Source organism: Trachypithecus francoisi, unplaced genomic scaffold, assembly GCF_009764315.1.
Source record: "Trachypithecus francoisi isolate TF-2019V2 unplaced genomic scaffold, Tfra_2.0 Lachesis_group18, whole genome shotgun sequence".
Lineage (NCBI taxonomy): Eukaryota > Metazoa > Chordata > Mammalia > Primates > Cercopithecidae > Trachypithecus > Trachypithecus francoisi.
In genome coordinates, this window is record NW_022681463.1 from 16,651,577 (window position 1) to 16,723,665 (window position 72,089).

At 44.3% G+C, this 72,089-nt stretch overlaps 2 pseudogenes; both read left to right on the forward strand.

The window, feature by feature from the left end:
* Nucleotides 1-10,115: 10,115 nt before the first annotated feature.
* LOC117063702 lies at nucleotides 10,116-10,547 on the forward strand (annotated as a pseudogene).
* Nucleotides 10,548-28,128: 17,581 nt separating this feature from the next.
* On the forward strand, nucleotides 28,129-39,964 carry LOC117063703 (annotated as a pseudogene).
* The last annotated feature ends 32,125 nt before the right edge of the window (nucleotides 39,965-72,089 follow it).

Genomic DNA, 72,089 nt, shown 5'->3' on the forward strand with positions numbered 1-72,089 from the left:
GATGCGCTCTTATTTTTTGAATTTCCAGCTTTTCTGCCCTGCTTCTTCCCCATCTTTGTGTTTATCTGTCTCTGGTCTTTGATGATGGTGACGTACTGATGGGGTTTTGGTGTAGGTGTCCTTCCTGTTTGATAGTTTTCCGTCTGACAGTCAGAAGGACTGTCTGTGGTCTGTTGGAGATTGCTTGAGGTCCACTCCAGACCCTGTTTGCCTGGGTATCAGCAGCAGAGGTTGCCGAAGATAGAATATTGCTGAACAGCGAGTGTACCTGTCTGATTCTTCCTTTGGAAGTTTCCTCTCAGGGATGACTCCACCCTGTGAGGTGTGGGGTGTCAGACTGCCCCTAGTGGGGGATGTCTCCCAGCTAGGCTACTCAGGGGTCAGGGACCCACCTGAGCAGGCAGTCTGTCCGTTCTCGGATCTCAACCTCCGCGTTGGGAGATCCACGGCTCTCCCCAAAGCTGTCAGACAGAGTCGTTTGCCTCTGCACCGGCCCCGCTGCTTCCCCTTTTGGACCTCAGCTGTGGGCTGTCCCAGAGGTGGAGTCTACAGAGACAGGCAGGCTTCCTTGAGCTGCTGTGAGCTCCACCCAGTTCGAGCTTCCCAGCGGCTTTGTTTACCTACTTAAGCCTCAGCAATGGCGGGCGCCCTCCCCCAGCCTCGCTGCTGCCTTGCGGATAGATCGCACAGACTGCTGTGTTAGCAGTGAGGGAGGCTCCGTGGGCGTGGGACCCTCCCGGCCAGGTGTGGGATATATTCTCCTGGTGTGCCTGTTTCCTTAAAGCGCAGTATTGGGGTGGGAGTTACCCGATTTTCCAGGTGTTGTGTGTCTCAGTTCCCCTGGCTAGGAAAACGGATTTCCTTCCCCCTTGCGCTTCCAGGTGAGGCGATGCCTCGCCCTGCTTCAGCTCACGCTGGTCAGGCTGCAGCAGCTGACCAGCACCGATTGTCCGGCACTCCCTAGAGAGATGACCCCAGTACCTCAGTTGAAAATGCAGAAATCACCCGTCTTCTGTGTCACTCGCGCTGGGAGTTGGAGACTGGAGCTGTTCCTATTCGGCCATCTTGCTCCGAGCTTCGGAACTTCTTAAAAATAATGAAAATACGATGTATCAGAATCTGTGTGATACTACCAAAGCAGTGATTAGAGGAACATTTATTGCATTAAGTATCTATAAGTGTGATTAAGTACCTGGGGGATGTGGAAATTAATTGATTAAACCTCCTTTCTAGAAAGCTCATGAAAAAACAAGCCAAAAGAAAGCAGAAGAAAAAACACAATAAATATAAAAACAGAAATTAATGAGTTGGAAAATAAACAGAACTAATAAATCTAAAAGTTGGTTTTTGAAAATATAAACTAAAAAGTTAAACCACTAGGATAAATATACAAAATTAGAAATAACCATAACACAGAGGAAATAAAAAACTGGGCATTACTATACACAACTCCTTGTAAATAAACTTGAAAACTCAGATAAAACACATAATTTTTAAGAAAAACACTACTTACAAAAATTAACCTGTTGAGGCCAGCCACAGTGGCTCATGCCTGTAATCCCAGCACTTTGGGAGGCTGAGGCGGGTGGGTCACAAGGTCAGGAGATCAAGACTATCCTGGCTAACACGGTGAAATCCCATCTCTACTACCATAAAATACAAAAATTAGCTAGGTGTGGTGGCGGGTGCCTGTAGTCTCAGGTACTTGGGAGGCTGAGGCAGGAGAAGGGTGTGAACCTGGGAGGCAGAGCTTGCAGTGAGCCGAGAATGCATTACTATACTCCAGCCTGGGCGACAGAGCGAGACTCCATCTCAAAAAAAAAAAAAAAATTGTTGAAACAGACTGCCTACCTTTGAAGAAATAGAAGAAATAGCTAAAGAGCTCTTCTCAAAAATACACCAAGTCCAGATTTCAAAGAGGAATTCTACCTTCCATCTACTTTATTATTATGATTTTATTGTAATTTTGTATTGGAAAACAAATATATAACTTGGGATGAATTTGAGGCAAATTGGACTGTAAGTGGATTTTCTTTAAGTGGCTAAACAAAGTTTAAAAAGCAAATAACAATTAAAGAAAATGTTTCTGCTACAGAACCAGCAGTACAAAAAAAGAGTATACACCAGGTGCCGTGGCTCACACCTGTAATCCCAGCGCTTTGGGAGGCCGAGGCAGGCAAATCACAAGGTCATGAGTTTGTGACCAGCCTGGCCAATACAGTGAAACCCCATGTCTACTAAAAATATAAAAATTGGTTCCAAGACGGCCAAATAGGAATAGCTCCAGTCTACAGCTTCCAGTGTGAGTGACACAGAAGACAGGTGATTTCTGCATCTCCAGCTGAGGTACCAGGTTCATCTCACTGGGGCTTGTCAGACAATGGATGCAGCCTACGGAGCAGAGCAGGACATTGCCTAACCCGGGAAGTGCAAGGGGCTGGGGAATTCCCTTTCCTAGCCAAGGGAAGACGTGACAGATAGTACCTGGAAAATCAGGTACTCCCACCCTAATAGTGTGCTTTTCCAATGGTCTTAGCAAACACTACACCAAGAGATTATATCCCGCACCTGGCTTGGAGGGTCCCACGCCCACAGAGCCTCACTCACTGCTAGCACAGCAGTCTGACATCCAACTGCAAGGTGGCAGTGATGCTGGGGGAAGGGTGTCCACCATTGCTGAGGTTTGAGTAGGTAAACAAAGCAGCCAGGAAGCTCGAACTGGGTGGAGCCCACCACAGCTCAAGGAGGCCTGCCTGCCTCTGTAGATTCCACCTCTGGAGGCAGGGCAGAATAAAAGGCAGCAGAAACTTCTGCAGACTTAAACATCCCTGTCTGACAGCTTTGACGAGAATAGTGGTTCTCCCAGCATGGAGTTTGAGATCTGAGAATGGACAGACTGCCTCCTCAAGTGGGTCCCTCACCCCCAAGTAGCCTAACTGGGAGACACCTCCCAGTAGGGGCCGACCGACACCATACAGCTGGGTGCCCCTCTGACATGAAGCTTCCAGAGGAAGGATCAGGCAGCAACATTTGCCATTCTGCAATATTTGCTGTTCTGCAGCCTCCACTGGTGATACCCAGGTAAAGCGGGTTTGGAGTGGACCTCCAGCAAACTCCAACAGACTTGCAGCTGAGGGTCCTGACTGTTAGAAGGAAAACTAACAAACAGAAAGGATATCCACACCAAAACCCCATCTGTACATCACCATCATCAAAGACCAAAGGTAGATAAAACCACAAAGATGGGGAGAAACCAGAGCAGAAACGCTGAAAATTCTAAAAATCAGAGCGCCTCTTCTCCTCCAAAGGAATGCACCTCCTTGCCAGCAACGGAACAAAGCTGGATGGAGAATGACTTTGACAAGTTGAGAGAAGAAGGCTTCAGAAAATCAGTAGTAACAAACTTCTCCGATCTAAAGGAGGATATTCAAACACATTGCAAAGAAGCTAAAAACCTTGAAAAAAGATTAGAAGAATGGCCAACTAGAATAAACAGCATAGAGTAGTCCTTAAATGACGTGATGGAGCTGAAAACCATGGCACGATAACTACATGACACATGCACAAGCTTCAGTAGCTGATTTGATCAAGTGGAAGAAAGGGTATCAGTGATTGAAGATCAAATGAATGGCATGAAGCAAGAAGAGAAGTTTAGAGGAAAAAGAGTAAAAAGAAATGAACAAAGCCTCCAAGAAATATGGGACTATGTGAAAAGACCAAATCTACATCTGACTGGTGTACCTGAAAGTGATGGGGAGAATGGAACCAAGTTGGAAAACACTCTTCAGGATATTATCCAGGAGAAATTCCCCAACCTAGCAAGGCAGGCCAACATTCAAATTCAGGAAATACAGAGAACGCCACAAAGATACTCCTCAAGAAGAGCAACCCCAAGACACATAATTGTCAGATTCACCAAAGTTGAAATGAAGGGAAAAAATCTTAAGGGTAGCCAGAGAGAAAGGTCGGGTTACCCACAAAGGGAAGCCCATCAGACTAACAGCAGATCTCTTGGCAGAAACTCTACGAGCCAGAAGAGAGTGGGGGCAATATTTCACATTCTTTTTTTTTTTTTTTTTTTTTTTTTTGAGACGGAGTCTTGCTCTGTCACCCAGGCAGGAGTGCAGTGGCCAGATCTCAGCTCACTGCAAGCTCCGCCTCCCGGGTTTACGCCATTCTCCTGCCTCAGCCTCCCGAGTAGCTGGGACTACAGGCGCCCGCCACCTCGCCCGGCTAGTTTTTTTTTGTATTTTTTAGTAGAGACGGGGTTTCACCATGTTAGCCAGGATGGTCTCGATCTCCTGACCTTGTGATCCACCCGTCTCGGCCTCCCCAAGTGCTGGGATTACAGGCTTGAGCCACCGCGCCGGCCTTAACATTCTTTTTTTTTTTTTTTTTTTTGAGGCGGAGTCTCGCTCTGTCACCCGGGCTGGAGTGCAGTGGCCGGATCTCAGCTCACTGCAAGCTCCGCCTCCCGGGTTTACGCATCTCCTGCCTCAGTCTCCTGAGTAGCTGGGACTACAGGCGCCGCCACCTCGCCCGGCTAGTTTTTTTGTATTTTTTAGTAGAGATGAGGTTTCACCGTGTCAGCCAGGATGGTCTCGATCTCCTGACCTTGTGATCGCCGTCTCGGCCTCCCAAAGTGCTGGGATTACAGGCTTGAGCCACCGCGCCCGGCCAACATTCTTAAAGAAAAGAATTTTCAACCCAGAATTTCATATCCAACCAAACTAAATTTCATAAATGAAGGAGAAATAAAATCCTTTACAGACAAGCAAATGCTGACAGATTTTGTCACCACCAGGCCTGCCTTTCAAGAGCTCCTGAAGGAAGCACTAAACATGGAAAGCAACACCCAGTACCAGCCACTACAAAACCATGCCAAATTGCAAAGACCATCCATGCTAGGAAGAAACTGCATCAACTAATGAGAAAAATAACCAGCTAACATCATAATGACAGGATCAAATTCACACATAAAAGTATTAACCTTAAATGTAAATGGGCTAAATGCCCCAATTAAAAGACACAGACTGGCAAATTGGATAAAGAGTCAAGACCCATCAGTGTGTTGTATTCAGGACACCCATCTCCCGCATAGAGACACACATAGACTCAAAGGGATGGAGGAAGATCTACCAAGTAAATGGAAAAAAAAAAAAAAAGAGACTTAGACTCCCACACAATAATAATGGGAGACTTTAACACCCCACTGTCAACATTAGACAGATCTATGAGACAGAAGGTTAACAAGGATATCCAGGAATTGAACTCAGCTCTGCACCAAGCAGACCTAATAGACATCTACAGAGCTCTCCACCCCAAATCAACAGAATATACATTCTTCGCAGCACCACATCACACTTATTCCAAAATTGACCACATAGTTGGAAGTAAAGCACTCCTCAGCAAATGTGAAAGAACAGAACTTATAACAAACTGTCTCTCAGACCACAGTGCAAACAAACTAGAATTCACGATTAAGAAATTCACTCAAAACTGCTCAACTACATGGAAACTGAACAACCTGCTCCTGAATGACTACTGGGTACATAACCAAATGAAGGCAGAAATAAAGATGTCCTTTGAAACCAATGAAAACAAAGATACAACATACCACAATCTCTGGGACACATTTAAAGCAGTGTGTAGAGGAAAATTTATAGCACTAAATGGCCACAAGAGAAGGCAGGAAAGATCTAAAATGGACACACTAACATGACAATTAAAAGAACTAGAGAAGCAAGAGCAAAGACATTCAAAAGCTAGCAGAAGGCAAGAAATAACTAAGATCAGAGTAGAACTGAAGGACATAGAGACACAAAAAACCCTTCAAAAACTCAACGAATCCAGGATTTTGGTTTTTTGAAAAGATCAACAAAATTGATAGACCACTAGCAAGACTAATAAAGAAGAAAAGAGAGAAGAATCAAATAGATGTAATAAAAAATGATAAATGGGATATTACCACTGATCCCACAGAAATACAAACTACCATCAGAGAATACTATAAACACCTCTATGCAAATAAACTAGAAAAATCTAGAAGAAAGGGATAAATTCCTGGACACATACACCCTCCCAAGACTAAACCAGGAAGAAGTTGAGTCCCTGAATAGACCAATAATAGGCTCTGAAATTGAGACAATAATTAATAGCCTACCAACCAAAAAAGGGCCAGGACCAGACAGATTCATAGCCGAATTCTAATAGAGGTACAAAGAGGAGCTGGTACCATTCCTTCTGAAACTATTCCAATCAATAGAAAAAGAGGGAATCCTCCCTAACTCATTTTATGAGGCCAGCATCATCCTGATACCAAAGCCTGGCAGAGACACAACAAAAAAAAGAGAATTTTAGACCAATATCCCTGATGAACATCGATGCAAAAATCCTCAGTAAAATACTGGCCAACCGAATCCAGCAGCACATCAAAAAGCTTATCCACCACGATCAAGTTGGCTTCATCCCTGGGATGCAAGGCAGGTTCAACATATGCAAATCAATAAGCATAACCTATCATCTAAACAGAACCAAAGACAAAAACCACAGGATTATCGCAATAGATGCAGAAAAGGCTCTCAAAAAATTCAACAGCCCTTCATGCTAAAAACTCTCAATAAACTAGGTATTGATGGGACGTATCTCAAAATAATAAAAGCTATTTATGACAAACCCACAGCCAATATCATACTGAATGGGCAAAAACTAGTAGCATTCCCTTTGAAAACCGGCACAAGACAGGGATGCCCTCTCTCACTACTCCTATTCAACACAGTGTTGGAAGTTCTGGCCAGGGCAATCAGGCAGGAGAAAGAAATAAAGGATATTCAATTAGGAAAAGAAGAAGTCAAATTGTCCCTGTTTGCAGATGACATGATTGTATATTTAGAAAACCCCATCATCTCAGCCCAAAATCTCCTTAAGCTGATAAGCAACTTCAGCAAAGTCTCAGGATACAAAATCAATGTGCAAAAATCACAAGCATTCCTATACACCAATAACAGATAAACAGAGAGCCAAATCATGAGTGAACTCCCATTCAAAGAGAATAAAATACCTAGGAATCCAGCTTACAAGGGATGTGAAGGACCTCTTCAAGGAGAACTACAAACCACTGCTCAACGAAATAAAAGAGGACACAAACAAATAGAAGAACATTCCATGCTCATGGATAGGAAGAATCAATATTGTGAAAATGGCCATACTTCCCAAGGTAATTTATAGATTCAATGCCATCCCCATCAAGCTACCAATGACTTTCTTCACAGAATTGGAAAAAACTACTTTAAAGTTCATATGGAACCAAAAAAGAGCCTGCATTGCCAAGACAATCCTAAACAAAAAGAGCAAAACTGGAGGCATCATGCTACCTGACTTCAAACTATACTAGAAAGCTACAGTAACCAAAACAGCATGGTACTGGTACCAAAACAGAGATACAGACCAATGGAACAGAACAGAGACCTCAGAAATAATACCACACATCTACAACCATCTGATCTTTGACAAACCTGATAAAAACAAGAATGGGAAAGGATTCCCTATTTAATAAATGGTGCTGGGAAAACTGGCTAGCCATATGTAGAAAGCTGAAACTGGATCCCTTCCTTACACCTTATATAAAAATTAATTCAAGATGGATTAAAGACCTAAATGTTAGACCTAAAACCATAAAAACCCTAGAAGAAAACCTAGGAAATACCATTCAGGAAATAGGCATGGGCAAGGACTTCATGACTAAAACACCAAAAGAAATGGTAACAGAAGCCAAAATAGACAAATGCGATCTAATTAAACTAAAGAGCTTCTGCACAGCAAAAGAAACTACCATCAGAGTGAACAGGCAACCTACAGAATGGGAGAAAATTTTTACAATCTACCCATCTGACAAAGGGTTAATATCCAGAATCTACAAAGAACTTAAACAAATTTACAAGAAAAAATCAACCCTATCAATAAGTGGGCAAAGGATATGAACAGACACTTCTCAAAAGAAGACATTCATACAGCCAACAGACACATGAAAAAATGCTCATCATCACTGGTCATCAGAGAAATGCAAATCAAAACCACAATGAGATACCACCTCACACCAGTTAGAATTGTGATTGTTAAAAAGTCAGGAAACAACAGGTGCTGAGAGAATGTGGAGACATAGGAACACTTTTACACTGTTGGTGGGAGTGTAAACTAGTTCAACCAATGTGGAAGACTGTGTGGCGATTCCTCAAGGATCTAGAACTAGAAGTACCATTTGACCCAGCCATCCCATTACTGGGTATATACCCAGTAAGGATTATAAAGCATGGTGCTATAAAGACACATGAACATGTATGTTTATGAGGCACTATTCACAATAGTAAAGACTTGGAAACAACCCAAATGTCCATCAATGATAGACTGGATTAAGCAAATGTGGCACATATACACCATGGAATACTATGTAGCCATAAAAAAGGATGAGTTCATGTCCTTTGTAAGGACATGGATGAAGCTGGAAACCATCATTCTGAGCAAACTATCGCAAGGACAGAAAACCAAACAATGCATGTTCTCACTTACAGGTGAGAATTGAACAATGAGAACTCTTGGACACAGGAGGGGGAATATCACACAATGGGGCCTATTGTAGGGTTGGGGGAGGGGAGGAGGATAGCATTAGGATATATACCTAATGTAAATGACGAGTTACTGGGTGCAGCACACCAACATGGCAAATGTATACATATGTAACAAACCTGCACGTTGTGCACACGTATCCTAGAACTTAAAAACACACACATACATATGTGTGTGTGTGTGTATATATATATATATAAATTAGCCAGGCATGGTGGCAGGCGCCTGTAGTCCCAGCTACTTGGGAGGCTAAGGCAGGAGAAGTGCTTGAACCGGGGAGGCAGAAGTTGCAGTGAGCTGAGAGCATGCCACTGCACTCCAGCCTAGGTGACAGAACGAGACTCTGTCTCAAAATATACGAGTACCTGAATAATATACCCATTTTGCGATAGTGCCACTTTTAAGTACATATTTTTTTGTGGTGTTCGTTTGTTTGTTTTTGAGACAGAGTCTTAATCTATTGCCCAGGCTGGAGTGCAATGGAGCTATCTCAACTCACTGTAACCTCTGCCTCCTGGGTTCCAGTGACTCTCCTGTCTCAGCCTCCCGAGTAGCTGGGATTACAGGCATGTGCCACTATACCCTGCTAATTTTTATATTTTTAGTAGAGACAGGGTTTCGCCGTGTGGACCAGGCTGGTCTCGAACTCCTGACCTCAGATAATCCACCTGCCTCGGCTTCCCAAAGTGCTGGAATTACAGGTGTGAGCCACCACTCCTGGCCTCAATTTTCTAAAATAGGGTTTCAGGACAATGACAGTGAGATAGGGGAAGAACATATGGAAGAATTAAGTCCTAATTACTATTCACATATTTGTTTGTTTGTTTGTTTGTTTTTAACAGTAGAAAGAGAAACCTTTTGCAGATAAGTTACAAAGAAAAGGCAAATAAATAATTTTGTAAAAGAAATTTAGCACATGTTGTACAAGGTCTTTGCTATCATCATTTGTACAAATTTGTTTTTGTTGTTGTTTTTGTTTTTGTTTTGAGATGGAGTCTCTCTCTGTTGCCCAGGCTGGAGTGCAGTAGCGCGATCTCGGCTCACTGCAGCCTCCGTCTCCAGGTTCAAGCAATTCTAGTGCCTCAGTCTCCCAAGTAGCTGAGATTACAGTCACCAGTCACCACGCCTGGCTAATTTTTGTATTTTTAATAGAAACAGGGGTTCGCCATGTTGGCCAGGCTGGTCTCGAGCTCCTGACCTCAGGTCATCACCCGCTTCAGCCTCCCAAAGTGCTGGGATTACAGGTATGAGCCTCCGCGCCTGGCCAATGTGTTGTTTTTTAATGTGCTGTTGGATTCTGTTTGCTATAGTTAAATTTAAGGGTTCTGCATTGATATTCATAAGTGAAGTTGATCTATAGTTTTCTTTCTTTCTATGGTCTGGAATTAAGAGCATTGAGATTATCTGATCTTTAAAGCAGATGGGAATCCCAGTGGAGCGAGCGAGCCGAGTGGCCATGCAGTCGCGTCTTGGAAACTGGTAGCGCTTTCAGCATGGCTGACCAACTGACTGAAGAGCAGATTGTAGAATTCAAATAAGCTTTATTTACTATTTGACAAAAATGGTGTTGGAAGTATAATGACAAAGGAACTGGGAACAGAAATGAGGTCTCTTAGGCAGCCCCCCAGAAGCAGAGTTACAGAACATGATTTATGAAGTAGATACTGATAGTAATGGCACAGTGGCTTCCCTGAATTTCTGACAATGATGGCAAGAAAAATGAAAGATGCAGGCAGTGAAGAAGAAATGAGAGAAGCATTCCGTGTGTTTGATAAGGATGGCAATGGTTAACTAGCACAGCAGAACTTCACCATGCGATGACGAACCTTGGGGAGAAGTTAACAGATTAAGAGGCTGATGAAAAAATGATCAGGGAAGCAGATACTGATGGTGATGGTCAAGTAAACTATGAAGAGTTTGCATAGGCTGGGCAGGGTGGCTCACACCTGTAATCCCAGCACTTTGGGAGGCTGAGGTGGGCAGATCACTTGAGGTCAGGAGTTCGAGACCAGTCTGGTCAACATGGTGAAACCTCGTCTCTACTAAAAATACACAAATTAGCCGGGCATGGTGGTACGTGCCTGTGGTCCCAGCTACTTGGGAGGCTGAGGCAGGAGAAACACTTGAACCCTGGAAGTGGAGGTTTCAGTGAGCCGAGATTACACCACTGCACTCCAGCCTGGGTGACAGGTGATACTCTGTCTCAAATAATAATAATAATAATAATAATAATAATAATAATGCATTATGTGGCTGAATTTTGAGACCAGTTGTATCTTATTCCACCAATTAACAATCATGATTACTAAATAAAAACATTTATTTTTAAAACTTGTGTAAAATATACACAGAAAAGTGCACAAATAATAATAGTAAAATTGGTAAATTTTCACAAATTGAACACACCCATGTAATGGGACTCATATCAAGAAACCAAGTGTTATCAGAAGCTCTCTCATGCCTCCTTTTGCTCTTACACCCCTTTGGGCATCTGCTATCTTAATTCCTAACCCCATAGATCAGTTTTGCTTATTTTTGAACTTTATGTAAATGGACTCACACAGTATGCATTATTCTGTGTCTAGATTCTTTCACTTGACATTATGCTTGTACGCTTGTGAGATTCACCCACAGCATTGTATGTAGTTACAGGTTGTTAATTCGTGTTTTTTTTTTTTTTTTTTTTATTGTTGTTGTTGTTGTTTTGAGATAGTGTCTTGCTCTGTTGCCCAGGCTGGAGTACAGTGGTGTGATCGTGGCTCACTGCAACCTCAAACTCCTGGGCTCAAGCAGTCCTCCTTTCTCAGCCTCCCAAGTAGCTGGAGCTACAGGCATGTGCCATTAAACTCACCTAATTTTTTTTTTTTTTTTGAGATGGAGTCTTGCTCTGTTGCCCAGGCTGGAGTGCAGTGGCACGATCTTGGCTCACTGAAACCTCTGTCTCCCAGATTCATGCCTCAGTCTCCCAAGTAGCTGGGATTACAGGTGCCCACCACTGTGTCTAGCTAACTTTTTTTTTTTTTTTTAATAGAGACAGAGTTTAACCATGTTGGCTAGGCTGGTCTCGAACTCTCGACTTCAGGTGATTTGCCTGCCTTGGTCTCCCAAAGTGCTGGGATTACAGGCATGAGCCACTGTGCCCAGCCTATTTTTTTTTTTTTTTAATCTTTTCCAGAGTCAGAATCTGACTGTGTTAAGCAAGCTGGTTCAAATTCCTGGCCTCAAGCCATCCTTCCACCTTAGCCTCCCAAAGGGCTGGGATTCAAGTGTGAGGCACTGCACCTGGCCTTTATTCTTGGTGGATATAGTTTTGTATACAGCAATGTGACTATGCCATAATTTCTTTGTCCATTCTACTGGTGTGTGTGTGTGTGTGTGTGTGTGTGTGTGGTGTTTTTTTTGAGATAGGGTATCACTCTGTTGCCCTGGCTTGAGTGCAGTGGTGTGATCACAGCTCACTGTAACCTCACACTGGGCTTAAGCAGTCCTCCTGCCTCAGTCTCCTGAGTAGCTGGGACAACAGGAATACATCGCTATGCCTGGCCAATTTTTTAAATGTTTTTGTAAAGACCAGGGCTCCCTATGTTGCCCAGGCTGGTATCAAACTTCTGGATTCAAGCAACCCTCCAGCCTCAGCCTCCCAAAGTGCTGGGATTATGAGCGTGGACCACCACACCTGGCCCATTCCACTGTTGATGGAGAGTTAAGTAGCTTCCAATTCGGACTAGTCTCATAGTGCTGCTCTGAATATTTTTGTGTATATCTTTTGTCAAACATAGCTGTGCATTTATCTTGAACATCTACTTAAGTCTGTAATTGGCAAGTCATGGGATATGTATAGTAGCATTAGGTAGATATCACTAATTTTCACATTGATTGTACCAATTTATATTCACAATGGTAGGGCGTAAACATTCTGGTTTTTTCATATCCTGACTAATACTCAGTATTTATTTGTCTTTTTCCATTTAGCCATTGTGTTGAGTATATAATAGTGTCACATTTGAACTTTAATTTCATTTTTATGATGTCTTATAAGATTGAACATGATTTTTTATGTTTACTAGTTGTTCTTGAAATCATACTTAAAATTTTCAGGACACTTGAATTTTAAGCCTCACTTCACATTAGTAAACACACTCTTGTTAAAATTGAATGTGGGCCAGGTGCAGTGGTTCATACCTGTAATCCCAGCACTTTGGGAGGCTGAGGCACGTGGCTCACTTGAGGTCTGGAGTCTGAGACCAGCCTGGCCAACACGGCAAAACCCCCTCGCTACTGAAAATACAAAAATTAGTTGGGTGTGGTGGCGGGTACCTGTAATCCCAGCTACTTAGGAGGCTGAGGCAGGAGAATCCCTTGCACCTGGGAAATGGAGATTGCAGTGAGCTGAGATCGCACCACTACACTCCAGCCTGGGAGACAGAGCAAGACTCCATCTCAAGAAAAAAAATGAGTGTGGATATCTTTTGTATCCTTGAGGTAATATGACCCCCGTAGAGCTTTCACTCACATCACCCAGTGTGAGTAGAATGCGATTAAAGAATGGAGTTCAGTAATTAAAACATTAATTTCAAAATAACTCAAGTTCTCATATAGCATTTCTCAGACACCATGAAAAGAAATACATAGACTGCAATGATACATGACTAGGTCTCTCCTTCTCCCTCATCCAGGCCTCACCAGTGTAACTGCTCTAACATCTTTTTTTTTTTTTTTTTTTTTTTTGAGATAGAGTCTTGCTCTGTCTCCAGGCTGTACTACAGTGGTAGAATCTTGGCTCACTGAAACTTCTGCCTCCTGGGTTCAAATGATTCTCCTCCCTCAGCCTCCCAAGTAGCTGGGACTACAGGCACACACCACCACACTCAGCTTATTTTTGTATTTTTTTTTTTTTTTTTTTTGAGACGGAGTCTCGTTCTGTCGCCCGGGCTGGAGTGCAGTGGCCAGATCTCAGCTCACTGCAAGCTCCGCCTCCCGGGTTCCCTCCATTCTCCTGCCTCAGCCTGCCGAGTAGCTGGGACTACAGGCGCCCGCCACCTCGCCCGGCTAGTTTTTTTTTTTTTTGTGTTTTTAGTAGAGACGGGGTTTCACTGTGTTAGCCAGGATGGTCTCGATCTCCTGACCTTGTGATCCGCCCGTCTCGGCCTCCCAAAGTGCTGGGATTACAGGCTTGAGCCACCGCGCCCGGCCTATTTTTGTATTTTTATTAGAGATGATGTTTCACCATGTTGGCCAGGATGGTCTCAATCTCCTGACCTCATGATCTGCCTGCCTCAGCCACCCAAAGTGCTGGGATTACAGGCATGAGCCACTGTGCTGGCCCATCATTTTTCCAAAAAACAGAATAAGGAAAGTTAGAAAATAACTTTCAGTGGGAAAGCAATTTTAATCATTACTCAAAGTAAAAAATGTAAGGATAATGCATCAGTCATTTCTTAATGATACATTATCTTTAACAGGAACAGAAAACCAAATACTGCATGTTCTCACTTATAAGTGAGAGCTAAATGATGAGAACACATAGACAAAAAGAAGGGAACAGCACACACTGGGTCCTCTGTGAGGGTGGAGGGTGAGAGGAGGGAGACCATCAGAAAAAATAACTATTGGATACTAGGCTTAGGGCCTGGGTGATGAGACAATCTGTGCATCAAACCCCCATAACACAAGTTTACCTAGGTAACAAACCTACATATGTACCCCCAAACCCAAAATAAAAGTTCAAAAGAAAGATTGATTGGCCAGGCATGGTGTCTCACACCTGTAATCCCAGCACTTTGGGAGGCCGAGGTGGGTGGATCACTTGAGGTCAAGAGTTTGAGACCAGACTGGACAACATGGTGAAACCTCATCTCTACTAAAAATACAAAAATTAGCCAGGCATCATGGCACACACCTGTAATCGTGGCTACTCGAGAGGCTGAGGCAGGAGAATTGCTTGAACCCGGGAGGCGGAGGTTGCAGTGAGGTGAGATCACACCACCGCATTCCAGCCTGGGTGACAGAGTGAGACTCCATTTCAAAAAAAAAAAAGAGAGAGAGAAAAGCTTGATAAATGCAACCTTGAAAAGTAAAAACAAAAACTACAAAAGTGTTGGCATCTTCTTTGCCTTCATGCTGGAAGTCCTAGCCGGCACAGTAAGGCAAGACCTAGAAATAAGCACGTATACATTAGGAAGGGATCCAAATGGTTTTCTTATACAGACAAAATGATTGGCTACATAGAAAATCCCAAGGAATCAACAAAACGTGTCTGAGATAAGATAATTGTGCTTAGTAGGTTGCAGAATACAAGGTCAACATGAAAATCAATTGTATTTCTATGTACTAGCAGTACAAAGTATATTGAAGGATTTAAATATATATACACATACATTATTTATAATCGCTCACTCAAAAATGAATGATTAGGTATGAACCTAACAAAATACGTGTAGAATCTGAATACTGAAAGCTATAAAACTTGAACACTGAAAACAGTTAAAGAGACATAAATTAATGAAGAGATAGACTGTGTTCATAGATTAAGAGATTCAAGCTAGTCAGGGGGATCACCTGAGCCTGGCAGGTTGCGGCCGCCAAGCTGTGATTGTGCCACTGCATTCCAGCCTGGGCAACAGAGTGAGCTCCTGTCTCAAAAACATAGATTAAGAAACTCAACATAGTAAATATGGCAATTCTCCCAAAAGGAATGCACAGATATAAGGCATACTAAAAAAAAAAAAAAAAAAAAAAAAAAAAAAAAATCCCAGTAGGGACTTTTGTAGATATAGACGAGCTGATTCTAAAGTTTATTTGATAAGGCAAAGCAACTAGAATAGTCAAAGGAACTAGAATAGTCAAAACTATTTTGAAAGAAAGAAATATATTCAGAGGGATCATACTACTAAATTTTTAAATGTTTATAAAGCTAAAGTAAGCAAGACAGTGTGGTATGGCAAGGGCTAGACACATTGATCACTGCAACAGGATAGAGAGCCTAAAAATCGGGCCAAATATGACCAATTTTGAGTAAAATGCAAAGGCAATTCAGTGGAGAAAGCATAGTCTTTTTAATAAATGGTGTTTGAGCAACTGAACATATGCACACACACAAAAATGAGCCCCAAATCTCACAGCTTATGTAAAAATTAACTCAAAATATATCTTAGATCTCGATGTAAAATGAAAGACTATCTTTCAGATGAAATCATAAAATAAAGTATTCATGAACTCGAGTTAAGCAAAGAGTTCTCAGGCAGAATGCCAAATGCATAATCAATAAAAGAAAAAATGGCCGGGCGCAGTGGCTCACGCCTGTAATCCCAGCACTTTGAGAGGCTGAGGCGGGTGGATCACAAGGTCAGGAGATCGAGACCATCCTGGCTAACACGGTGAAACCCCGTCTCTACTAAAAATACAAAAAATTAGCCGGGCGCGGTGGTCCCAGCTACTCGGGAGGCTGAGGCAGGAGAATGTCATGAACCCGGGAGGCGGAGCTTGCAGTGAGCCGAGATCGCGCCACTGCACTCCAGCCTGGGCCACTGCACTCAAGCCTGGGCGACAGAGAGAGACTCCATCTCAGAAAAAAAAAAAGTAAAAAAGAAAAAATGATTAAACATCATCAAAATTATACGATTTTGTATCATGCAGATAAAAATTTGTTTCTGCAAAGACTGTCAAGAGAATGGAACCTACACTACACACTGGGACAAAATGTTTTCAAATCATGTATCCAACAAAGGACTTGGGTTTAGAATATACAAAGAACTCTACACTGAACAGCAAAAAAACACAAGTAGCCCAATTTAAAAATGGGTAAGACTTGAGCAGATATTTCACCAAAAAGAACATAAGAAAATAATCACATGAAAATGTTCAATATCACAGCCATTTTTAGGGAAATGTAAATTGAAGCCACAATGAGACACGGTTACACATCTATTAAAATGGCTGAAATAAAAAATACTGTCACCAATTGCTGGTGAAGATGAGAAGCAACTAGAATGCTCATATTTTCATGGTGGGAATGCAAAATGAGACAGCCACTCTGGAGAACAACTTGCCACTTCTTATAAAGTCAAATATACAACCCAGGAATTCCGCTCCTGGGTATTCACCATATGTTTATTCAAAAACCTGTACAGAGATGCTTTTCCTTTTTCTTTTTCTTTCTTTTTTTTCTTTTGGAGGCAGAGTCTTGTTCTGTTGCCCAGGCTGGAGCACAGTGGTGCAATTTCAGCTCACTGCAAACTTCACCTTCTGGGTTCAAGCGATTCTCCTTCCTCAGCCTCTGAGTAGCTGGGAGTACAGGTGCACACCAAGCCTGGCTAATTTGTGTGTGTGTGTTTTTAGTAGAGCTGGGGTTTCACTATGTTGGCCAGGCTGGTCTCGAACTCCTGACCTCAAGTGATCCGCCTGCCTCGGCTTCCCAAAGTCCAGGGAATTCAGGCATGAGCCACTGCACCCGGCCATCACAGATGCTTATATATCTCTATTCACAATTGCCAAGAACTGGAAACTATCAAAGTGTCCTTCAACGGGTGAATGGACAAGCAGCCGTGGTACATCCATATAATGGTGTACTACTCAGTAATCGAAAGGAACACGCAATCAGTGCAGTAACACATCAGGCGAATCTCAAGACATTATGCTTGCTAAGTGGGACAAGCCAGTCTCAAAGGCTCCAGATTTATAATTCCATTTATAAGATATTCTTGAAAAGAAAAAACTAGAGTGAATGAGAACATATTAGTAGTCTTTGGAGGAGTGGAGGGAAAGAGATAATACTGAGAAGTTTTGGGATGATGGAACAGTTCTGTCTGCTGATTGCAGTGGTGGTTACACAGTCTATACATGTGTTAAAATTCCTAGAACTCCACATCAAAAAACTCAGTTTTACTGTATGTTAATTTAAAAAAATGAAGTCACTTTTTGCATAGCACAAAGCATTATAGGCAAAGTCAGAAAACAAATGACAAAACATTTATATGATTTATATCACAAACAAACTACTGCTCTCCCTAATACACAAAAATCTCTAAGGGTCAACAAGGCCAGAACACCACCCCTGAAAGAGCAGAACACGAACAGCTAACATTAAAAAAAATACAAATTGCTTTAAAATATGAAGACATGCTTCCCATTACACATAAACAAAATACATATTAAAACCACAGTAAGATACCAATGTTTATGTATAAGATTGGTAAAAATTCCCAAGTTTGACAATGCAAACTGTTGGCCAGGCACTCTCACTCAGGGAATGGATATTAGACAATATATGATATTAGATAAATGACAGATATTTGGCAAATCTATCCAGTATTTCCTTTGACAAGGCATACTTACTCTATGTGTACAAAATGGAGTATACTCAGGGTTATTCCTTGCATCATTTTCTGTACTATCCAAGGAATGGAAACTAGTCAAATTCCATCACTAGGGAGCTAACTAGATAAATCATGGAATATATCCATTCAGTGAACTGTTCTGCAGCTATAATAAAGAATCAGATAACTTTCTATGCCCTGATACTAGATGAGTTCTAATACATATTATTGTTAAATGAAAAAAGCAAAGTGTGAAAGAGTGTGTAGTATGCAAAATTCTGTATAAAAGGTAAGGGATGGCCAGGCGTGGTAGCTCACACCTGTAATCCGAGCACTTTGGGAGGCCGAGGTGGGCAGGTGGTTCACCTGAGGTCAGGAGTTTGAGACCAGCCTGGCCAACATGGTGAAATCCCATCTCTACTAAAATACAAAATTAGCCAGGTGTGGTGGTGTGTGCCTGTAATCCCAGCTACTTGGGAGGCGGAGGCAGGAGAATGGCCTGAACTCCGGAGGTGGAGGTTGCAGTGAGCCAAAATGGTGTCACTGCACTCCAGCCTGGGCAACAGAGCAAGACTCTGTCTAAATAAATAAATAAATAAATAAGGTAAGAGGTAACAGAATAGATATTGGTACTTGTACCACATGCAGAAGCTCTGAACAAATAAGAAAATAATGGAAGTGATGATTGATGGGAAGACAATGGAAACAAAAAGATGGGAGATAATAGCAGAAATATTTTCCCTCTATGTTTAATTTTTGAGCCATTGATACAAATTACATGTTCAAAAAATTAAATTAACAATTATATTTTCAAATAAGAAGATCCATTTTCAGTGATAGCTCATTCATCAGCTCTGTGGAAGGCAATAGAATGAGCAGAAGGGCTCCCTGGCAGAGCTGAGACAGGAAGCCAGAAGAAACACTTCCCTTGCACAAAAGAAGTGAAAATGCAGAAGGAAGTGGCATTGGTGAAATCTAATGCAAAAGGAGCAGAGAGGGTATGAGAAGCAGCATGAGAGAGTGGAAGACATCCGTTGTTTTGGATGTGGCCTTGAATTTAGGTCTGCTTCCTGCTGACTACGGAGTTTGGGCAAGTCTTTTAAGTTCTCTGAGTCTGTTTTCTCAACTGCAAAATGGCAGTAAGAACAAAACCTACCTCACAAGGTGATTGCAAGTGTTAAGGAAAACAAGGAAAGACTTTGCAGCAGAGAGCAGGGCTGTGTGCTGACAATGTTGTATTAATAAATAGACAGGCCGGGCGCGGTGGCTCAAACCTGTAATCCCAGCACTTTGGGAGGCCGAGACGGGCAGATCACGAGGTCAGGAGATCGAGACCATTCTGGCTAACACGGTGAAACCCCGTCTCTACTAAAATACAAAAAACTAGCCGGGTGAGGTGGCGGGCGCCTGTAGTCCCAGCTACTCGGGAGGCTGAGGCAGGAGAATGGCGTGAACCTGGGAGGCGGAGCTTGCAGTGAGCTGAGATCCGGCCACTGCACTCCAGCCTGGGTGACAAAGCGAGACTCCGTCTCAAAATAAGTAAGTAAATAAATAAATAAATAAATAGACAAAGGAGGCTGAATGTGGTGGCTCATGCTATAATCCCAACACTTTGGGAGGCCGAGGCAGGAGCATCACTTAAAGCCAGGAGTTCAAGACCAGCCTGGGCAACATGGCGAAACCTGGTCTCTACAAAATATTTTTTAAAAAATTAGCCAGGTGTGGTGGCACATGCCTGTAGTCTTAGGTACTTGGGAGGCTGAGGCAGGAGGATCCAGGCTGCAGTGAGCTTTGATCACACCACTACACTCCACCCTGGGCAATAAAATGAGATGCTATCTCTAAGTTTAACAAAAATAATTGAAAAAGAAGAAATAGACAAAGGAAAAAAGCAAAGCCTCTCAGAGCTTCCTACTGCCTCCTTTCCTGCTGGGCTTCTGTACCACTGAGCCCCAAAGCTTGGACTTGCCTGGGAGGATGGAGAGACAGGAAGCTGCTGAGAGGCAAAGGCAAAATCCCCCTGGGCACACAGGAGGCGGACAACTGGAAACCCACCCAGTCTTAAAGGATTATCTTCCCAACAAACTCCAGTTTGCTGATTTGGCCACCTGACTGTGGAGCATTTTAGGAAGTTTGAGTGTTATTCTGAGGGCAAGTTTTGAGGGTTTTGGGTGGAGGTAGGGGTGGGATGTTGATCAAATTTGCATCCTGGAAAGATCACCGTGAACACTGTGTAGAAAGTGCGTTGGAAGAAGACAAGATGGGGGGCGGGGACCTCATTAGGAGGCTGCTGTGGGAATCTGGAGGGGAGTCGCAGGTGGCCCTAACTCAGGTGAAGGGATGGGGGAGAGACTGGCAGGAGCCTCCGAGGGCTTGGTGAGTGTCTGATGGAACGCTGAGGCAAGCAGGAAGAAGAGGCAAGGACGACTCCCAAATTTCAGGTGGAGCAGCCCAGTGAGTGTCACGAACACCATTTACTGAGACAACAACAAAACAGCAAGAAGCGGCCAGGCGTGGTGGCTCACACCTGGAATCCCAGCACCTTGGGAGACCAAGGCGGACGGATCACGAGGTCAGGAGATCGAGACCATCCTGGCTAACACAGTGAAATCCCGTCTCTACTAAAAATACAAAAATTAGCCGGGCGCGGTGGAAGGCGCCTGTAGTCCCAGCTACTCAGGAAGCTGAGGCAGGAGAATGGCGTGAACCCGGGCAGTGGAGCTTGCAGTGAGCCCAGATCACACGCCACTGCACTCCAGCCTGGGCCACAGGCAAGACTCTGTCTCAAAAAAAAAAAAAAAAAAAAAAAAAAAAAACCAGCAAGAGGCCACGATTGTGGGAAAGATCATGAGTTCAGCCATGAGATCACGAGATCATGAGGCCACAGAGCATCTGAGTGCCTGTGAGACTCGGGGGAAGTGGGTCATGGGCAGTTGGATGTTACAGTCCGGACCTGCAAAGAGGTCGGCGAGAGACATCTACCTACAAACAGCAGGCATGTGAGCCTGGCAGTGCATGGAGAACCAGAAAGAGAAGCCTGAGACACAGTCCTCAAGAATGTCACTCAGGGCCGAGCGTGGTCGCTCATGCCTCTACTCCCAGCACTTTGGAAGGCCAAGGTAGGCATATCACTTGAGGTCAGGAGTTCGAGACCAGCCTGGTTAACATGGCAAAAACTCATCTCTACTAAAAATACAAAAATTAGCCAGGCACAGTGACACGTGACTGTAATCCCAGCTACTCGGAGGCTAACGTAGGAGGATTAGTAGAACCCAGGAGGCAGAGGTTGCAGTTAGCCAAGATTGCCCCACTGCACTCCAGCCTGGGTGACAGAGCGAGACTCCATCTCAAAAAAAAGAAAAAGAGGCTGAGTGCAGTGGTTCACACCTGTAATCCTAGCACTTTGGGAGGCTGAGGAGGGTGGATCACCTGAAGTCAGGAGTTTGAGACCAGCCTGGCCAATATGGTGAAACCCCATCTCTACTAAAAATACAAAAATTAGCCAGGTGTGGTGTCAGATACCTGTAATCCCAGCTACTCAGGAGGCTGAGGCAGGAGAATCACTTGAACCTGGCAGGCGGAGGTTGCAGTGAGCCAAGATCGTGCCACTGCACTCCAGCCAGGGTGACAGAGCAAGAAGCTGTCTCAAAAAAAAAAAAAAATTATACAATGGAATCCTCTACTTTAGATGTTTAATCTATGATAAGGGATTTAGAAAATATACTACATCTAAAGAAAAGTTTACAAAGCAACCTGATCTAAAACTTGAAAATGTGGACGTGAAGTGAGAGGGTCATCTGGCTTCTGAGCAGTAACCTTTGTAATGGGAGCAACAAAAGAAGAGTATTAAATAGGGGTGGTGTGGAGAAAGATAAGAAGACTTTGTGGCCGGGCGCGGTGGCTCAAGCCTGTAATCCCAGCACTTTGGGAGGCCGAGACGGGCGGATCACGAGGTCAGGAGATCGAGACCATCCTGGCTAACACTGTGAAACCCCGTCTCTACTAAAAAATACAAAAAACTAGCAGGGCGACGTGGCGGGCGCCTATAGTCCCAGGTACTCGGGAGGCTGAGGCAGGAGAATGTCGTGAACCCGGAAGGCGGAGCTTGCAGTGAGCTGAGATCCGGCCACTGCACTCCAGCCCGGGCGACAGAGCGAGACTCCGTCTCAAAAAAAAAAAAAAAAAAAAGATAAGAAGACTTTGTAATCCCAGCACTTTGGGAGGCTGGGGAAGACAGATCACCTGTCAGGAGATCGAGATCAGCCTGGCCAACATGGTGAAACCCCGTCTCTACTAAAAATACAAAAATTAGCTGGCATGGTGGCATATGCCTGTAATCCCAGCTACTCAGGAAGCTGAGGCAGGAGAATTGCTTGAACCTGGGAGGTGGAGGTTGCAGTGAGTCGAGATTGCGCCATTGCACTCCAGCCTAGGCAACAGAGAGAGACTCCATCCTAAAAACAAGAAAACAAAACAAAACAAAATTCACCCCTTGCCACACCATGGAAAATGGAAGCAAGCACATAACTGGGCCAAATCCCCATGGTCTCTTTGGGCAGAAGACAAGTCAGGCAGCTGGATCCTCTCGCACAGAGGCCAGTAAGAACAAAGGCGTCACCTGGGGAGAGGAGACACCGATGGGGTCTTAGGAGACTCCCAAGAAGTACATCCCTGGGACAGAAATCATCTTGGCTGACATTGAGAGGTCAGAAAGGGCAGACTTGATAGCTCATCTCAAAAAAGCTGCTAATGGATAATAATTGGCCACTGCCTTATTTATTACAAAACAGAAATGTCTCATGAGTTTTCAAATGTGTTACCATAATTTGATCTCATACACCAGAATTCAGATCATGAATGACTGACAGGATATTTTGGTTGAACAGTCCTGATTTAAATAAGACTGGCTTATAGCTAAATGAATATGATCAGCTCTTTTGAATTTTGATAGTAATTCCAATTCAGTAAATACTATTACCATTTTCCCCTTCTAAAGATATGATTGGACTTCACTAGTAATGTCCAACTTTTCCCAAAGATGGTAAATGTTGTCTCAAAGTATCTTGGAGGTCAGTTTTATATTTAGATTTATACAACTGGTTATATTAATATATTTAAATACTGGGGAAATTTCTTCACTGTCTCAGAACGAAGTAACGCTCACCTGTGGTTTAATTTGTATTCATTAGCCTATTAAAGGCAAGGACTGAAGATAAGATAGCAATGTCGGGCCAGGCGCGGTGGCTCAAGCCTGTAATCCCAGCACTTTGCGAGGCCGAGACGGGCGGATCACGAGGTCAGGAGATCGAGACCATCCTGGCTAACACGGTGAAACCCCGTCTCTACTAAAAAATACAAAAAACTAGCTGGGTGAGGTGGCGGCGCCTGTAGTCCCAGCTACTCGGGAGGCTGAGGCAGGAGAATGGCGTGAACCCGGGAGGCGGAGCTTGCAGTGAGCTGAGATCCGGCCACTGCACTCCAGCCTGGGCGACAGAGCGAGACTCCGTCTCAAAAAAAAAAAAAAAAAAAAGATAGCAATGTCTACTTTATATTTTTGGTCATAACTATGCTAATCTAATCAGAATTCCTTGTATCTAAAATTCAGGCTTTTTGACTGGGTGTGGTGGCTTACGCCTATAATCCCAGCACTTTGGGAGGCCAAAGCGGGTAGATTACTTGAGGTCAGGAGATCGAGACCATCCTGGCTAACATGGTGAAACCCTGTCTCTACTAAAAAAAACAAAAAATTAACCAGGTGTGGTGGCATGCACCTATGGTCCCAGCTACTCGGGAGGCTGAGGCAGGAGAATCTCTTGAACCCTTGCAGTGAGCCGAGATCGCACCACTGCACTCCAGCCTGGGCAACAGAGCGAGACTCCGTCTCAAAAAAAAATAAATGTAGGCCTTTTACTTATTGAAAGACATTTTAGTGTGGTTTCTGTGTAATATCAAAAAATATGTAATACGTTTCACATTTCATAGATGATCTATAAGGGCAGGTGTTTTTTGTTTTTTGTTTTTTGTTTTTGAGACGGTCAAAATCTCACCTGTCACCCAGACTGGAGTGCAGTGGCATACTCTCACTCCCATCGATCTCCCTGCTCAATCTTCCCCAGTGCCTGGCCTGGAGAGGGCAAGTTATAATTAGGATTGTCTTGAAACAGCTATTCAAAAACACATAAAACTACAGAACTATTATGTATGTGTGCTTTGCCAACTCATTAGAATAATTAAAGTAGAAGAGATATACACAAATTTATAAATTATGTGTGATCATAAGATTTAAGATAATCAAAATAAGGCCGGGCGCGGTGGCTCAAGCCTGTAATCCCAGCACTTTGGGAGGCCGAGACGGGCAGATCACGAGGTCAGGAGATCGAGACCATCCTGGCTAACACGGTGAAACCCTGTCTCTACTAAAAATACAAAAAAACTAGCCGGGCGAGGTGGCGGGCGCCTGTAGTCCCAGCTACTCGGGAGGCTGAGGCAGGAGAATGGCGTAAACCCGGGAGGCAGAGCTTGCAGTGAGCTGAGATCCGGCCACTGCACTCTAGCCCGGGCAACAGAGCAAGACTCTGTCTCAAAAAAAAAAAAAAGATAATCAAAATAAAATCAGGCAGGGCATGGTGGCTCACACCTGTAATCCCAGCATTCTGGGAGGCCAAGGCAGGGGGATTGCTTGAGTCCAGGATTTCAAGATCAGCATTGGCAACATAGTGGTATCTCATCTATATAAAAAATAAAAGAGAGCCAGGCATGGTGGTGTGTGCCTGTAGTCCCAGCTACTTGGGAGGCTGAGGCAGGACAGCCCAGGAGTCCAAGGTTACAGTGAGTCGAGGTTGTGCCACTGCACTGCACTCCGCCTGGGCAACAGTGCAGTGTCTCAAAAAAAAAAAAAAAAACCCACAATCACAGATTATTAAAAAATAAGTGTATATGCCAGGATGTGAATAGTGACTACTATTTTCTTATGTATTTTCAATTTTTTTTGCATAAGTTACTTTAGGAATAAGAAAAAATAGTTAACATTTTAATAAAACATTTGAGTTTCAAAATCAGAGATAATTCAGTTGATGGGTTGAAGTTAGCCTCTTGGGGGCCAGATCTTACAAATTCCAAACTGGCCAGGAGCAGGGGCTCACACTTGTAATCCTAGTACTTTTGAGGTCAGGAGTTAGAGACCAGCCTGGCCAACAAGGTGAAACCCCGTTTCTACTAAACATACAAAAACTAGCCGGGTGTAGTGGCAGCTACTCAGAAAGCTGAGGCAGGAGAACTGCTTGAACCTAGGAGGCAGAGGTTGCAGTGAGCTGAGATCATGCCACTGCACTCCAGCCTGGGTGACAGAACGAGACTGTCTAAAAAAAAAAAAAAAAAACAAACACCAGGAACAGCTGGAAACAAAAGAGTCAGTTGGGGAGAACATGGAAAAGAAGAAAGTCCTACAGAAAAGGGAAAAGGAGGAGGAATGAGAACTGGTTTCTAGTCCTGTGCTTCTCCAAATCAACACGTGGCCAATATTTCCTTCCAGGATCTTTTTTTTCTTTTTTTTTTTTTTTTGAGAGGGAGTCTCGCTCTGTCGCCCAAGCTGGAGTGCAGTGGCCGGATCTCAGCTCACTGCAAGCTCCGCCTCCCGGGTTCCCGCCATTCTCCTGCCTCAGCCTCCCTAGTAGCTGGGACTACAGGCGCCCGCCACCTCGCCCGGCTAGTTTTTTGTATTTTTTAGTAGAGACAGTGTTTCACCGTGTTAGCCAGGATGGTCTTAATCTCCTGACCTTGTGATCCGCCCATCTCGGCCTTCCAAAGTGCTGGGATTACAGGCTTGAGCCACCGTGCCCGGCCTTTTTTTTTTTTTTTTTTTTGAGACAGAATCTCGCCGTGTCACCAGGCTGGAGTGCAGTGGTGCGTGATCTTGGCTCACTGCAACCTCTGCCTCCCAGGTTCAAACGACTCTGCTGTCTCAGCCTCCTGAGTAGCTGGGACTACAGGCATGTGCCACCATGCCCAGCTAATTTTTTTTTTTTTTTTGTATTTTTAGTAGATACGGGATTTCACCATGTTGGCCCAGATGGTCTCGATTTCTTGACCTTGTGATCTGCCCACTTCGGCCTCCCAAAATGCTGGGATTACAGGCATGAGTCACCGCACGCACCCCCAATATCTTCTTTTTGAGCATTTTAAAGAATCATTGGTGTCTTTTGGGTCTAACTACCTCATTTCATTAAGAAGGATGCTGAAGCCTGGGAGGTGAGGGGACTTATTTGGAAATATGGCTTCTGGCAGGTCTAAGGGTGATTTCTCTCATTTCTTTCTGGTTTTCTGTATGGATAATTGTTGCATAACGTGTTCTCTTTATAATGGAAACAGCTGCTCTATAGACAGAAAAGTCTATTAGGCAATATTACTTTTCATCGCAGCCAGGGAGGAACCTGATAATTAATATCCAATGAAATCCATGGCTTTTAGGAAAGAACAACAACAACAAAAAAACCCTTTAATCAGCCACAAAAATACTTTCAGTCAGGCTAGAGTAGAAGAAGGAAGAAGCACACATACCAAATAAGGAACGTGGGCTCGTTTTTTTCTATAAATAGACTTTTGGGTAAGTCTATTTATAGACTTATAAATAGAAAAAACATGTATATAAATATGTTTGGAACGGCAAAAGACATGAACTTTCCATTAAAAGAATATCTTTAAAGCTGTTAATTATATTAAAAATGTTGTTCTAGGACAAGAATAATACACACATAAGTAATACAGATTTACTTATAAAATATGTATATTAAATTTATATTTATTTTATAAAAATAAATGTATATTTCATTTTTAAATGTCCAGAAATAAATGCAAAAGCATACACAGGGCCAAAAATAGCCATGATGAGTGATTTAAAGGTCTAGAAATCCTACTGAAAACCACTTTCCAGGAAAAGCTTCTGATAAATTCTAAACTTGCTTTGCTGATAATTTCATCTCCCAAATGCCAGTCAATTGGAAATCAGTGGTTGCGGTGAAGGACCGAGACATTTGGGAGATGAGATGATGCTAGCCCTGGGGGAATGCTGGGTGCCTGCAGCAAGATTTTCAGAAATGGGCTGGTTGAAATTTAACCCAAATAGGAAGCTGGTTGAAGATTGAGGAATATGTCATAGAAGCCACAAACTGGAAGAGCTTTGAGTCTCCCAAGGGACCTGGATGAGAACTAGCAATCCTCAGGCCCGGGGCGCTCCTTCCATTCCTCTGAGCTGCCTGGTTTCACATCTGTTCTCCTAAACGCCAGGGATTCGGGTGGAAGTGAGATGCTCCCAGGACGTGCTCCCAGGGGAAACTGGTGAAGGGGTGTGGGAATGGGGAGCTCAGGAGTGTCAATGAGACCTCAGGGTGTGTGCTGCCTCAAGCAATGGAGCTGGACCTTTTCACTTGCACATGAGCCAACTGAGGGTCACAGCCATGGGTAGGGGTGGGGCTGGAGGTAATGGGGAGAAGAGAAAACTCCTAGGGGCTTCTCGCTGTCCATATGGGTGGGATGCCTGCAACACCCAAAGGCAATCTTCAGAAAGTCACTGGCGAGGGCCATGAATGACAGAGTTTGCAGAAACTGGGCTGTGAGCATGCACAGAGCTGGTGAATGAGAGCCAAGGAGATCTAGGCAGGGCAGCAGCTCTGTCTGCTAGGGCAACCCTGCCTCCTTCTCTCCATCTGCGTTGTTCTTCTCTGTCTCTGAAAACCAACTTCCTCTGCTACCTGCATGCATCTGGGCTTGCTTGCCGTTTTTTTTGTTTTTTTGTTTTTTGTTTTTTTTTTAGACAGAGTCTCATTTTTTTGCTCGGGCTGGAGTGCACTGGTGCAATCTTGGCTCACTGCAACCTCCACCACCACGCCCAGTTAATTTTTGTATTTTTAGTAGAGATGAGGTTTCTCATGTAAATTCCTTGAAGAGATAGAGTAATAGACTCTGAGTCAAGGTACATATTCCCGGGAAAGAAAATCTATTGGCTTGATTTGAACCAGATGTCTTTGCCCCAGTTCAACACCCTACTGTGACCAAGAAGCCAACGGTAGTTGCTAGAGCAACCATTGAGCCATCGAGTGCAGGGTTTCAGTGCGTGTGTGCGCGCGTGCGTGCGTGTGCGTGCGTGTGTGTGCGCGCGTGCGTGCGTGTGCGTGTGTGTGCGCGCGTGCGTGCGCGTATGTGTGCGCACGTGTGTGCGTGTGCGTGCGTGTGTGTGCGCGTGGGCGCGTGTATGTGCGTGTGCGTGTGTGTGCGCGTCTGTGCGTGTGCGTGTGTGCGCGTGTGTGCACGTGTGCACGTGTGTCGTGGGCGCGTGTGCTTGTGCATGTGTGCGTGTGTGTGTTGCTATATCTGGGCAGAGGAATGGGCAAAACAACAGATTCTCAGAAAGCACCAGAATAGGCCTGGCCTGGCCCACTTGGAATTGGATCCCCTGCTCTGGGTTCAGGGAAGCAGATGTCAAAAATGTCCATGGGAGGCCAGGTGGTCAAAAATGTCCACGGTGGCTCACGCCTGTAATCTCAGCACTTTGGGAGACCGAGGCAGGCAGATAACCTGAGTTCGGGAGTTTGAGACCAGCCTGGCCAACATGGAGAAACCCCATCTCTACTAAAAATGCAAAACATTAGCCCGGCATGGTGGCGCATGCCTGTAAGCCCAGCTACTTGGGAGGCTGAGGTAGGAGAATCATTTGAACCTGGGAGGCGGAGGTTGAGGTGAGCCAAGATCTCACCATTGCACTCCAGGCTGGGCAACAAGAGTGAAACTCCATCTCAAAATAAATAAATTTTTAAAAAGTCTGGCCGGGTGCGGTGGCTCACGCCTGTAATCCCAGCACTTTGGGAGGCCAAGGCGGGTGGATCACAAGGTCAGGAGATCGAGACCATCGTGGCGAACACGGTGAAACCCTGTCTCTACTAAAAATACAAAAAAATTAGCCAGGCAAGATGGCGGGTGCCTGTAGTCCCAGCTACTCAGGAGGCTGAGGCAGGAGAATGGCGTGAACCCGGGAGGCGGAGCTTGCAGTGAGCCGAGGTAGCACCACTGCACTCCAGCCTGGGCAACAGAGCGAGACTCCGTCTCAAAAAAAAAAAAAAGTCCAGGGAAAAGAAAAAGATCTCACTCCACTCCAAAGCTTAGTTGGCTCAAAAGGCACAAAGGCTTCACAAAAGCAAAATTCTGAAGAATCCATGATAAAATGACAAGCGATGCTCTTTTTTGAAAAACAAATGGGAAGATATCTAAAGACAGCAGGGTCATGCATGGGTGACACCACCAAGGACAGGTGATAAACAATGGTGTACACAGAAGGAGGCACACAGAATCAAGTAAACAATGGTTATAGAACTGAACAAATAGTCCTGAGAACCCAAAGAACAAAATATTCAAGAGCTTATAAAAATAGATACATTTGAATAAGAAGAAGAATGAAGAGGTTACTCGCTGCTCACGCCTGAGGATCATGTTCAGTGGTGAGTGTGGGGAAGCGGGCCTTAGCAGGCATATTGTTAAGTGGAAAAGGCAGTTTCTTTTTTTTTTTTTTTTCTTTGAGATGGAGTTTCGCTCTTGTTGCCCAGGCTCGAGTGCAGTGGTGCAATCTCAGCTCACTGCAACCTCCGCCTCCCGGGTTCAAGCAATTCTCCTGCCTCAGCCTCCTGAGTACCTGCAATTACAGGTGCCCACCACCATGCCCAGCTAATTTTTGTATTTTTAGTAGAGACAGGGTTTCACCATGTTGGCCAGGCTGGTCTCGAACTCCTGACTTCAGGTGATCTGCCCACCTCGGCCTCCCAAAGTGTTGGGATTACAGGCATGAGCCACCACGCCCAGCCCGCCAGTGGAGTATTTGGTATACATGATTACACTTCTATTTATCCATTATCAATGAAGGGGTCTGGGTGTTAGATTTATTGGCTTTTTCTTCTCTAGGCCATTTTTTTTTTTTTTTTTTTGAGACGGAGTCTCGCTCTGTTGCCCAGGCTGGAGTGCAGTGGCCGGATCTCAGCTCACTGCAAGCTCTGCCTCCCGGGTTCACGCCATTCTCCTGCCTCAGCCTCCCGAGTAGCTGGGACTACAGGCGCCCGCCACCTCCCCCGGCTAGTTTTTTGTATTTTTAGTAGAGACGGGGTTTCACAGTGTTAGCCAGGATGGTCTCGATCTCCTGACCTCGTGATCCGCCCGTCTCGGCCTCCCAAAGTGCTGGGATTACAGGCTTGAGCCACCGCGCCCGGCCCTCTTGGCCATCTTTTCTCTATTTTTGTAAAAGACTTCCAAGCTTTAAAGCAAGCCAGTAGATTCTCCCTCTTGGGAATATGAAAGTGGGACCCAGAGTCTAACAATCTAGCTCTTCCAGGACTTTACGTGAGTAGAAACTTCCACGGTTTGTATAATGAGAATAAAGTTAGGCAATGAGAGAAAAAAGTAGAACTATTTCATTTCAATTTAATTTTTTTAAATAAAAATGTTCCAACTAGAATGAAGAGAACACACATCCTTAAGAGGGCATAAAGTCCTAGATAGAGTTCACAAGACAAGATCTGGATGTTTTAAATGACGTCAGGCACGGTGGCTCACGCTTGTAATCCCAACACTTTGGGAGGCTGAGGTGGACAGATCACTTGAGATCGAGACCATCCTGGCCAACATGGTGAAACCCTGTCTCTACAAAAAATACAAAAATAAGCTGGGTGTGGTGGCATGCGTCTATAGTCCCAGCTACTCGGGAGGCTGAGACACGAGAATCGCTTGAACCTAGGAGGTGGAGGTTGCAGGGAACCGAGATAGCACCAGTGCACTCCAGCCTGAGCAAGACCTTGTCTCAAATAAATATATAAATAAATAAATAATAGATATTTTAAATGAGTTTAAGACTACAGGCCCCAGCAGATTATACCCCCAGAGTCCTGCAAAAACTTTAAAATCATCTCTGGAACCACTGCTAGAAAACTAGACAAACTCAGGAAAGCTCCAAAGGGTGAAAGCTGGATCAGTGAATAGATGTTAAAGATGCCTTCAATGGGAGCTGTTTAGAAAGGCCCTGGGAGGCAGCTGTTTCTGTGCCCAGACCTGTTCAAGCAGGAGCTTGGGTGACTGCCATGGGAGGGATGTTGTGATGCGTATCTTCCATGAATAGAGGAAGGGACCAGATCAGGATTCTCAAAGAAAGATCGGGGCTCATCAGTGGACCACAAAGTTCCCCTAAAGGACCTAAAACTGATTTAAAAACTCATATCCTCTCTTTTATTATTATTATTATTGTTATGAGAGACAGGTACTCCCTCTGTCACCCAGGCTGCAGTGCAGTGACATGATCATAGTTCACAGAAACCTCGAACGACTGAGCTCAAGCAATCCTTCCATCTCAGCCTCCTGAGTAGCTGCGACTACAAATGTGAGCCACCATGCTAGGCTGGTTTTTATTTTATTTTTTGTGGAGGCAGGGTCTCACTACATTGCCCAGGCTAGTCTTGACCTCTGGGCCTCAACTGATCCTCCCACTGCGGCCTTCCAAAGCACTGGGATTATAGGCATGACCCACTGCACCCAGCCCTCTCTCAGTTGTTCTCCATGATTAATGCGCAAGCCATACGTTTTCACTTTACAAACAGGATCACTTATGATCTGTGACAGGGCCATTTCTCGGAATAATTTTTCCAACGCTCCTCCTGTCCATCCCAAAATAGACAGGACCTGTGTGCTCCCCCATGTCCCCCACTAATCCTGTGCCTCAGAGGAAATTGGGGCTACTCTGATAAGGTGAAATTGCTTTTAAAATGCTTTTTCCCTGGCCTTTATTTTTCTGAAATTGGAGTTCACGAAGAAGAGAATGTGCTCCTCTTTTGAGGACACCAATGAGAGAGAAGCATTTTGCCTTTGAGGCAAGAAAAGGCAGCAGGAGGGATTCCTTCCAGCCAGTGGGCTTTGCTCTCTGCTTCTCCCAGGTTGTGAAGATTTCAGAGAGGCTGACTTGGTGAGCAGGGCCCCAACCGTAAGGCTCCCAGCCTCAAGGAAGCAGAGACCAACTAGACTGAAAGAAACCTTGGCGGGTATAAAAAATGAAGATAAGGCTGGGTATGGTGGCTCACGCCTGTAATCCCAACACTTTGGGAGGCAGAAGCAGGAGGTCAGGAGTTCAAGACCAGCCTGGCCAACATGGTGAAACCCCATCTCTACTAAAAATACAAAAATTAGCCAGGCATGGTGGTGTGCGCCTGTCATCCCAGCTACTCAGGAGGCTGAGGTAAGAGAATCGCTTGAATCCGGGAGGGAGAAGTTGCAGTGAACCGAGATTGTACCACTGCACTCCAGCCTGGGCAACAGACTGAGACTCCTTGTCAAAATAAAAGTAAAATAAAATAAAATAAAATTAGCCGGACATGGTGGCATGCACCTCTAGTCCCAGCTACTCAAGAGGCTGAGGTGGGAGGATTGCCTAAGCCCGGGAGGTCAAGGCTGCGGTGGGCCACTTTACTCCAGCCTGGGCAACAAAAAGGGACCCCATCTAAAAAAAAAAAAAGAGAGTGAAGATAAAGAGAACACAAAACATAGGATGGTGTCTTGCCTGTTTTAGGCACCACAGAGAATGTCCAACTTCTGTTGAGAGCCGGGAAGAGAAGAGACCTTAACACAATGACAATGTAATTTTCTCCCAGCCTAGGAGGCTGAGGAGTTGAAAGATTTGGTTTGATATAATGAAAACAAAGAAATTGATACTTTATGTACACTTTGAGTTTGTGAGTCAATATGCATACCTTCCACAGCTACTAAGCATGCTACAGTTACTGGTACTAGGGTTAGAAGTGACTAGAATTAACACAGAGGAGTCTTTTTTTTTTTTTTTGAGATGAAATCTTCCACTGTTGCCTGGGTTGGAGTTCAATGGTGTGATCTCAGCTCCCTGCAACCTCCGCCTCCAGGGTTCAAGCAATTCTCCTGCCTCAGCCTCTCGAGTAGCTGGGACTATAGGTGTGCGCCACCATGACTGGCTAATTTTCTATATTTTTGGTAGAGATGGGCTTTCACGATGTTGGCCAGGCTGGTTTCAAACTCTTGACCTCATGATCCACCCGCCTCAGCCTCCCACAATGCTGGGATTACAGGCGTGAGTCACTGCGCCTGGCGGATTCTAAGCCGGGTAATTTGCCGAACTCTAACTGGCAGCTTGAAGTTCTTGGTGACTTGGCTGCCCTTGTGCATCCTTGGATTGTTGGGATCCTGCAGTTTGGGGAAAGGATGCTGTTTATCTGGACATTAATGATGCTGTCTCCAATTGCTGCTACTCCAGTCCTGCTTCATTTTATTGATGAATACTCTTAGTTTAGTGTCATTTCAATTTAGTTCATCATCGGTTCCGTGACTACTAATTTCCATTACTATCACTGTTTATTTTTATGTTCAGATTGCCACCATGTTTGACCACTGGGGACTCCTTCAAGCTGGTTCCACTGTCTGTTTGATACTCTCCATCAGCCTTGGAGCTACTGTCTATCTAATATGTTTCAGGGTCATTTTGTACTTCCCCTGCCCCAGCCCTAGAGCCAGCCATTTCTAAAAAGAGCCCTGGTTTATCTTAGTAGAGAATGGTATTTAGAAACCAAGATCCAGTTCTAAGCATGCTCATTCTTCCTGGTGTGTTATTGCTTCTAGGCCCTTTCAGCAGATAGAGCTGGGAAATGGTGTGTGTGTGTGTGTGCGCACACACACATAACATATATACGTAGGTCTGTCTCTATCTCTATTAATCCATAGAAAACCATGAGTTCACATGGATACATCCAACACCACAGGGTACATTCTAGTCTTCACTCTGTCCATATTTATTTATTTATTTATTTGAGACGGAGTCTCACTCTGTCACCCAGGCTAGAGTGCAGTGGCCGGATCTCAGCTCACTGCAAGCTCCGCCTCCCGGGTTTACACCATTCTCCTGCCTCAGCCTCCCGAGTAGCTGGGACTACAGGCGCCCGCCACCTCGCCCGGCTAGTTTTTTGTGTTTTTTAGTAGAGACGGGGATTTCACTGTGTTAGCCAGGATGGTCTCGATCTCCTGACCTCGTGATCTGCCCGTCTCGCTCTGTCTGTATTTATAATGCCCTTTTACAAGAGCAAGAAGCGTAGTTCTCATTATCCTAAATACACACTATTCATCTGCTAGAGACTTGAGGACACAGAAAATACTTCCAGAGGTAAGTTTTACCACTGTGAGAAGTGCATCTACTACCTAGAGTTAACTATATAGCTCTTTTTCTAAGGTAAAATTTACACACATATATATAGAAAGAGACAGAGTGCACATACAATTTTTTATATATATGCTCTCTCTATATATATATCTATATATATATAAAGAAATAAAGAGAGCCTACAATTCAATGAATTTTGATGAGTGCATAAACCATACAGTCCACATACTTATTAAAGTATGGGCAATTCCTATCATCTCAGAAAGTTCTCTCATACTTCTTTGCAGTTAATCCCTGTACTCTACCAGAGACAGCCACTGCTCTAATCACCTCCCCTTCAATGGATTAGTTTTGCCTGCTCTTTTTTTTTTTTTTTTTTTTTTTTTGTGAGATGGAGTCTTGCTGTATTGCCCAGGCTGGAATGCATGCAGTGATACAATCTCAGCTCACTGCAACCTCTGTCCCCTGAGTTCAAGCCATTCTCCTGCCTCGGTCTCCTGAGTAGCTGGGACTACAGGTGCACACCACCATGCCCAGCTAATTTTTGTATTTTTAGTAGAGATGGGGTTTCACCATGTTGGCCAGGCTGATCTTGAACTCCCGACCTCAGATGATTCACCCACTTTGGCATCCCAAAGTTCTGGGATTACAAGCATTAGCCACCATGCCTGGCCTGCTCTTTTTTTTTTTTTTTTTTTTGAAACAAGGTTTTCCTCTGTTACCCAGGCTGGAGTGTAGTAGTGCAATCTTGGCTCACTGCAGCCTCAACTTCCTGGACTCAAGCAATGCCCCAACTTCAGCCTCCCAAGTAGCTGGGACTACAGGTGCGTGCCACCATGCCCAGTTAATTTTTCTATTAGAGATATTAGAGATGGGGTTTTGCCATGTTGCCCAGGCTGGTCTTGAACTCCTGAGCTCAAGTGACCTGCCCACCTCAGCCTCCCAAAGTGCTGGGATTACAGGTGTGAGCCACCATGTCTGGCCTGCCTGTTCTTTAACTTATGTAAGTGGAATCTTGTAGGCCGAGTACAGTGACTCATGCCTGTAATCCCAGCACTTTGGGAGGCTGAAGCTGGAGGATCACTTGAGGCCAGGAATCTGATAGCAGCTTGGGCAACATAGCAAGACCCTGTATCATGTTGTTGCATGTATCAGTCGTCCATTCTTCTTTGTGGCTCAGCAGGATTTCAGTGGACAGATATACCACAATTTGTTTATGCATTCTCCTGTTGATGGACTTCAGGATTGTTTCCAGGTTGAGGCTATTGTGAATAAAGCTGCTATGGACATTCTTAGCAAATAGGAGAAAAAAATAGCAATTGTACTGAACTTTTTTTTTTTTTTTAAGGCAAGGTCTCCCTCTGTCACCCAGGCTGGAGTGCAGTGGCATTATCTCAGCTCACTATAACCTCTGCCTCTCAGGTTCAAGCAATTCTCCTGCCTCAGCCTCACTAGTAGCTGGAACTACAGGCACATGACACCATGCCCAGTTAATTTTTGTATTTTAGTAGAGATGGGGTTTTACTATGTTGGGCAGGCTGGTCTCGAACTCCTGACCTCAGATGATCCACCCACCTTGACTTTCCAAAGTGCTGAGGTTACAGGTGTGAGCCACCACGCCTGGCCTATATCAAACATTTTTTCTGCTGCATCTCCTCTTCTCAGTCCACCACTGTCTCCAAGCATTGGCCCAGCAGCAGGTGTAATCTGAACGCACCTCACCTCAGCTGCCTCACATAGCTAGACTTCTCCAGCTCTGCAGTGTGGTATCCATGCATATGGAAACATAAAGCTAGTGGATAAATGCTTCCCCTTCTACCTCTAGGGTGGACAATTCTAGAGCCTGTTCTACATGGCCCATCAGAAGGCTCCAGAAGGATTGAGCCCCACTTGCCCGTGTGCCAACTGACTCATCACGCACCTGACATTGGCTTCCCTCCTCCACATTGCATAATCCCTTACTTCTGTTCTTTAGGATCACTAGTCCAAATAAACACCCATATGCAAGCCCTTGTCCCAGGCTCTGCCTCTGGGAGGAACGCAACATAAGACAGCAGCTTCAGCAAATTATTTAGATGCATTCAGCCAAATGGCAGAGGTAAAACCTAACAGTGTTAAAGAATAACTATATTACCCTGCTCTCCTCTAACTTGGAGGTCTCTCTCTGTCTCTCTCTCTCTTTCTCCTTCTCTCCCTCCCTCTCTCCCTCTCATCATCACCTATAAGATGCATTTCAATTTCAGAAATGTTAAAATCTAAAATACCATGCGTCTTCTGTTCAAGTGCATATTGTTGTCTGCTCATTTAATATCTGTCTGCGTCACTCTTGTCATTTTCACCAGGACAGAGACGGAGTCTGACTCTAACATTAATAAACACATCATAGGTGTGCAGTAAATATTTGCGAATAAGAGAATAAGGGACAGCAAGGAGAAGAGAAACTGACAAATTCTTTCCCACTTTGGAATTGGTTTTGGAAGAAGAACTTTAAGGGGTAGATAATTAATAAAAGATGTGAAGAGGAAAGGAAATCAGATGGAATCCCCAGGGAACGGAATGAATAAAGAGAAGATTCATGAAGAGTAAGGCTGGTACCAAGAAATAGCTTAACCACCTGGATACCCAGGCCGGAGGCTTCCTTTGGAAGCCCTCCTTCACTGGCCGGTGAGGGAGGAGAGCTAGCAACCTCAGCAGAAGGCGATACTGGCCCTAATCCCCTTCCCAGTATTTAAGAGAAAAAATAGGCTCAAAATGATTATTCGAATAACCACACTTCCTAAACCGTAACCACAGCAGCTTACAGCAACTTTTCCATAAATCCTCTCCATGCTGCTTTTGTGATCCAAAAAATTCTATTTCTCAATTCCCAGCAACAGCACTTCGTATATAACAAGTTTGGATTTCACACATTAAGACGATTACTGTGGATTAATAGAACAATAGCAGGATCAAAAATGCCATGATAGTTAGACCCAGGGTCATTTGCAAACAGAAACAGGTTTGGAGGCATCCGAAGAGTGGTCCTGACGTCTCTGTCTCTTTCTGAAGCATCCTGTCAGCTCCCTAAGTGAGGACCTTGGATAGACCGTAAGTGCTTCGTGTGAGGGACCAAGGAGGGATTGTGTAGTAACGACAAATAGTAACGACAAAGATGAGTAGAGAGTAGTTTAGGAAAATGAACAGGTTTCCCCCTCTTGTCCTCGTTAACAAATCGTAGACAGGCTGGGCGCGGTGGCTCATGCCTATAATCCCAGCACTTTGGGAGGCCGAAGCAGGAGAATGACCAGAGGTCAGGAGTTCAAGACCAGCCTGGCTAACATGGTGAAACCCCATTTCTACTAAAATACAAAAAAATTAGCTGGGCGTGGTGGCGGGCACCTGTAATCCCAGCTACTCGGGAGGCTGAGGCAGTAGAATCGCTTCAACCAGGGAGGTAGAGGTTGCAGTGAGCTGAGATGGCAACATTGCACTCCCGCCTGGACAAGCGTGGAAACTCTGGCTGAAAGAAAGAAAAGAAAGAGAAGAAAGAGGGAGAGGGAGAGGGAGAGGGGGAGAGAGAGAGGGAGAGGGAGGGAGGGAGGGAGGGAGAGAGAGAGAGAAGGAAAGAAAAGAAAGGAAAAGAAAAGAAAGAGAAAAGAAAGGAAAGAAAAAAGAGAAGAGAAAAGAAAGAAGAAAGAAAGAAATCATAGCTGGATTTGCATTAGAGAGTTTAGACTGGATTTTAAAAAGTAGTCTAGCGTTCTTGTCCCATCTCAGAGAAATAGCAGTGATTTCTGTTTACCAGGATGAAAAAATGTCTTCTTTGGAAAATGCTGTAAGGTAATAAATAAAGGCAGTGTTGTTTCATGCCTTTTTTTTTTTTTTTTTTTTGAGACAGAGTCTCGCTCTGTCACCCAGGCTAGAGAATAGTGACATGATCTCAGCTCACTGCAACCTCTGCCTCCCGGGTTCAAGTGATTCTCCTGTCTCAGCCTCCCAAGTAGCTGGGACTATAGGTGTGCACCACCATGCCCGGCTAATTTCTGTATTTTTAATAGAGATGGGGTTTCACTATGTTGGCCAGGCTGGTCTCAAATTCCTGACCTCAGGTAATCTGCCCACCTCAGCCTCCCAAAGTGCTGGGGTTACACGTGTGAGCCACCGCACCTGGCCTATGCTTGATGTTTTAAATAGAGTTTTAACCTTTCTATTCCATCCAGAAAACTACTAGGTATTAGGCTTGTATACCTCAGTAACAGACCAGCCAGCGGCCAATTGGATTTACTGGTTCAGAAATCTTACCATCCCTCGTGTCACTGCTATGTGGAGTGGGGACAGTGGGGCTCCCACTTAACCAGCAAATGAGCAGCTCGTGAGCTGCCGATGCCTCTGTTCTCCTGTGCAGATTCAGTGAGACAGAAATGTGAACCTGGCCAAAGAGCAGGGCGGGGAGGCTGGCTGTGTCCTGACTTGGGTGTGAGCTGGTTATACAAAAGATAGCCCCAAAATGCCAGTCAAGGGAGCGCTGGATTAGTTCCCCACGGTTTGCCAGTGTTCAATACTGGAGCTAGCCCCTGTCCTACCTTTGAAGATGCATCTCTCAGAAACGCTCAGAAATGCATCCTTCTGTGCAATCCCAATCAAAATTCCAGCAGGCTTTTTCACAGAACTTGACAAGACGCTTTTTCTTTTCTTTTTTTTTTTCTTGAGACAGAGTCTCGCTCAGTCACCCAATCTGGAGTGCGGTGGTGCGATCTCTGCCACTGCAACCTCCGCCTCCCAGATTCGAGCAATTCTCCTGCCTCAGCCTCCTGAGTAGCTGGGACTATTGGCACGCACCACCACACCAGGCTAATTTTTGTATTTTTAGTAGAGATAGGGTTTCACCATGTTGCCCAGGCTGCTCTTGAACTCCTGGCCTCATGTGATCCGCCTGCGTTGGCGGTTTGCAAAGTGATGTTTATAAAGTGCTGGGATTACAGGCTTGAGCCACCACCCCCAGCCGACAAGCCACTTTTGAAATCCATATAGAAATACAAAGGACCTTGAATAGCCCAAGCAACTTTGACAAAGTTGGAAGGCTATTACGACTTGATTTCAAGACTTATTAAATCCTGCAGTCATCAAGACAATGTGGGATTGGTATAAAGATGGACAAATGGACCGAAGGAGCAGAATAGAGTGCCCAGAAATAGACCACACCTATACAAACAACTGATTTTCAACGAAGATTCAGAAAACAATTTAGATGTGCACATGGGCCTGGTGATACCACGGTGGAACAAGAGCCCAGTTTCTCCGACGTTGCACGTCTCGTGGTGTGGTGTATGGCTGTGGCCACCTCCTACATTCGCGTCTACAACCACCAATCTTTTCAAAAGAAATAATTCCAGATTGATGGATGAAATTTTAAAACAACAGCAAAAATTCTGGGCCTAGATTGTTCAAAATACTCACCAGAGTTTGCAAATAGTAACGACAAAGATGATCAAGTTCTAAATTGCCATTTGGCAGTGAAGGTGCTGTCCCCAGTAGATGGAAAAGCAGATATTCTGAGAGCTGCTCAGGACGTTTTCCAGTCAGTAGCCCAGAAGCAAAAGCGACCCCCACAGATTTGGAGGTAGCTATGTTAGGCAGTTTACTTAGTTCAAATGGCTCTCCTGATCCTGGTTTAGTATTGAAGTTTGGTCTTGTGGACAGCACATTAAACTTTCTTCCCCGGCACATCAGATTGTCTGAGATTGTCTCTTTGCCTTCCTACTTAAACATCAATTCTGAGGACTTTTTCTCTGCCCTTCATCAGTATGCAGCCTGTGAGCAGCGTATGGAAAAGCAGTGGTCATTTGTGGCATAATTGGATTTTAGGCTTTTAAAGAAAAGGACCCAAGTGACTCTGATGTTTACAAAGCACCTATGAAACCCTATACACACCTAGTCCATAATCCTCATGATTTATCAATAAACACAAGTGTCTGACTTGAGAGAAGGTGTGTATGTGTGTCTGTGTGTGCATGTGTGAGCGCACATATGTGCACGTTTGTATGTATGGAAATAAACTTATGCATGGGGACATATTGGAGAAGGAAATACATAGACCTAGAACTTTGAGCAAGTAGCAGCAATGTTTTAGGAACTGAAATGTCACACTTAAAGTCTTCAGCCCCGACAACTTCCCTGTTTTTGTGCGGAGAAGGGGGCCTGATTACAGCTGCTCTAGTTGTGTCTAGGGGGAGGGGAATAATTTTTGTTCAGTCCTTCTTAGTGACCAAACTTTAATTTTTTGAGATTGGATATTTACTTGTTGAATTGAAGGATTCTGTGGGGTTTTTGTTTGTTTGTTTGTTTGTCTCGTTGTTGTTTTTGAGACAGAGTCTCGCTCTGTCGCTCAGGCTGGAGTGCAGTGGCACGATCTCGGCTCACTGCAACGCCCATCTCTCAGGTTCAAGTGATTCTCCTGCCTCAGCCTCCTGAGTAGCTGGGATTACAGGCACCCGCCACCACACCCGGCTAATTTTTGTATTTTTAGTAGACACGGGGTTTCACCACATTGGTCAGGCTGGTCTCGATCTCCTGACCTTGTGATCTGCCCGCCTCGGCCTCCCAAAGTGCTGGGATTACAGGCGTGAGCCACCACGCCCGGCCGCATTCTGTGTTGAAAGGAGCTCCAGAGGAATGAAATTCTGTGTTGCTCCCATGTTAAAAACTTCCTCACCTTCAGAGCAGAAGGAATACAGATCTTCAGATATCAGGCCATTTTCTTCTCTTCATTATGGTCAAACAGTGTGACTTGAGAGTGTTGCTCTGGTGTCTGTGTTCCAGACTGTGAAGATCATTTGAAAATAACTCTTACTACATTGAAATGCAGAATTTTAAAAAGTTAAATATCAGATTAGGCAGTCAAAAAAACAAACAAGCATAAAAGGTGCATACGTTGTAATCTTTGGAGTAAAGGTGGGCACTGCTATAAAAGGAAGAAGATTTAGATTTTCTCTTTTGTTTGGTGAGCAGTATGCCATGTTATACCCAAAGTTGATTTTAAAAATATTTTCATCTGGCTGGTGTGGTGGCTCACACCTGTAATCCCAGCACTTTGGGGGCCAAGGTGGGTGGATCACTAGAGGTCAGGAGTTCGAGACTAGCCTGGCCAATGTGGTGAAACCCTGTCTCTACTAAAAATACAAAAATTAGCCAGGCTTGGTGGCAAACCCCTGCAACCCCAGCTACTTGGGAGGCTGAGAGGGGAGAATAGCTCGAACCAGGGAGTTGGAGGTTGCAGTGAGCTGAGATCGTGCCACTGCACTCCCGCCTGGGCAACAGAGCGAGACTCCATCTTCAAAAAAAAAAAAAGTTCCATCAACGAACCTCTTTCTGTTTGGAATAGCACATTTTAGGGCCATGGTTAATACCTGGGATTTTACTCAGTAAATCCTGATGGTTACCGTGCATCAAAGGTCTTTAAGTAGGATTGAAGGCCTATGTGGAGAATAAAAGATTACCAAAGTCTATAAAAACAATTTAATTTTACGTGTTCTCTTTTATGACATAGAACAGCACTGGTTCTGTTATTTTTAAAAGGAGTGATTTATTGATAAGTGTTTAATATTTCTTAAGTCACTACTGATTCTTAGAAACCATTCTTTGTATTTGATAGACTGTTTTCAGAAAACTCTTGTCAACAATGGAGAATAGTTGTCTAAAATCATACATTTAGAATCAAGCAGTTTAATACTAGATCTCAGAAGTTTGAAAAATAGCCAAGAAGACTGGTTTGGAAAGCATGGTCTAGAGTGGCTTATCAAATTCTGAAGCTATGAAGAATAAACGTTTCAACTTTGGGTTACAAAACCCCATTTATGATTTTATGAAATAAAAATGATTAAAAAATGAGACACTTTAGAGAAAAAAATGATAGAGTTTTCAGGAAATAGTGTTGGAAAAAAATTGGGTATTAATATGCAAGTAAAATGAACCTTGATACAATGATTCATTGAACCATTTACAAAAATTAACTCAAAATGGATCATAGACCTGTATGAAACATATTAAACTTAAAACTTATAGAAGAAAATCTTCCTGAATTTAGGCAAAGTAAAGATTCTTAAGGTATGACACCAAATACATGATCTATAAGAGAAAAAAATATAAATTGGATTTTGCCAAAATTAGAAACTTCTGCTCTTTGAAAGACTGTATTAAGCAAATGAGAACACCAGCCACAGACCAGGAAGAAATATTTGCAAACAATCTGTTTGACATAGGACTTGTATCCAGGAGATAAAAGCACTCTCAAAATACTATAGTAAGAAAATTACAAAATCAATTTAAAAATAGACAAAAGATTTGAAAAGACACCTTATCTTATATTCAAAGAAGATATATGAATGGCAAGTAAACACATGAAAAGGTGCTATTTTTAGTCATCAGGGAAATGTAAGACAAAACCACAAAGCAATACCATTACACATCTATTAGAATTGCTCAAATTAAAAATACTTGGCCGTGCTCGGTGGCTCACGCCTGTAATCCCGGTACTTTGGGAGGCTGAGGTGGGTGGATCGCTTGAAGTCAGGAGTTCCAGACCAGCCTGGCCAACATGGCAAAACCCCATATCTACTAAAACTACAAAAATTAGCTGGGCGTGACACACACCTTTAATCCGAGCTACTTGGGAGGCTAAGGCAAGAGAATCGCTTGAGCCTGGGAGGCGGAGGTTGCACTGAGCCGAGATCGCGCCCCTGCCCTCCAGCCTAGGTGACAGAGTGAGACTCCATCTCAAAAAAATTAAAAATAAAAAATAAAAGTAAATGACCATAGCAAATGTTGGTGAGAATATGGAGCAACTGGAACTCTCATACACTGCTGGTGGGATTGTAAAAAATTACCGCCATTTGGAAAACAAATGTTGTATGTTTTGAAATGTTAAACACACATACAGCATATGATCCAGCTATTTTACTCCTAGATGTTTACCCAAAACAAATGAGAGCCTGTGTCCATACACAGACTTGTCATGAATATTTACACCAGCTTTATTTGTAATAGCCAAAACTGGAAACAACCCTGAAATCCATCAACAATAAATTAATTATCAAATTTTCAGGCCAAGCACGGTGGCTCACACCTATAATCCCAGCACTTTGGGAGGCTGAGACTGGTGGATCACTCGAGATCGGGAGTTCAAGACCAGCCTGCCCAACATAGAGAAACCCCATCTCTACTAAAAATAAAAAACTAGCCGGGCATGGTGGTGCATGCCTGTAATCCCAGCTACACGGGAGACTGAGGCAGGGGAATTGCTTGAACCCAGGAGGCGGAGGTTGCAGTGAGCTGAGATCACGCCATTGTACTCCAGCCTAGGCAACAAGAGCAAAACTCTGTTTCAAAAAAAAAAAAAAAAAATCATATATTCATGTAATGAAATACTACTTGCATTAAAAAAGGATGAACTATCGCTACATACAACAACATGGGTGAATCCCACAATAGTGATGCTGAGCAAATGAAGCCAGGAAGAAAGAGTACATACTATCTGACACCTGAGTGGAATTAGGAATCTGGATGATAAGGAATCCAAGATACTGCTGGGCCAGTTTGACTACATCTGTTGCCACAGCATTCCAAGGGCAATGATCTTCCCGTCTGTACTGCATGTCTCCCTCGACTGCTGCCAGCCCGTGCAGCCAACGCCACGCACTCCTGGCTTGGTTTACAACACTGTCTCCCAAGTACCTCTTCCTCTGCATTAGTTAGAAATCTAAATGCAGTTAGACACTTAGGAATCTAAAACATAAATTGGTTTGTGTTAGAAAATACACACTAATCTATAGCGACACAGCCAGATCAGTGGTTGCCTGGGGCAGGGATTGCAGAGAGGCTTGAGGAAACCACTGGGGATGGAAGCTGTGCTCATTATCTGGATTGCAGCGATGGTTTCACAGGTATATACATATGTTAAAACTTAGCCAACTTTACACTTTCAATGTGTGTCTTTAGCGTATGCCAGTTATCCCTTAATAAAGGTGTTGAAACAAAAAAAAAAATCAGTGAATGAATGAATTAAATGAAATAAACATTCGAAAATGTGAAACATGTACAGTTGATTCTTTTTTTTTCTTTCTTTTTTTTTTTTTTGAGATGGAGTCTTGCTCTGTCGCCCAGGCTGGAGTGCGGTGGCGCAATCTTGGCTTGTTGCAAACGTTGCCTCCCGAGTTCAAGCAATTTTCCTGCCTCAGCCTCCCAAGTAGCTGAGATTACAGGCACCCACCACCACACCCAGCTAATTTTTGTATTTTTATTAGAGACGGGGTTTCACCATCTTACCCAGGCTGGTCTTGAACTCCTGACCTTGTGATCCACCCATCTTGGCCTCCCAAAATGTTGGGATTCCAGGCATGAGCCACCACACCCGGCTTGATTCTTGTTTTTCATGGCAGTTATGTCCTATAAAGTCACCTGAGCACTGAACTAGCGAATACCGAACCATCTCTTCTAGGGGAAAAGACAGAGGTAGGTTCCTGAGAGCCTCAGCTGACAAAATGTAAGAGCCTTACATTTTGGCTGGCATGTACCACCATGCCCGGCTAATTTTTGTATTTTTAGTAGAGACGGAGTTTCACCATGTTGGCCAGGCTGGTCTTAAACTCCTGACTTTGAATGATCTACCCACCTCGGCTTCCCAAAGTCCTGGGGTTATAGGCATGAGCCACCGCACCCAGCCAGCAAAGGGATTTTTTTTTTTAAGTTATATACCCACAGGAACAAAGGAAAAATTAAAGAGATGACAGTTGAGGGGAGGGCTGGGATTACAGGCTTGAGCCACCGCACGCGGCCAAGAAGTGCCTTTCACCTCCCACTGTGATTCTGAGGCCTCCCTAGTCATGTAGAACTGTAAGGAAGTCCAGTTAAACTGCTTTTTCTTCCCAGTCTTGGGAATGTGTTTGTCAGCAGCTTGAAAATGGACTAATATAGGCTGCCATAACAAAATATCATAGACAGCGGGGCTGAAACAACAGAAATTTGTTTCTTTCTCATTCTGGAGGCTGGGAAATGCAAGACCAAGGAGCTGGTGGATTAAATTCCCTGGCAGGCCTCTCTTCCTGGCTTGCAGACGGCTGCCTTCTGGTTGAGTCCTCACATGGTGCGTAGGGGTGGGAGGTTGCATTCAAGCTCTCTGGAGTCTCTGCTTACTAATCTCATCATGAGGGGCTCATTCTCATTACCTCATCTAATCCTAATTACCTCCCAAAGACCTGTTTCCAAATAAATCACATTGGATGTAATTAATTTGCATATTAATTGGGGAGGAAGGGAACACATTCAGTCCATAACAGTTACATACAGGGAAATTGATCAAATAAGTGAAAATACAGAAGAAAACGGGAGCCAGGGCCAGGCATAGTGACTCACACCTGTAATCCTAGCCCTTTGGGAGGCTGAGGTGGGTGGATCACCTGAGGTCAGAAGTTCGAGACCAGCCTTGCCAACATGGTGAAACCCTGTCTTTACTAAGAATACAAAAATACCTGACTATGGTGGCAGGTGCCTGTAATCCCAGCTACTCAGGAGTCTGAGGCAGGGGAATTGCTTGAACCTGGGAGGCGGAGGTTGCAGTGAGCCGAGATCATGTCATTGCACTCCATCCTGGACAACAGAGCAAAACATCTACATACATGTATATATATATGTGTGTGTATATATATGTATATGAAGGGGAAAACTAGAATGGACCCTGTATTGTTGGTTTGGAATTGGAGATGCTGATTGGTGTGCACTCATGGTTTTTAATATATGTAGTTAGATACATAAAGAAATATAAATGGGCCAGGCGCAGTGGCTCATGCCTGTAATCTCAGCACTTTGGGAGGCCAAGGTGGGTGGATCATTTGAGGTCAGGGGTTCGAGATGAATCTGGCCCACATGGTGAAACCCTGCCTCTACTAAAAATACAAAAATTAGCCAGGCAGTAGTGGCACACGCCTGTAATCCCAGCTACTCCAGAGACTGAGGAAGGAGAATCGCTTGAACCCAAAAGGCAGAGGTTGCGGTAAGCCACAATTGCACCACTGCACTCCAGCCTAGGCAACAGAGTGAGACTCTGTCTCAAAACAAACAAACAAAAGTATAAATGTAAATGAGTGAATGTGAACATTTACACACGCACACACAAGCATGCGTGCGCGCACATACACACATTCCCTGGTTCTGTCGCTGAAAGCTCCTGGGATCAGTGACATCCAGTAACAATGAACAACGAATCCTAGTGCCGGGATTCTTACTCCTGAATACAACTTTCCACGTAAAGAATCAGAGCTCTTTAGAGAAATGGCTGATTCCGGTGCTGGAGCAGAGAAAATACTACATGAGCCGAACCATCTTGTACCAGAAGATATGGAAATAGCAAACAATAATGGAAAGAGGTCAAAAGAACATAGAAACCAGCTTGAATGGGCTTCCACTGACAAATCTGGGTTAATTCTAAAATTGAAATAAATAATGGTAGTAAAGGATTATCGCTATCGAATAAAACAGGGATCCATAGGTCCATACTGATATAAATAAATGAATGAATGGAAAGTTGAGAGGTCTATGATGTTGGCTATTATTTCTACTGTTAATCATCAGTCCTCTTCAATTAGGACACAAGATTTTTGTTTGTTTGTTTGTTTGTTTGGTTTTGAGACAGAGTCTTGTTCTGTCATCCAGGCTAAAGTGCAGTGGCGCGATCTTGACTCGCTGCAGCCTTCGCCTCCTGGGTTCAAGCGATTCTCCTGCCTCAGCCTCCCAAATAGCTGGCACTACAGGCGCCCGCCACCACACCTGGCTAATGTTTTGTATTTTTAGTAGAAATGGGGTTTCACCGTGTTAGCCAGGAAGGTCTCAATCTCCTGACCTCGTGATCCACCCGCCTCGGCCTCCCGAAGTGCTGGGATTACAGGCGTGAGCCACCACGCCTGGCCAAGATGACTTTTTTCCCTTCAAAAATGAATATGGATAGTCTGTCACTGCAGGCTTCATCTTTAAGATCTTCTCACCTCTTCTTAAAACGAGTTATCCACTTGTAAACTGGAGATTTCTTTGGGGGCATTGTCCCCATAAACTTTTCATAAAACATCACCCTTCTTCCACCTAAGTGTCACCATAAATTTTGTGTTTGTTCTTGCTTCAATTGTAGCAGAATTCATGTTGCTCTGAGAGGGGCTTTCTTCTTCTTTTTTTTTTTTTAAAGCTTTTATTATTATTTTATTTTTATTATACTTTAAGTTCTAGGGTACATGTACACAACGTGCAGGTTTGTTACATATGTATACATGTGCCATGTTGGTGTGCTGCACCCATTAACTCGTCATTTACATTAGGTATTTCTCCTAATGCTATCCCTCCCCCATCCCCTACCCTACGACAGGCCCTGCTGTGTGATGTTCCCCATCCTGTGTCCAAGTGTTCTCATTGTTCAGTTCCCACCTATGAGTGAGAACATGCAGTGTTTGGTTTTCTGTCCTTGCGATAGTTTGCTCAGAATGATGGTTTCCAGCTTCATTCATGTCCCTACAAAGGACATGAACTCGTCCTTTTTTATGGCTGCATAGTATTCCATGGTATGTATGTGCCACATTTTCTTAATCCAGTCTGATAGGGGCTCTTTTCAAACTGATGTCTTATCTTTAGTGCTTTAAACTAGATCCTGTTTAGCCAGGTTATACCAAGTTAGAATGAATTTTATTTTGGTGCAAAAAATAATGTTGAAATCCATGCATAGTTTTTTCACAATATGCATTTTCCATTAACTTTTTGAAGACTCTTTGCATACATAATAAACACAAATAAAAACATAAAAAATATGTATATACTATATGAGATGATGATGAGGTTTTTCAAAGTAAGATAAAGCAGGGAGGGGGCATTGAGAGTGTCAGGAATGGGAGAGGTTGCAAGTTTTAGATATGGTGGCCAGTGAAAGCCTCACTAAGAAGGTAACAATTTAGTCAGAAGGTGCCAGAACAGACCGGGCGCAGTGTCTCACACCTGTAATCCCAGCACTTTGGGAGGCCGAGGCTGGCAAATCATCTGAAGTCAGGAGTTTGAGACCAGTCTAGCCAACATGGTGAAACCCCGTCTCTACCAAAAATACAAAAATTAGCCAGGCGTGGTGGCGGGTGCCTGTAATCCCAGCTACGTGGTAGGCTGAGGCAGGAGAATCACTTGAACCCAGCAGGTGGAGGTTGCAGTGAGACAAGATCCCTCCACTGTACTCTAGCCTGGGCAACAGAGCAAGACTCCATCTCAAAAAAAAAAAAAAAAAAAAAGTGCTAGAACAAAACCTGTGGATATCAAAGGAGGATATCAGGTAAGGTTCTCTCCTAGGCTTGGAGGCAGTAGTGGCATGCCTGGTGCATTGAGTGTTTGAGGAACAGCAACGAGGTGGATATGGCTAGAGCAGAGTGAGCCAGAGAACAAATCAGCCAGAGAAGAGGTCAGAGAGTTGGCCGAGGCTGGATCATGCAGGGCCTTGGAAGCTTTTGTGAGGCTTTGGCCTGTGCTCTCCTAGCGCAATGGGGAGCCACTGGAGGCTTTGGAGCAGAGGAGTGGCATGGTCTGACCTTTACTGTAACTAAATAACTCTGTTGAAACTAGACTCAATGGGACCAAGGATAGAAGCAAGAAAACTAACTGGAAGGCCATGGCAGTCGCTATTCAGGAGAGAGACAATGGCATCTTGGACTAAGGGATTATCATGCAGGTGGTGAGAAGATGTCAGATTCTGGATGTGTGTTAAAGGTAGAGCCAAATGAATTTGCTCTCTGATCAGATATGGATGGGAGAATAAGAGCGAAATCAAAGATAGTCCTAGGGATTTTGACTTAAGCCACTGGGAAAATGGCCTTGCCATTTACTGAGAGGGAAAAGGCAATGGGAGGAACAGGTGTTGGAGGGAGGATTGAGAGCTCTGTTTTGGAAAATGAAGGCTGAGATGCTTATTAGTATTAAAGTATAGATGTTTAGTAAGCACCTGGATATGGTCCAGAGTGCAGAAAGAATTCTGCTGCAGATACAAATGTGAGCGTCGTCAAAGCTGAATATTGATCTTACCAAAAATTACAATACAGCTATAATGGGGGGGTGGTAGGAGGACAAAGTATATGTGTGCAAGGGGGCTGTGGGGGGATTGTGTGTAAGAAGTTAAATCTTCATGTTATATAGCAGGAAGCCAATGGTTGATAACTGACTTGGGAAAAAATTTGAGAAATAGCTGTATATGCATCACAAGAAATAACTGTTCAAAACCTTTAAAACCTTCTTTCTTGCCTTTTTTGAAGGGAGTATTTTTAAATTTTTCTTTTTATTTATTTTTACTTTTTAACAGGTTTATTGAGACACAATTCACATCCCATACAATTCCTCCACTTCAAGTGTACAATTCATTACTTTTTAGTATATTCCCAGAGTTGTGCAATCATCGCCATTATAAAATTTAGGATATTTTCATTATGCCAAAAAGAAACCCTGTACCCTTTAGCTATCAACCCTAAACTCCTCCATCCTTTCCCCCTAGCCCTAGATAACCACAAATCTCTTTTCTGTCTTTATGGCTCTGTCTACTTTGGATTTTTCCTATGGGTGGAATTACATAATATGTGGTCTTTCTGACTGGCTTCCTTCCCTGTGTTGTTTGATTATTTTTTATTCTTCTCTTCCTGTCCTCTCAAGTTCTGTCCCTTCAAACCCATCACAGATTTCAGATTCTTTGGTTTCTACTTTGCAGAAGCTACTGTCATCTCTCCTGAAGTTGTCCCTAGAAAATCTTGCCTTTGGCTGGGTGTGGTGGCTCACACTTATAACTCCAGCACTATGAGAGGCCGAGGGCGGAAGATCACTTGAGGCCAGGAGTTCAAGATCAACCTGGGTAACATAGTGAGACCCCATCTCTACAAAAAATAAAAATCAGCAGGATGTGGTGGTGCACGCCTATAGTCCTAGCTACCTGGGAGGCTGAGGTGGGAGGATCACTTGAGGCCAGGAGTTTGAGGCTGCAGTAAGCTATGATCATACCACTGCATCTAGCTTGGGTGACAGGCTGAGATGCTGTCTCTAAAAAGAAAAAAGAAAATCTTGCCTTTGCTTGTGGCCCTCCCTGGCAAGAAGACACTACCCTATGAGGGCACTGATGCTGGCCACCCAGTGATGTGAAGGGATCAGTGCCATCCTGGAGATGCTCTTCTGCAGCCTGCTGGCAGTATCTTGGGCTCTGCTGCCTGAAAACAGCGGTGCCTAAGGATGTCATTCAACATTCCAGATATACTTCGTGAAGGTCTACCAGCAGTTCCTCCAATCCCACTGCAAATTACAATGTATAGAAAGCTTTTGAAGAGAATCCACATTGAATTTTATATTTGGGATGGATTTCTGTAGCTTTATAAAATATTTCTACTCCCAAACTTTTCCTTTGCATTGGAACTAATGAAAAAGACATTTTTTAAAATTGAGTTTTGGACTCAACAGAGTGCCTTTGTTTTCCTAAAACATAGGTTACCAGTGACAACAAAACCTTTTTCCACACTGGCTTTTGACCTGGGAATTGAAACAGAAGGTTGAGCCTGTTTTTGACGTATTTGGGCACATCAGATGCTGTTCTTTTGAAGAAGTGGCTATCATGTCCAGGGCACTGTCATCCTGATACAAAAATAAAATTAGATAGAGTTTTATTTTCCACGCATTAAAACATTCAGATTTTAATCCCATCTATGCAAGGGGTTTCTCTGGAGCTTTCAGAGCATGATTATTGGGTTTTCCAAAGACAACAACTTCTTTAATAATTAAGGGCTTTTTGTATGCATTTCTCGTATGAAATAATGGCACGAACTGAGAAATAGTCCTTTTGCAAAGCAAATGTAACATTTGCACAAAAAAGAACAAAATTAAATAAAATATTTCTTGGTTTAAGGTCCTTTTTAAAAATTAAAGCTGTCAATTTTTTTTGTCTCAAAAGAGATTTAGTAAAGATGAAAGACAAAAGATGACAGTATCTTCAATCACTAGCTTATTAAAGGAAGACTAGGTAGAATAGACTTTAGTCTGAGAAAAATGGGAGGCCACTGAAGGGCTTTTAGTATGTGAGAGGTATGATATGGTTGGCTGGGTGGAGAGTCTACTGGCAGGGGCAAGAGTGGAGCAGGGAGACCAGGAGAGAGAGAGAACAGTGGTTTAGACAGATGCTCTCAAACTTACAAGTGCATGCAAATGACCTGCGGTTGCATGAAATGTAAATTCTGATTAATAGAATCAGTGTCCGGGATGCATCTGAGACATTGCATTGTGTTTGTTTGGTTGGTTGGGTTTTTTGTTTGTTTGTTTGTTTGTTTTTGAGGTGGAGTCTCGCTTTGTCACCCAGGCTGGAGTGCAATGGCGTGATCTCGGCTCACTGCAACCTCTGCTTCCCAGGTTCAAGAGATTCTCCTGCCTCAGCCTTCCAAGTAACTGCGGTTACAGGCGCCCTCCACCATGCCCGGCTAATTTTTGTATTTTTAGTGGAAACAGGGTTTCACCATGTTGGCCAGGCTGGTCTTGAACTCCTGACCTCAAGTGATCCTCCCACCTCGGCCTCCCAAAGTCCTGGGATTACAGGCGTGAGCCACCACACTTGGCCTGAGCCACCATATTTCTAACAAGCCCCCAGGTAAATAATTGGCCGGGCGCGGTGGCTCAAGCCTGTAATCCCAGCACTTTGGGAGGCCGAGACGGGCGGATCACGAGGTCAGGAGATCGAGACCATCCTGGCTAATACGGTGAAACCCCGTCTCTACTAAAAATACAAAACTAGCCGGGCGAGGTGGCGGGCGCCTGTAGCCCAGCTACTTGGAGGCTGAGGCAGGAGAATGGCGGAAACCCAGGAGGCGGAGCTTGCAGTGAGCTGAGATCTGGCACTGCACTCCAGTCCGGGCGACAGAGCGAGACTCCGCCTCAAAAAAAAAAAAAAAAAAAAAAAAAAAAAACAAGCCCCCAGGTAAATAATGATGTTCCTAGTGCTGAACCACGCCGAGTAGCAAGGTTTCGGGTAGGATGACAACAGCACAGATAGAGGAAATGGATGGATCTGAGGACTCCCTGACTGACCAGGAGGAGGGGACCCAAGGATCACCAAGGATGGGTCCCATGTTTTTGAGCAAGAGGGATTGTGTGGTCTGATTAGTCGATGTTGGGAACAAGAGGAGAAGTGAGTTTCTAGGGGGACCTCCTGAGCTTAGGAAACATCCAAACGGAGCAGGCAGGGAGATGTTGGATTTCTAAGTCTTGAGCTCAGGAGAGAGGGCTAGAGATGTACACTGGAAATCATTAGGTAAAGCAAATGGTACAGTAGACCCACAGGAGTAAAGAGGAGCGAGAGGATGAGACAACCTGGAACTGGCCCTTCAGGGCTTCTAGTATTTAAAGGATGGCTAAGGCTGGACGCGGTGGCTCACGCCTATAATCTCAGCACTTTGGGAGGCTGAAGCAGGAAGATAACTTGAGGTCAAGAGTTCGAGACCAGCCTGGGAAACATGGTGAAACCCCCCATCTCTACTAAAAATACAAAAAATTAGCCAGGCGTTGTGGTGTGTGCCTGTAATCCCAGCTACTTGGGAAGCTGAGGCAGGAGAATCACTTGAACCCGGGAGGCAGAGGTTGCTGTGAGCCAAGATAGCACCACTGCACTCTAGCCTGGGTGACAGAGTGAGATTGTGTCTCAAAAACTAAACTAAAATAACAAATAAAATAAAGGATGCATGATACTTATTAAGCCCACTGGGGATACCAAGAAGGAGAAACCTCCAAGGTCAGAGGTAACCAGGAGAACATTATTACACAAACGTCAATGGAAGAGATTGCTTCCAGAAGCCAGCATAGCCAACCATGGCAGGTGTGGTGGTGAAGAGACAAATGGCTGCAAATTGCCCGTGAACTATATCTGCCTAGGTTATTGGTGAATTGAATATGGTTACATGGTTTCTGAGGAGTGGTGGGGGTGTGCACCAGGTTGGAGGGGTCTGAGAAGGGAGGAGAAGGTAAAGGAATGGAACACACTTCCAAGAAATTTGTCTGTGGAGGGAAAGATACTGCGATGGCAGCTGGCGAGGTATGTGAGGTGGAGGAAAGATTGTTTTTCTTTTTTCTCTTTTTTGAGATGGAGTCTCGCTCTGTTGCCCAGGCTAGAGTGCAGTGGCATGATCTCGGCTCACAGCAACCTCTGCCTCCCGGGTTCAAGCAATTCTCCACCCCAGCCTCCTGAGTAGCTGGGATTACAAGCGCCCACCACCATACCCAGCTAATTTTTGTATTTTTAGTAGAGATGGGGTTTCACCATCTTGGCCAGGCTGGTCTTGAACTCCTGACCTCGTGATCCACCCACCTCGGCCTCCCAAAGTGTTGGGATTACAGGTCCGAGCGACCACACCCAGGCTGTTTTTGTTTCTTTTAAAATGGAAGAGGCACGAGCATGTTTAAATGCTGATTGGAAAGACTAAGTCAAAATGAGAAACTTAAGGTACAGAAGTGACAGGCAACCAGAGATAGCATGAGGTCACTGAGAAGGGGGCGGTAGAGGAAGTGGACTCAGATGTGAGAAAGAGTACATCCCCTTTATAACAACAAGAGAGGGTTTGGACCAATCTCAATAGGTTTTTTGTTTTTGTTTTTTTTGAGGCAGAGTCTCGCTTTGTTGCCCAGGCTGGAATGCAGTGGCACGATCTCGGCTCACTGCAAGCTTTACCTCTGGGTTCACTCCATTCTCCTGCCTCAGCCTCCTGAGTAGCTGGGACTACAGGCTCCCACCACCACGCCCGGCTAATTTTTTGTATTTTTAGTAGAGACTGGGTTTCACCGTGTTAGCCAGGATGGTCTTGATCTCCTGACCTCGTGATCCACCTGCCTCCCAAAGTGCTGAGATTACCGGCGTGAGCCACCGAGCCCGGCCTAACATCGATAGGTTTACAGACGTGGTAGTGAGATTCAGAACGATCTCTCTTCTGATGGATTCTGTTCTTGGGAGAGCAGGAGTGAAAGTCATGGCTGAGAGAGACGGGTGGAAGTGGGAGTGCTGGACGGTAAAGAGCATGGGAAGAATGACCACGTAGGGCAGCAGAGGTGTCTGCAGGCAGAGTTAGGGCCCATCTGAGACTGGTGACCCTGGCCAGGCGTGGCTGCTCACACCTATAATCCCAGCACTTTGGGAGGCCAAGGCGGGTGGATAGCTTGAGGCCAAGCGTTTGAGACCAGCCTGGGCAACATAGCAAGAACCCATTTCTAAAACAAGAGAAATAGTGAGAGAGAGAGAGAGACAGACAGACAGGCAGATTAGTGACCTGGAGTCTATAGCCAGCGGGCCACACAGAGAGATTTTCCCCAGCTACTCAGCTGCCCAAAGGCAGGATGCAACAGGTGAATGTTTGGTCCATCTAGTGTTGGAGATTTGTTGGGTGAACATGCAAGGAAAGTACAAAGAGAAATAGAGCTTCGTCTAAGCTTTTGAAAAGAAGGTTCTCTAGGCTATGGGGCCTGGTACACAGCAGGTTCACAAGAGTTGTGTTGATTATTATAGGAGAATGTCCTATCATCCCCTCAGCCCTCCACCGTTCCTGCCCGACCACTGTTACCTAAGCATACAACTCCAGCCCCCTTTGCCCCAAGGCATAAGCTATACAGATGTGAAGGTGCTTTTGACAGCAGAAGGGATATTTACTCCACATAGTCATTTTCCGGTTATTTTATGTGTCCCCACTTGATTATTCTCTGGGGGAGAATATAAAGTCTCAGAAATTGGGTTCTTTGTTCAGACGTTCACTTTACCACTAGAGTAAGGTTATGTGCAGCTAGTTCTGAGACCAATAAACGATTCCACTTAAGAAAAATCATCAGATGAGACATAGTATTTATTACAAACATCATAACTTTTAAGATTCTTTATTGAGAAAATCATATTTTTCTAAATATAGTTGCACTTACAGTCTTTTGTTAAGTGGCTTATGCCTGTTACTAGTCCGTAAGGATTACATTTGGTCTGCTATCTGAAAATGCAAAATTTCTACAGAAGAAGAGGATTTCAACATAAAGGTCACGTTAGGAATGCGTAGTGACCAAATCAGGACATAGGAAGTTGGGCAAATAACACTGCTTCTTTTTTTTTTTTTTTCAGACAGGGTCTCCCTCTGTCACCCAGGCTGGAATGCAGTGGCATGATCTCCCATCTCCTCTCACTGCAACCTCCACCTCCCAGGCTCAAGGGATCCTCCCACCTCGGCCTCCTGAGTAGCTGGGACTACAGGTGTGTGCTGCCATAACTGGCTAATTTTTATATTGTTTTGTAGAGATGGGGTTTCTCCATGTTGTCCAGGTTGGTCTCAAACTCCTGGGCCCCCAAAGTGGTGCTGGGATTACAGGTGTGAGCCACTGTGCTCGGCCAACTTTCCTTTCTTTTTTTTTTGAGATGGAGTTTTACTCTTGTTGCCCAGGCTGGAGTGCAGTGGCGTGATCTTGGCTCACTGCAACCTCCGCCTCCAGGGTTCATGTGATTCTTCTACCTCAGCCTCCCAAGTAGCTGACATTATAGGCAAGTGCCACCACAGCCAGCTAATTTTGTATTTTTAGTAGAAACAGGGTTTCACTATGTTGGTCAGGCTGGTCTCGAACTCCTGACTGCAAGTGATCCACCCATCTCAGCCTCCCAAAGTTCTGGGATTACAGGCATGAGCCACCATGCCCAGCCTAACACTGCCTCTTTAAGACAGAGTTTCTTCATCTGTTAAGTGAGGACATTAGAAAATATGACTTCCCATATTAAAAGTCCATAACTGAGCTATCCAAATAGCCACTCATGGTTGGCAGCTACTCTGCTGGCAGCACAGATACAGAACATTTCCATCATTTCAGAAAGTTCACTGGACAGCTGTGGTCCATAATTCCAGTCTTAATACAATTACAATAGTGGGAAGATATTAGGATGCTTCCAGAAGTTATCATATAATGATTTTCAATTTCATCACATTGGACATTTCTGGAATACACCTACATCTCATCTGGCTTAACGGACCAGGAGTAAACCAAAGCAAGGTGGCCCTACTGCAATCCCATAACCTTCAGGTAATGGAGAGACATTGTATTCTAGATCTTTCCTGTCTTCCTTTCCTCCCAGCCCACCGTCTTTCCTTTCCCACATTTTCTTGAGTGTCAAATCCTGAGTCAGCTACTGGGTACACAAAGATAATTGAACCTGTCTATCTGATGAGCCAGAAAAATAAAGAGATGATCATAATATAGTATATTTGGTAGGAAATATGATAGCAGGCCCCTGAGGTGCTATGGAAACTGAAGGAGGAATACCTAATTGGAGGTGCAAGAGGTGAGGGGGAGCTTCCCAGAAGGAGTGTTCCCAGGATTGATGCCTTCTAGGAAAGTAAAGGTAAAGCGAGGTAAAGGAAAGGTCAGAAGTAAGGATGCGTATGACCTAAAACGGGTTCCAGGTATGCAGATTATGGTTTGCCTTAACTGTAACCCTGTTAAAATGCAACAATTGCCAAAAGAAAAGTGATTTGAGCAACATGAATAATGAATACCTTTTAAAATTCACAGGATTACATGAGTAGTACCCAGAGTGATCAGATTCATAGAGAGAAAGAGGAATGGCGGTTATGGGGCTGGCAGGAGGTGGGTGGCGAGTTAGGGTTTCATGGGCACAAAGTTTCAGTTTGGGAAGATGCAAAAGTTCTGGAGATGGAAGGTGGGGACTGTAGTACAACAAGGTGAGTGTACTGATGCCCCTGAACTGAATGCTAAACATGGCGAACATGGTAAATTTATCTTTTATCTAGCCATAAAAAAAAAAAAAAAAAGCTTTGTAAGTTTACAAAAAAACACTGATAAGATTATAAGCCTCTCTGTGGTATGCCTAATTTGCAAAGGCACTATCAAAATGTGAGCCTGGGACAAGCACGATGGCTCACGCCTTTAATCCCAGGACTTTGGGAGGCTGAGGCAGGTGGATCACCTGAGGTCAGGAGTTGGAGACCAGCCTGGCCAACATGGTGAAACCCTGTCTCTACTCAAAATACAAAAATTAGCCAGGCTAGTGGCATGCGCCTGTATTTCCAGCTACTTGAGAGGGTGAGGCAGGAGAATCACTTGAACCTGGGAGGCAGAGGTTGCAGTGAGCCAAGGTCACACCACTGCACTCCAGCCTGGGCGACGGAGCAAGAATCTGTCTCAAAAAAAAAAAAAAAAAAAAAAAAAAAGTGGGCCTGGTATTCCTCATCCATTCGACCGCTCTGTCTTTTGAGTTGTTTCCTCCTCTGTAATAAAAGAAGTGAGTAGATTCTAATACAGCCAATACCCCTAAACTGCACATCTCAAGACTATCGCATTTCAATGAGCATCAGATCTCCAATCTACCAGTTTCTCACCCCCCAAACTCTAGAATCATCCTCAACTCTTATCTTTCTCTTATACTCTACATCTACTCCAGCAACACATCCTATTGTCTTTGCCTTCAAAACAGATCTGGAATTATATTCCGTTTCACGATTCCTGTAATACCTTTGTGGTCCAGTCCCCTATCACATCCTACCTAGACCTAGAAGAGCAAGGGCCTCTCACTGGTCTTACCCCACAGTAGCCCTGGCACCATCAATTCTCCACTGGGCAGCCAACCCGATACATTTAAAACTTCAGCCAGGCCGGGCGCGGTGGCTCAAGCCTGTAATCCCAGCACTTTGGGAGGCCGAGACGGGTGGATCACGAGGTCAGGAGATCGAGACCATCCTGGCGAACATGGTGAAACCCCGTCTCTACTAAAAAATACAAAAAACTAGCCGGGCGAGGTGGCGGGCGCCTGTAGTCCCAGCTACTCGGGAGGCTGAGGCGGGAGAATGGCGTAAACCCGGGAGGCGGAGCTTGCAGTGAGCTGAGATCTGGCCACTGCACTCCAGCCTGGGCGACAGAGCGAGACTCCGTCTCAAAAAAAAAAAAAACAAAACTTCACCAGATCATCTCCTGCCTCTGTTCCAAACTCCCCAATAACTTCCCATCTCCCAAACATCATTTCAAAGGCCTTGGGGTGGATCACAGGCCCTTAAGTGATCTGCTCTATGTGACCCCATCTCTTCCTCCCTCGCCTGCTCACACTGCCCCAGACCCACCTTCTGGTGACTTCAGAAATGTTCCAGGCGCACTCCCTCTTCCTGGACTGCTCAAGGGTAGAAAGCCACTTGGATCACTCCTCTCTTCATCCAGGAGTCCACCCAAACATCCCAAAACACAGAGGCCTTCCCCGTCTGTCCTGTCTAAACTAGCTCACCCTGTACAACCCTCCCGCCGTCCTTCTTTATTCTTATTCTGCTTTGGTTTTCTTCATCACACTTTTTTTTTTTTTTTTTTTTTTTTTTTTTTTTTTTTGAGACGGAGTCTTGCTCTGTCACCCAGGCTGGAGTGCAGTGGCCGGATCTCAGCTCACTGCAAGCTCCGCCTCCCGGGTTCACGCCATTCTCCCGCCTCAGCCTCCGGAGTAGCTGGGACTACAGGCGCCCGCCACCTCGCCCGGCTAGTTTTTTGTATTTTTTGTAGAGACGGGGTTTCACCGTGTTAGCCACGATGGTCTCGATCTCCTGACCTCGTGATCCACCCGTCTCGGCCTCCCAAAGTGCTGGGATTACAGGCTTGAGCCACCGCGCCCGGCCTTCTTCATCACACTTTATCACCATTTGATGTGCTGTGTATTTGTTTGTTTCAGAATAGAATATATCCTCCATGAGAACATGGATTTCATTTTGTTTACCATCAGATCCTTGTTTCCTGATCAGTCTGACTCACGACAACACTCAGTTCATAATTGTTCATGAATGGCATTTATTCTACTTTGTTACAGTTTGTCTATAATTATGGGACTTCTACAGACTGTGAAGATATGATTACATATTTTTCCCGGCCCCTCCCTAGCTCACTGCTTTAAGATAAACCTACCATGAAAGAATTTCCTTGACTATCTCTCTCTCATATCAAAAACTCTAGGATCATAGATTCAAAATGAATCTTTTTTTTTTTTTTTTTTTTTGAGACGGAGTCTTGCTCTGTCGCCCAGGCTGGAGTGCAGTGGCTGGATCTCAGCTCACTGCAAGCTCCGCCTCCCGGGTTTACGCCGTTCTCCTGCCTCAGCCTCCCGAGTAGCTGGGACTACAGGCGCCCGCCACCTCGCCCGGCTAGTTTTTTGTATTTTTTAGTAGAGACGGGGTTTCACCGTGTTAGCCAGGATGGTCTCGAACTCCTGACCTCGTGATCCACCCGTCTCGGCCTCCCAAAGTGCTGGGATTACAGGCTTGAGCCACCACGCCCGGCCCAAAATGAATCTTAAGAGGTTCTCTGGTTTACAGCCACACCTTTAGTGAAGACCATACATAACAATGATGCTATTTTAAAAGGCATCCAAGGAAGAAGAATCCATGATTTTATCTGTTTAATTGCATTTAGATCTAGGAGGTTCTTTTTAAAACCAAATCTAAATCCCTTTTCCTTTTACTCTGGCATCAGAAGAATTTTAATAAATAAATACTGGTCAGCATTTACTTTCTTCTTTTTCTTTTGTTTTCTTTTTTCTTTTTATTTTTAGAGATGGAGTTTCACTCTGTCACCCAGGCTGGAGTGCAGTGGCACGATCTCAGCTCACTGCAACCTCCACCTCCCGGGTTCCAGCGATTCTCCTGCCTCAGCCTCCCAAGTAGTTGGGATTACAGGTGCCCACCACCTTGCCCAGCTAATTTTTGTATTCTTAGCAGAGATAGGGTTTCACCATGTTGCATGCCAGGCTGGTCTCGAACTCCTGACCTCAGATGGTCTGCCCGCCTTGGCCTCCCAAAGTGCTGGGATTATAGGCGTGAGCCACCGCACCTGGCTATCTTTTTCTTTTTTTTTAATTTCCTTTTTCACAAAGAATCTATGACTACTGTAGAAAAAAAAACAAAGAAAAGAAAAAAGTTATCCATACTGCTCAAAGATAACCTCTATTAATAGCCTTTCAGATTTATATGTGCGTATATACATTTTTTATTTTACTTTTTAAATTTTTTTCAGACAGGGTCTCCTTCGGTTGCCCAGGCTGGAGTACAGTAGCCCTGGCACCAAGTGGTGCCATCTTGGCTCACTACAGCTTCAACATTCTGGGCTTAAGCAGTCCTCCCACATTAGCCTCCTGAGTAGCTGGGACTACAGGTGTGCGCCAACACGCCTGGATAAATGTTTTAATATTTTGTAGAGACAGAGCCTCACCACCTTGCTCAGGCTGGTCTCAAACCCCTGGGCTCAAGTGATCCTCCTGCCTTGGCCTCCCAAGGTGCTGAAATTACAGGCATGAGCCACCACATCCCCAGCCCACATATATATTAGTAAGTATTTTATTGACATGTAACACAGAAAGAAATACAGCTTGATAAATAACTCAAACTGGATTCAATAGTGTAACCAACTATACCTTAGGTCAAGAAATAGCTCCCCCCATAATTCCCCCACCTTATTCTCTTTGTCTTTCCTAAATGTAACCATTCTCTGGATGTCTGACACTATAGATTAGTTCTGTCTGATTTTGAATTTTATGTACGTGGAACCATGCAGTACTCCTTGGTATTTATAGTATTCTTTTATATCTGCCTTCTTTTATTCAACGTTATATATCGAGCATCAGTGCATACACACGCATACACACAAACACACACTCACTATTTCTCTGTTTATTAAATCTCTCTTCAGTTGTATCTAATCAGCTCTTTTTGTTTGTTTTTTGAGACAGAGTCTTGCTTGGTCAGCCAGGCTGGAGTGCAGTGGCGTGATCTCGGCTCACTGCAACCTCCATCTTCCAGGTTCAAGTGATTCTCCTGCCTCAGCCTCCCGAGTAGCTGGTACTAGAGGCATGTGCCACCAAGCCTGGCTAATTTTTGTATGTTTAGTAGAGATGGGGTTTCTCCATGTTGGCCAGGGTGGTCTCCAACTCCTGACCTCAGGTGATTTGCTAGCCTCGGCCTCCCATAGTGCTGGAATTACAGGCGTGAGCCACCCCACCCAGCCTAATCAGCTTTTAAATCTATTAGTATTTTTTCTTTCTTTTTTTTTTTTTTTTAACATTGAACTATTGTATTTTCATTTGTAGAATTTTTTTTTTTTGAGACGGAGTCTTGCCCTGTCATCTGGCTGGAGTTCAGTGGCGTGATCTCTGCTCACTGCACGCCATCACGCCTGGCCAGAATTTTAACTCTTTTTTATAGTTTCCAATTGTCTCAAAATTCTCCACCTTGTCATTTAATCTCTTGAATGTGTTAGTCATATTTATTCTAATTTCATGCTTAGCACTTCCATGTCTCCTATGCGCCAGTTCTCACTGTATGCTTCTTCTCCTGGCTTTTGTCAAATGTTGTCTTCTTGTATACCTGATCTGATTTTGTAAGTTCTATTCTACTTTTCTACTTTGCCTGGAGTATTTTTTTATTGAGTACCACACATTGTGTATGAAAAATTATAGAGATGGTTTGAGACTTTAGATGATGGTATCTTCCTCCAGAGAGGATTTATGTTTACTTCCGGCATAAAGTGGGCTAGGGGAGGCTGGGCACCGTGGCTCACACCTGTAATCTTAGCACTTTGTGGGGCCAAAGCAGATGGATCACCTGTGGTCAGGAGTTCGCGATCAGCCTGGCCAACATGGCGAAACCCCGTCTGTACTAAAAATACAAAAAAATTAGCTGGGCATGGTGGCGCTCACCTATAGTCCCAGCTACTTGGGAGTCTGAGGCAGGAGAATGGCTTGAACCCAGGTGGCAGAGGCTGCAGTGAGCCAAGATTGTACCACTGCACTGCAGCCTGGGAGATTCTGTTTCAATTAAAATAAATAAATAAATAAATAAATAGAAGTGGGTGAGGGACATATGATCTTAATCTAACTTTTTGAGCTTATCTGAAGCTGGACTTCATTCCTTATGAGAGTTAGTCTATTTTCCATTCACCCTTACCCTAAGAATGGACTGCTTTGTGGTCCCAATCAAAAGCCTGGATTGTTTGCCAGAACTTCTCTTCCACAAAGGGCACTGAAACCCAAACTGTGCCCACCTGGCCCTGTCAAAGTGCTAAACCTCTGTTTTTTCCTTTTGCCACTCAGTTGTCTTCCAAATTAGCAATTGCCTCAAGGAGAGATGCAGTACCCGGTGCCCGGCTTACCTCTCTTAGCTTCCATCTCTTCTGGATCTTGGCTCTCCAAATTGCCTTGCTAGTTCTCTGATAACTCCAAGCAAATGGGTTTTGGATTTTTCCCTTATTAATTATTCCATCTAGCTTTTCTAGTCATTCTTAATGGCAGGATTGTTCTGAAATAAACTAGTCAGCCATATCCAGAAGCAGAATTCTACATATACATGAATGAAAAATGTTATCATATATAAATACTTTCCAATAACTTGCTTTTCTCGCTTATCCATATGTGAACCATCAACATCTTTCATAAGTATGGGGGGAACCCCACCCCTGATACTTAACTGTAGGTTCTTTTCTATTTCCCTAAGCATCTCGGCTGGTCTGAGAAATAAAGGGAAAGAGTACAATAGAGAGAAATGTTAAAGCCGGGTATCTGGGGAAGACATCACATGTCGGCAGTTTCCATGATGCTCTCCGAGCCGTAAAACCAGCGAGTTTTTATTAGCGATTTTCAAAAGGGGAGGGAGTGCATGAATAGGGTGTGGGTCACAGAGATCACATACTTTACAAGGTAATAAAACATCACAAAGCACTTGGAGGCAGGGCGAGATCACAGGATCACAAGATGGGGTGAAATTACAATTGCTAATGAAGTTTCGGCATGCGTTGTCTTTGATAACATCTTATCAGGAGACAGGGTTTGAGAACAGACAACCTGTCTGACCAAAATTTATTAGGCAGGAATTTCCTCCTCCTAATAAGCCTGGGAGCTCTGCAGGAGACCAGGGCTTATTTCATCCCTTCGGCTTCCACCATAAAAGACACCGCCCCCACGGGCCATTCATAGGCCTACCCTCAGGGGCGCATTCTCTTTCTCAGGGATGTTCCTTGTTGAGAAAAAGAATTCAGCGATATTTCTCCTATTTGCTTTTGAAAGAAGACAAATATGGCTCTGTTCCATCCAACTCACCGGCAGTCAAATTCCAAAGTCTTCTCTCCCTTGTTCCCTGAAGATTGCTGTTATCCTGTTCTTTTTTTAAGGTGCCCAGATTTCATATTGTTCAAACACACATGCTCCACAAACAATTTGTGCAGTTAACGCAATCATCGCAGGGTCCTGAGGTGACATTCATCCTCCTTGGCTTACAAAGATGACAGGATTAAGAGATTAAAGTAAAGACAGGCATAGGAAATCACAAAGGTATTGACTGGGGAAGTGATAAGTGTCCATGAAATCTTCACAATTTATGTTCGGATATTGCAGTAAAGACAGGCGTGAGAAATTATAAAAGTATTAATTTGGGGAACTAATAAATGTCCATGAAATCTTCACAATTTATGTTCTTCTGCCACGGCTTCAGCCGGTCCCTCCGTTCAGGGTCCCTGACTTCCCACAACACTTAAGTATGTCAATATTAATTTGCACAATAATTTAAAATTGCTACATAGAATTTATACCATTCTATGATTATAGCATAATTTTTAGCCAAATGGTTATAATTGTATATTTCAAGCATTTTTATATTTTTTCTTTCTTATAAACAGCAATATGCTCTCATCTTCATATATACATTTGTAAGTAGTTGTAATTATATCCTAAGTATAATATCTCAAAATAAAAATTTATTTAAAAAGTATGAATATTTGAAAGGTTTTCTTGTTTCACTAAAGGTCCCTCGAGGAAAATCATACTAATTTATATTTCTACCAGTGGTATATAAGTGCCAATTTCCCTTTCTTTTTTTTTTTTTTGAGACGGAGTCTTCCTCTGTCACGCAGGCAGGGGAACAATCTCAGCTCACTGCAACCTCCACCTCCCAGGTTCAAGCAATTCTCCTGCCTCAGCCTCCAGCGTAGCTGGGACTACAGGCCTGTGCCAGCACGCCTGGCTGATTTTTTTGTATTTTTAGTGGTGACATGTTTTGCCATGCTGGCCAGGCTGGTCTCGAACTCCTGGCCTCAACTGATTTGCCTGCGTTGGCCTCCCAAAGTGCTGGGATTACACGCCCAGCTGATTTCTCTATATGTTTAAGCTTTTTTTTTTTTTTTTTTAAGAGACAGGGTCTCTCTGTGTCACCCAGGCTGCAGTACAGTGGTGTGATATCATGGCTCCTGGAACTCCTGGGCTCAAGGGATCCTTCTGTCTCCGCCTTCCAAGTAGTTGGGACTACAGGCACATACCATTATGCACTACACTTGGCTTCTTTTTTTTTTTTGGTTGGGGTGTTTCACTCTGTCGCTCAGGCTGGAGTGCAGTGGTGTGATCATGGTTCACTGCAGCCTTGACCTCCACAGGCTCAGGTGATCTTTCCACCTCAGCCTCCCAAGTAGCTGGGACTACAGGCACATGCCACCACACTTGGCCAGTTTTTACATTTTGTTGTTGTTGTTGTTTTTGTTTTCTTGAGACAGTGTCTCACTTTCATCTAGGCTGGAGTGCAGTGGCGTGATCTCAGCTCACTGCAACCGCCACCTCCCGGGTTCAAGCGATTCCCCTGCCTCAGCTTCCTGAGTAGCTGGGATTACAGGCATGTACCACCATGCCTGGCTACTTTTTGTATTTTTAGTAGACAGAGGTTTCACCATCTTGCCCAGGCTGTTCTCAAACTCCTGACCTCAAGTGATCCTCCCACCTCAGCCTCCCAAAGTGCTGGGATTACAGGTGTGAGCCACCACCATGCTCGACCTAAGTATTTTCTAAATAATAGAATTTTATGTATTCTATTATTAAAACTCAGTATTCTCTATTAAAGCTTGCCTGTGTCTGACTTATACACAAGTATTTTCTAAATGATTCTTTTATATTCTTATAGTGGGAACACTGTTGGGATCACAAAGAAAAAATATGAACGTGCACCCTGACCTTCCAGAGCTCATGATTCCTCACAGATGATCTTCTATGACCCCCTTTTCATTAAGGTCCATGGCGATGTTCCTGGAGGGCCTGAATCCTCCGTAGACAGGTTCACCTCTTTGTGCTCTTACCAGTTATAGACATATTTTGGACCCTGCCTTTATCTTGAGCTACAATTATGTATTACAGCCCACAGTCCAGGATGGTTCCTTCATCTTTTTCTGTCGGTGTTACATATTCACATAGGATGACTGTAGTTTCTTTATATTCCTTTGTGTTACTCCCTTAAACTTGTTCCGTTTGAACTCTATTCTATGGTTCTTACCAGTCACCCAGTTTACCAAAATCACTCACTTATGTCAGAGGTCCAGAAACTATGGATCCCAGGTACAAATCTGGCCTGCCACCTGTTTGTGTAGATCAAGTTTCATCACAATACAGCCATGTTCACCATGTAGGTATTGTCTGTGGCTGCTTAGGGATATCGCTGTGGAGTTGGGTAACTGGGGCAGAGACCACAAGGTTCCTGAGGCTAATATATTTACTTTCTGGCTTTTCTGGAAAAAGTTTGCCAGCCCCTGATCTAAAGGCTGGCTATCCTTCTAACTCTTAACTCTGTAAGAAGATCTTGAACTTCATAAAGATTTCCTCAGTGCCAGATTAAGCAGCTGCGCAGACCAAACCCCCAGCTCGCCAACTCCAGTGGACACGGGGCTCTTATCTGCTCAGTATCACTTTATTGAGGGCGTACCACCCCCTCCTTCCTGAAGAAACTATCCTCAGTTTCTGGATTCAGATGAGATGGTTTTGTCCCCTCCCACCACCCCAGGCCTATCAGAGCCCTCTCTGCAATTCTTGGAAGATCTATCATGAAAGACATCTCCCTTTAAATCCAGGCTCTCAACCTGTTAGCGTGATGAAGGCTAAGGCTGACAGCAACTGTCTTGCTCCCATATGGAAGGAGCCCACCTAATAGTTATGCCAGCAGAAGTCAGGGAGCCAAAATAGGAACCCACAGAGTCCCGATTCCCTTCTTTGAATCCCTAGATGGACTTGTAAGAAGCCAGCTTCACGTCTTGCAATTTTCATCTTAAAACTTGACCGTGACTGGTTTATAAATACTAGAATTCCCTGTTACATGAGCCCATAAATTACTCTTTCTGCCTAAGTTAGTTTTGACAGGGTATCTGTGAAACCGAAAAAGTCTGGACAAGCATACAAACTGAGACCATGGCCAGGTGTGGTGGCAAACACCTGTAATTTCAGCCACTCAGGAGGCTAAGGCGGGAGGATGGCTTAAGCCCAGGAGTTCGAGGTCACAATGTGCTATGACTGTTTCATTGCAGTCTAGCCCGGGTGATAGAGCAAGATCCCGTCTCTATTAAATAAATACACAGAAACTGGGACCAGGAGTGAAACGCGCCAGAGGAAAATTGATTAGGTAAATGGTATGCATGAGGCTGAGTGGAAGACAGCAGAAATCTCTGAGTCTGGGAAGTTGATGAGGCTTGGTGCCAGTGAACCTCGATTTGAAGCTGGCTTCATAGACCAAATCCCCAACTTCCCCACTCCAGTGGATACAGGGCTCTTATCTGTTCAGTATCACTTTATTTAGGGTATACCATCCTCTCCTTCCTGAATAAAATCATCCTCTGTCCCTGGATTCAAGAGAGATGATTTTGTCCCCTCCCACCACCCCAGGCCTATCAGAGCCCTCCCTGCAATTCTTGGAAGATCTATCATGAAAGACATCTCCCTTTAAATCCAGGCTCTCAACCTGTTAGCGTGATGAAGGCTAAGGCTGACAGCAACTGTCTTGCTCCCATATGGAAGGAGCCCACCTAATAGTTATGCCAGCAGAAGTCAGGGAGCCAAAATAGGAACCCACAGAGTCCCGATTCCCTTCTTTGAATCCCTAGATGGACTTGTAAGAAGCCAGCTTCACGTCTTGCAATTTTCATCTTAAAACTTGACCGTGACTGGTTTATAAATACTAGAATTCCCTGTTACATGAGCCCATAAATTACTCTTTCTGCCTAAGTTAGTTTTGACAGGGTATCTGTGAAACCGAAAAAGTCTGAACAAGCATACAAACTGAGACCATGGCCAGGTGTGGTGGCAAACACCTGTAATTTCAGCCACTCAGGAGGCTAAGGCGGGAGGATGGCTTAAGCCCAGGAGTTCGAGGTCACAATGTGCTATGACTGTTTCATTGCAGTCTAGCCCGGGTGATAGAGCAAGATCCCGTCTCTATTAAATAAATACACAGAAACTGGGACCAGGAGTGAAACGCGCCAGAGGAAAATTGATTAGGTAAATGGTATGCATGAGGCTGAGTGGAAGACAGCAGAAATCTCTGAGTCTGGGAAGTTGATGAGGCTTGGTGCCAGTGAACCTCGATTTGAAGCTGGCTTCATAGACCAAATCCCCAACTTCCCCACTCCAGTGGATACAGGGCTCTTATCTGTTCAGTATCACTTTATTTAGGGTATACCATCCTCTCCTTCCTGAATAAAATCATCCTCTGTCCCTGGATTCAAGAGAGATGATTTTGTCCCCTCCCACCACCCCAGGCCAATCAGAGTCAGGTATGTCTTGTGCCTTTGGGCCCAAGTCACTTATATACTTTGGATCTGGGAGGTGTGGAGAATGAGGTTTTACAATGGTGCTTCCTCATTGACATCAAGAAGCACAGTCTGTGTCAGGCACCACTGATCTAAATAGATGAAGGTACTCCCTGCCAGAGGCAATGGGCCTGGAGGCTTTCAATACCTCGGGCACTGCCCAGCTGTCTGGGACTCAGGGCATTGACAGCCACCATACTGGTGTGCCACACAGCCCAGTGTTTAGGAAGCTCTTAGTCTAAAAAAACCAGGCTGAGTGTCCTGGTTACTTTTGTGGCTTTTAGTACATTGCAAGAAGAAAGAGACAGGCTTCAGCCGAGTTGGCACATCAGGAAGCCATGCAGTCTTGGATGAAAGCCATGGAATGTTGCAGAGGGAGGACCTTCCAGCCTGCACCAACAATCCCAAATTGGAAGAGGCATGTTTCCTGCAGAATACAAAAGCTCTATGAACCCGCCCAAGTTGAAGTAAGTGAGAGTTAGTCAGAGAGGCAGGTAAACACCTGGGAAGTAAGCCTGGGAGCAGGCTGGAGGGCTGGGCGTGTGACCTGTGTGGTCGCACATCGCCACACGCTTAGAAGGGCCCTATGCTTGGTTTACTGCTCTGTTCTCATAGTCTTTAAACTATTAATACACTTTGAACAAGGGCACACATTTTCATTTTGCAAATTATGTAGCTGGTCCTGCCTGGGACTCTGAAGAAGTCAGAGAATCAAATGACCCTAATCCTCCAGGATCCTTGGATCTAGCACAAGACTCCTCCCTCCTCCTGCTGAGTACTAATTACTGGCTGAGTAATAAATTCCCCCATTTCCAGGCCTGGGGTATATCCAGGGAACCAGGGGCAGATTGACCCTGCCTATCACCTCTATCAACTCATTCAGAGGCAGAGAACTACCCTGAAAGAATAAGACCATGGACCCTAAGGGGCAGAGGGCTGAACTTCCAGTGATAAGGTTTAGATTCAAAAGCCTGGACTCAACAGGCTTCTGGCTTGGGTTTCTACTCAGTTTTCAAGGGAGTTATATCCAGGACAATCACAAACTTGGTGACTGTTTAATTCCCTAAGCCCATGGTTCTCAAACTCTGTCCCAAGGTGCTCTTGGGTACTGCAGAGAATTCAGAGATGCCATATGCAATATTTTACTTTTTTTTTTTTTTTTTTTTAGGAAATATAGTGGGATTCAACATCTGTCAGATGCCATACTGACAGGTAGCTCAGGTTAACATTAGATCATGCTATATTCTTTTCAGTGGTGTCATATTATTTGCAAAGTGGTTGCTTATATTTTTAGAAGTTACTGTGATTTAAAAACACAAAAAAATCAGTGTGGAACAAAAAATGAAGGCGGCAGTGTTCACTATGATTCAAAGGTTGGGAAGCTGTGCAGTGTCCAACAGGAACACATGTCCCATCAGTTATTGTGATTATTTAAGAATAAAATGAAACTAATTTTCAAATGTACAGTATTATTTCTTCAAATGGCTACTAAGTTACTAAGACAGGAGTCCATATTAATTTGTTCGCACCTATTTTCTTAATTTTTTTTGTTTTTGTTTTTGTTTTTCTGAGACACAGTTTCATCCTGTCGTCCAGGCTGGAGTGCAGTGGCACTATCTTGGCTCACTACAACCTCCACTTCCTGGGTTCAAGCTATTCTCGTGCCTCAGTCTCCCAAGTAGATGAGATTACAGGTGCCTGCCACAATGCCCAGCTAATTTTTGTATTATTAGTAGAGATGAGGTTTTGCCACGTTGGCCAGGCTGGTCTTGAACTCCTGACCTCAAGTGATCCACCTGCCTCGGCCTCCCAAAGTGCTGGGATTACGGGCGTGAGTCACTGGACCCAGCCTCTATTTTCTTAATTAATTGGCCTGTTAGGTATTTCCTTTGGCACACAGATGCTATGAAAAAAAGTCACTAAGGCACCAAGGGTGCTATGAAGGAGAATGTTGAGACCTCCGTTCTAGGATATTCCCCAGAACCCCACAACTTCACCAACAGGAGGTGGGCTGGTCAGGAGGACCACAGAAAAGGAAGCATCTCCCAAAGAGCTGAGGCAAGTGCAGTCCAGGGGCTGACCCAGGCCCCCCCACCTTACCTTCCAGAAAGGTTTCGTGTACGTTACGGACTGATAGATGCCCGCTCTTTTCCTTTTCTTTTCCTTTCAAATGAGAGTTTTTAAGGTAGTTTTCAAACATACCCTCCTCCATGATATTTTAAACACATGAAGGGTGTTTACATTTACCAATTGGAGATTGCTGCCCTGCGAAGAGCCATGTCTCGGCTTGAAAAAGAGAAAGCCAGATTGTCCAAAGCCCCTGGACCAGGAAACGAATGGCCTCAGTAGAAGGCGGTAGGGTTGACTCGCTGTGGGGAAGAGGTGAGTGTATAAATGGTTACACATGGGCTGGATGTATTATTTCGGGAGGGGAGTACACACAAGAAGTTATACACATGGAAAAAGAGAATGTGTGTGTGTGTGTGCACACGCGTGCGTATGTGTGCATGCATGTCTGGGCAGCCAAGAAGTGGGATGTAGTAGGCCAGAAATCTTCTTTGCATGGGGGAACTGCCCCTTCCACATTCCATTATTCCATTATGCCATTCAGATTGGACTCTTCCATCACTGTGGTCCCAAGAACGGACACGCACAGATGTGAGTTCCTCCACTACATTTGGCATACAGGCACTGGGTAAGAAAAGGTCACTCTCTTCTCTCTGGGATTACAAGGACCACATGGAGCAGCTCTTGACACCATACCTAGAGAACCTAGATGAGAGGAAGCCAAGGAGAGGCTGAGAAGAGGTAAGAGGCAGAGGAAGACAGAGTTGATTTTATCATTGAACTCATCTTCTTGGATTGATCCAAGCCTGATTTTTAGCCAACTGTTGATTTTTGTTGCTGAACTAAAATGTCCCTTTTGTGCTTACAGACGTCTGAGCTAAGTATTTGTCATTTGTTATTCAAAGACTTCTGACTAACAGTATCTCCAACATAGCTTCTTTGGGAAACCAAATAAAACAAGTGGCAGGAACATTAAGGTATAAGACAACATGCTTGTCCTTTTTGCAGGTGAAGCTTTGATGATAGGGTAGTGTGTAGGTCAACATTTTTGTGATAATTTTAAGCTGACTTAAGTTTGGTGCATTCTGGAACGAGTATCTGCAACTCACAGGCACATTGCACCTTTGTGTGCTTGTACAATGGTCTTCAAGCACATAATCCCCTGGATCTGGTTGAAGTGAAAATTAAAATGATTTTCTACAATTTGTCTTCCTTGTCAGAAAACAGGGCCAAGAGCTTTTAAAAACTGGTACTGCAGTTGTGTGACTGTAGGCTGGATGACTTCATCCTTCTGGGGATGATTTCATGTATGCCCTTTCTGGATATGTCTGAAAGCAAACCCAGCTTCAGGAGGGAGGGAAATCTACACACACAGCTCTTGATGAATCTTTGCATACTGAAGTCTTTATGAGCTGATTGGCAGGGTCAAGTGGCCACTGTTTAGAAGGCGACAAGCCCTGTTAATTGGTTCTTTGCCAAGCAAAATTGCACAGGAGAATTTTTCTAGTGAGCTTGTTCAAGTGAGTCCTTCTAAACAGCCTGATGTTCCCTGGTGTGAGCCCCCAGAACTGCAGCCGAGAGCATGTGCAACAGAGCCCCCTTGGAGGCTCAGCCCCCAACTCTCCTGGTAAACTGCACCTCCCAACACAGGGCGGAGGCAGTGGGGAAGAAAGACAGATCTTGTTTAAACAACCTTTTGCCTGAACTGAGTATGGATAGGACTGCAAAATATTCTGAACCGTTTTCTGGCAGAGTTTTGTCATGTGTTCCAGATGATTTCTTTTAATCAGGAATATTTTATCAAGCAAACACCTATGCATTCTCGGTTTCTGCTCTCAGTTGTACAGTGATTGGAGACTAGTGTTCTGGTTTCTATGCAAGATAAAGTTTAAGGCCCACGCCCAAGGAAATATGAAGCAATGCTTATTAGCAGAAGTGTGCAATGTGAAGCATGCAGAAAGGTCCGACAGGCCTTGCCAAGGGAGAAGGAAGCTCTCGTTCCTGAAGTTGAGCCTGGAAGAGCCAGCTAAAGGGGGGCTGACCAGACATGCATTTGCAGAAAAAGGAGTATGTTACGGGCTGACTGTGTCCCTCTAAATTTCCTATGTTGAAGTCCTAATTTCTAGTACCTTAGAACGTGGCTGTATTTGGAGATAGGAACTTTAATGAGGTAACTAAGCAGAAATGAAGTCACTGGCATGAGCCTTAATCTAGTATGACTCTGGTATCTTTCTAAAAACAAGGAATTA